Source organism: Empidonax traillii, unplaced genomic scaffold, assembly GCF_003031625.1.
Source record: "Empidonax traillii isolate 1590-97213 ecotype Southwest subspecies unplaced genomic scaffold, ASM303162v1 scaffold449:size826340, whole genome shotgun sequence".
Lineage (NCBI taxonomy): Eukaryota > Metazoa > Chordata > Aves > Passeriformes > Tyrannidae > Empidonax > Empidonax traillii.
In genome coordinates, this window is record NW_020955642.1 from 657,827 (window position 1) to 728,954 (window position 71,128).

The 71,128-nt window shown below is 41.5% G+C and overlaps 2 protein-coding genes across 4 annotated transcripts; one reads left to right on the forward strand and one right to left on the reverse strand.

The window, feature by feature from the left end:
• Positions 1–4,220: 4,220 nt before the first annotated feature.
• SCTR (secretin receptor) lies at positions 4,221–23,524 on the reverse strand. The gene is made up of 13 exons (XM_027895093.1): positions 23,349–23,524; positions 19,723–19,849; positions 15,832–15,942; positions 11,777–11,880; positions 11,384–11,481; positions 10,276–10,408; positions 9,299–9,452; positions 9,149–9,209; positions 8,542–8,611; positions 5,882–5,973; positions 5,659–5,797; positions 5,434–5,475; positions 4,221–4,511 (listed from the first exon to the last, which is right to left on the reverse strand). The coding sequence occupies exons 1-13, from the start codon at positions 23,421–23,423 to the stop codon at positions 4,335–4,337; spliced, it is 1,383 nt and encodes a 460-aa protein (XP_027750894.1). The 5' UTR covers positions 23,424–23,524; the 3' UTR covers positions 4,221–4,334.
• Positions 23,525–28,289: 4,765 nt separating this feature from the next.
• On the forward strand, positions 28,290–50,244 carry CFAP221 (cilia and flagella associated protein 221). 3 transcript variants are annotated; one of them, XM_027895097.1, is made up of 25 exons: positions 28,290–28,527; positions 30,009–30,193; positions 30,615–30,715; positions 31,704–31,790; positions 31,894–31,989; positions 32,810–32,910; positions 34,913–35,016; positions 36,136–36,295; positions 36,803–36,926; positions 37,013–37,124; positions 37,344–37,452; positions 38,160–38,247; positions 39,332–39,421; positions 40,313–40,408; positions 41,613–41,703; positions 43,273–43,400; positions 43,838–43,918; positions 44,548–44,655; positions 44,772–45,029; positions 46,486–46,644; positions 47,065–47,159; positions 47,700–47,789; positions 47,993–48,112; positions 49,077–49,106; positions 49,791–50,244. In XM_027895097.1, exons 2-25 carry the CDS (start codon positions 30,055–30,057, stop codon positions 49,912–49,914), a joined length of 2,691 nt encoding a protein of 896 aa, XP_027750898.1. In that variant the 5' UTR covers positions 28,290–28,527; positions 30,009–30,054; the 3' UTR covers positions 49,915–50,244. The 3 variants fall into 3 exon arrangements, with proteins under 3 accessions (XP_027750898.1, XP_027750900.1, XP_027750899.1); XM_027895099.1 differs by having other exon boundaries at positions 36,803–36,920; XM_027895098.1 differs by having other exon boundaries at positions 28,290–28,433.
• Positions 50,245–71,128: the final 20,884 nt, after the last annotated feature.

Consider the following 71,128-nt stretch of genomic DNA (forward strand, 5'->3'; position numbering starts at 1 on the left):
TTATATTTAGATATCGGGGTACAGATTTAAGGAGATGTTGGGGTTTTACATAATCTTCCAGACACCATTCTGTGTGTTTATGCAGTTAGACTGATGAAGAAATGACTGCCTGGCACTCTGCCGAGCTCTGACCAAGGGAACTAAGGTGACTGCACGCTCCCCTTTCCTTTTGCCTCCAGTGTGTCCGCACCAACCCAAGCAGCCAGCATTGCTTTCATGTCTTGCAAAACAAGAGAGGCAGTCAGCTGTGCTGCTTCGTGGGAACTGGAGATAACCTTCTAGGCTCTTAATGATTTCCTGCTGTTGCATGTGCTGTGCTTACCAACTAAAGAGCTCTTTCCTGCGTCCTTCACCTTCCTTTTCCCACACTGCACCCCATGTCTGAAGCATCTTTGCTCTTTTCTCCAGCTCCAATTATTTGGCCTGCAGAAGCGGTATCGGAGTACAAATATGTTTATGCATTTTTCCTCTGAGCTCATTGTACTGACAGGTTTAGTTAAACGTCAGGAAAACAGATTCCCAGCTATACCACTGAATTAGTTTATGTAATCTCAAGTTAATTAGCGCCTGGTGTGCTCTTTCCAACAGGAGAGGTCATTGGCCTGTCCCAGGCGGTTTAACATCTCTTAAAAGCAGGGTAATGAACATCACTTCTTGTTAATGAGTCGTTTAGACTTAGTAACTAACTTTATTGGAAACTTGTGCACAAGCTTGTGGATAAGAATAAGGAAATAACAGGGCATGCTAGCTCCGGAGGTGTCCTGCCTGCACTGTATTTCCACACAGTCACAGAATGGTTAAGGTTGGAAGGGACCACTGGAGGTCATCTAGTCCAGTCTCCGTGCTCGAGCAAGGTTCCCTAGAGCATGTTATTTTGATTTTAAGTCTACAGTACCTTCTGCAGCTGTGCTTGGAGGGACACCTGGAATGAGGTTGAGCCTTGCTTGATTTTGCAAGTCAAGTGAACGTGATCACTGGAAGATTACTGTCCTCAGCTGCCTTCTCTTTCCCTCTGCTGAAGCCTATTGTAAGCAGATAATGGCCCTTCTTCTCAGCCTTCCAGGTCAGCTTGCACATGCAAGAAAGGCCTCATTTCTGAGTGAAAACAAGGCCTGCCCCAGGCAGTGTCCTGGAAGGGGTGTTGCCTGAATTCCTGGGGCCTCAGCTTCACTGGCATCCACCCCATCTGAAACAGTCCACTTCAGCTCCCTTGTACTCAAGCATTGCACAACATAATTATTCACGGCACAACTACTGTTTTTTGCTTCTGATAGTTTTGCCGAGAACTTCCTTGTTACTGTGTTTGGAGAGAAAATCCATTAATCACTTCCTCTTAAATTCATTAGCTCTTACTCTGCTGATGCTCAGGCTACCAGAGTTGTTGCCTGCCCTCCTGGCTTGCAGAGGGACAAGTGGCTCCTCAGGGGACCTGGAGTACATAGCCAGAGGCTGTCACCGTTATCCCTGAACAATGGCAAGGGCTTGAGTTAAAGGTGGTACTCAGGCTCTATTTACTGCTAAAGCCCACCTGCTTTACATTGAATACTCAGGAGTAAGTGTAAGGAATGAGAGGGAAGCTGGTGAACTGAATATATTGTGTTCAGCCTGTGTGCCTTCACCTCCCGCTTTTTGCACTGCTCGCTGAGATTTATTTTCCTGTTCCTCTTCATCTGCTTATAAACATCTCAGTGTTTCCAGAGCTAAGTAGCTCTTTTCTCTGGTATCCTTCAGCATAGTTAAATAAGCAGGATCCCCAGCAGGGCAGGATGCTTTTGCACTGCCTGCAGGAGATGGGGGAGGTGAGAACTCAGTCCACTGTAGTGGTGTTTGGCAGCAGCTTCCAACACCCACGCGGAACCAGGACAAAGTCGAAGCATCATAACTCCTGATGTTGCCTGCTTCTGGCTCCCTCCCGAGTGGACATGCTCTTCCCAAAGACCTGAGGATTCTGAATGCCAGCTGAGAGTTTTTATGCTCTCCATACAAGAGAGGCCTGTGCTCAATGCCTGAAGAAAACGTGTAATGCAGAATCTGGGAATAATTCCTCTTTTTTTTTGTTATTTCAGGCAAGACAAATAAAACCAAAATGGCCATGTAAAACAATATGTTGTGCCAGAACTTTTTTTCTTAAATGCAAAAAACCAGCATTTTATTCTGAGACACGTGGTTTGTTCCTGTTTCACCACGGTCCTGTACAAATAGGTATCAGGTTCAGCCTGGGTTCCCCTCAATCTTGTACTGGTCCTAACTACACGCTGAGCTTTTACAGTGGCTTGTGGGAGGGCCAGTAATTGCATCAGATCTAATTAATTGCATGTAATTGTATCTCTGAATCTATATTTCTTCATTTATACCGGAAGGGGGCACTTGCATTTAAAACAAACAACTGCTTTGGCTTGATTGATGAATGTTTAATTCTCAGACAGGGAACATACAAGTTGTTTCATTCTTCTTCATCACATTCATAGGCCAGAGAGAAAATTAAGGTTATATGTTTTCAGAAGTATCTGACTTGCTAAATGCGCTGGGACAGAGTGAACCCCCGGGAAGGTTGGAGGCTCTGCTTGGCTTGGGTGAGTCAGCAAAAATGAGATCTTTTACTCAAACATTCATGGAGGTGCTTTCACTTCTCCCTTGGTCACGGGACTGATCCTGCTTCTGCTATTCCTTCTACTTGTTTTGGCTGAGTTTTAGAGGACAAAGTCAGATTGAAAGCTTGCTATTTCAAAAAACTTAAGTTTAAAGTAATTCCTGGAAACACTTGCCAATTTACAGCTTTATGTCTGAGTATTTTTTCCTGGTTTTAAAGAAGTTCAACTCTCCTGCTGATGCCTGAGCTGCATCAGCCAGCAAAGTCAACTAGGCAGGGGAGGCAAGAGGGAATGCAAAGCTCTCCCTGCTGCTGAGTACCCTTCCTTGCCTGGCTGCTCTCCGTGTGCTGTTACCTGTAGTGCCCACTGCACCAGGAAGGGGCTGTGTGGGGTAACTGGGATAAATCTCAGCACTGGCAGAGAAAAAGAAACTTTTCCTGAGTAATGTCAGAGTTTCAAACAGCGCTAGTAGCACTCAAAAACCTGCTTGTGTGCAGATAATTTAACCTTGAATGCCTCCTTTGATCTTCTCTGCATGTTTGCCTTCTGATAAAATGGCAGAAGACTACCATGTAGGCATTTGGTGTGATTAAAAGCTCGTTAGGGCAGTTTTGGCAGAGGGGGTTGGGAAATGCAGCTCAGGCAGCATTTGACATACCATGAATGTTTTGCCAACGTCTTTAGGTGATAGGGAGGAAGGATGAGTGATAAAACCCTTCGAATTCTGTTCAGTCATCTTTGCCCTTGAAGAAACCCAGCCAAGAATAGCCCCAACTAAGAAAATGCAGATACAAAATCAAGTAGGAGACTTGGTTGCATTTGTCGGATGACTATTTTATCCTTTTGCCACTCAAACCAGGAAATTTCTTATTTCTTATTTATGTCCTTAAGAACATAAAGCTGTAATAGCTCCAATACCTTGTGACAGCGTATTACAGTGCACAGTCTTGCAGATTTCAGCACAGTGGGTGATTGTAGACTCTTAAGAGATTTTGCTAGCCAATATGGTATTTTTTTTTTTCCACAAGACAGGTTCTACTGTCCAGTTCAACCGAGTTCTAAACATCTCCAGTACTTTCATTTCTTCCCTTCGAAGACAAAATGGACCAGTCTCAGAGGTGCAGACACAATAGGAATGAACTGTCTTTCTGAAGTTTTTTTGGCCACCCTTGGAATATGCAATAACAGCTTTTTTACCATTTCAAAATGATACAAATATCCAAATTGGACCGTTGTTGTTTCCAAGGTCTCCACTGTTAAAAGAGGCAAGGGAAGAAAGCTTTGAACCTTAATAAATTTTAGGTATTAATTAATTTTGCATTTCAAACCCATGGGCTGTGTTTAAGGATGACATGTAATCTTCATCATTTAAAATTAAATGTCCTTCCAGCTTCCACAGCAGAAGAAATGGAAAACATCTAAAACTCACCAGCCTGCACTAACCTAGAAGCTGTTGGATAGCCGCATGTAAAATGAAAGTTCACATTTAAGGTGGAAATAGCAGCTGAAAAATACTGATATGGAAATTACTGTGGCCAGAAACTCTCAAGGAAGCATTTTGGCCCATTTTGCTTTGCAAAATAACTGTGGGGCTACACAGGATATACATGAACAGATGTGCTTCAAGAACTGTTGACCTACAGCCAAGTCCCGCTTTTGGATACGTACACAAGATTCCCAGCTCAGTCCATGGGATTTAGCCATGTGCATGTGGGCATGGAAGTATCCTCCAGGCATACAGTGTTAAAGCACGCTTGGTCTTTGGAGGGTTTCTCTCCTGTTCTCCGGTGGGCTCGGCCTCACCATGTGCATCTCTTGAGTTACGCCGCTTCCTCCGTTACTCGCTGAGGTGCTGAGGTGCTGACGCAAGTGTTTGCTTAAATGCCACTGCCTCCATTTTCTCTGAACTTCCAGCTGAACCTAGGTAGAAAGGTCACAAAATACTTAGTTCAGCTGGTTTATCTTGGAGGCCTGCACTGCGGAGAACAGTGTAACAGGAAAAGGAGAGCGGGCTACCTGTGCCAAGGCTTGGGTTTATTTATTTGACCCTCAGTTTAAAGGGGTTAGGGTGGGGCCTGTTTCTTGACACTTCCAGTGGTACTGTTGCTGCAGCCACACAATTTTCTACTTAATCCCAGGTGAAACTGACCACAGAACGTATCTGGTCTTAGTAAGTGTTTGGTTTAGATTTTTCCAGAATTCTATTTTAAGTTATAAAAACAGGACATTTGAGGTAAGAAAAAAAAAAAAGGCAGATTTCATTTTCAAAACAACATTTTCTGAACCCTGTTAAAGGATCAATCAGAATATTTCAAACTCCTCCTTCTTTTCAAAGTGACTTTTTCTCCTTAGGCAATAGTTTAGCATTTCAGAGCACGAGAAGCCTGGGAGTTATCATGAAACTACAAAGGAAATGGTCCCTCTACCAAAAGCTTTAGGTTATGAGAATACTGATAAATTTAGACTGGATATAACTCTTGATAAATTCCCTCCCAAGGATCAAGCAAAGAAAACAGCCATGGGATGACAGGCAATAGCACCATACCTCAGAACCAGGCAGTTGTCAGTGTGACTGTGTGTGGAATGGTGCTCCCACCCTCCATTCCCAGACAGTAAAAATGCTACCTGATTGATGAAAGGGTTGCAATAGTTGAGAGGTGAAGTTTGCATCTGGCATACGATTACTTAGGTTTGTCAGGTCTAGGAGGTATTTCGTGAGTGGTGTTAGGTAGCTGGGAAGAAAACCCTCAGATAAAACATGTAATTCTTTGGGGAATGTATCCCACTGATTAGTGAACCATACTTCAGCAATAAAAAAGAATGTTATACACACAAAACTCACCTCACCATTAAGAAAACAATAAAGTACAGCCACAACAAAGCCCTAAAATTTAAAAAAAAAAAAAAGAAAAACATGGTCACAGAACTGCAGCTCCAGTTTTTGAATGGGGATGAGGCATCTCAAGGGAAGTCAGACAGCTTGGCTTTGCCACTGGAACCCTGCTCTGTTGCTGAGTTACATATTCTGCCTCTCATTTTTAAGAAATAATAGCTTGTCAAATATTACCTGGAATGATCCAAGAGCCAATTCAAAAAACAGCTGAATTTCCATTGTGCCACTGCCTGCATCTTCAGGGAAGAAAGCAAAGATGATGTAGTGCACCCCAAAAAGAGGGATGAGGAGGAGCGTTGACTTTGCAAGTCTCCTGAGTATGAAAACAGAGGGGAAAGGTGTTGTAGAAGGAGCAAGAGGAGCTCAGGTGGGCTTACATGGCATGTAGGGGACATACTTGTATTGGTTGAAATCACTGCTGCGTCCTTCAGGTGAGCTGAGCTTCCTCATCAAGATTCTTAAAATGTTGACAAAGAGAATGAAATTAATCTGAAAAGAAAATAAAAAAGGTAAGAATGTAAAAACAAACACAACACAAACAGTATCCATGTAGGTAACTGCCAGCTATCAGCAGAGCCAGTTTGGGGTGTTTGGGCAAAGGAGGCAGAATAGTGTCCATGTCCCCATCCCCGTCTCTGTCCCTGCCTCTCCAGCCTGCATGGCCACCCTGGACTTGGGCACTGGCTGCTTTTCCTGCCAGTTTGCTGTAAATTCAGTTTGGGCATGATCAGGATATATTATTCAAGCAAATCATCAGCGGGAATGGAGACCAGGTGCTTTGGTAGGATCCCTTCTGGCTGTGGAGTTCAAACAGACTCTGTCCGGTCTCCTCCCACTTTGGTTGCTAGGGGCAGCACCGGAGCTATCACTTGCCAACTGGGACTTCAAGTGCCAGTTGTTCCCTGCCAAGAGCGATTTAAGATCATGGAGGAAAAGTAGTCAAAAGTGGGGAGAGTGGAGAGTTGACACTGAGGTTCTTCCTTTCGCATTTTCCCCCTCTCCAAGGGTGGATATCAGATAGAAATGCTGATCTGCTGCTCAGTTTGGGTGAAGATGAGGCAATAGCTGTTTCTGCTCGTTTGGCCCTCAGGCAAAGAGTGGGAGTTGCAGGGAAGTCACATCCTGGGGTTGATCTTGCACAGCCTGCAGACCTGCACCCCTTTTGCAACACCCTGCACTGTGTCAGGCCCTTAACCCTTCCCTGTGCCAGGAAATACGATCCCAGAGGTGCATTCCTCTTCATGGCTGCTCATATGTGCCTATCTACGGACACTGGAGCAGGGCTCTGGTGTACTGGGTTTCCCTAGAAGAAGCAGGTCCATTGGAGATGGGACTGACCCAGGAAGTCACAGGGTTCCCTAAAATTATTGGATGGAAATGGAGTAAATGTGGCTGCATGGGTGAGAGTACTGGTGGTTTGGGGAAGCTGGGGAAGGATGAGAAAAGAAGTAGAGCTGGGAGGAGGTAGGAGTGGGGATCATGAAAGAAAGACTGAAGTATTTCAGGGGCTTGGGGAGGAAAAGGAGGTTTGGATCTGGGGGTTCTGGGTTTTTTAACCCATTAGGCCAGGCACGAGCCGAGCCGTGGAGGCTGAGCAGGACTTTTCGCTGATGAAAACCACAGGGAAAGGGAGAGCGGCAGGATTCCTACCGGGAGGAATTGTCCCCGGGCAGGACAGGAATGAGCGTGAGCCTGGGAGCACAAAGGTGTTTATCGGTGTTGTTTTTCTGCCCTTTGAACTGCTGAGGGCTGTGAAGAATACAGAGATTAGATCTGTGTTCTTAAGATCTGGCTGTTTGTTTGGTTATGGGCTTGAGTAAAGCCTCTTTTTGGGTAAAAAGGCAGAGTCGTGCAGGCAGCTCCTGCCTTCTGTGGCTAAAGTAGACATGATCAGCATTCTCAGGGAACTGGGAAGGCGATAGCAGGTGGTGGCCTCCAAAAGATAAACTAAGATTGTGGGTTTTGTCTTGCAGAATGCCTAGGTCTTGTTGGCATTTAAATATTGCTGAGTGACTCCTAGGCTGAGGGTTGTTTCTTGAAGAAAAATAAATGCTGTGGCCTCCTTAAGTTGATCCCAAATCTCTTGTGTGGTCTCGTGGGATTGCAGGATTACTCACTGATAAACCAGAGCAGAACTTTAACCCACCATCTCTGCTGCCCGGTTTTCTGAGGGTGTACAGTTTGTGTTTTGCAAACAGTTCTTACTGAAAATGCAAAACCCTCAACCAGCTCTTGCGTTGTCTTGGACTGTCAGCAGGTTACTTGAGAGCAACCTGCAGTTCACATGTTTTTGGGACTAGGGCTTCAGACTAGGTCACTGATATGTGGTCTGACCCAGAGCATCTCCACTGGGTAGAACAACTATCTCCAAGCAGCAGCTCCAGCCCCCAGGTACCTAAATCTCTAAAGGTGAGCACCAGCAAATACTCAACCACAGCTGCTGACTATTATGTGTACCAAACTGGTCTTGCCATCGCTACTGCCATCATTACTGGGCAGGTTCACACTGAGTTTCAATGCCTGTGCCTTAATTCACTGATCAATGCCATTATTGTATAATTGCTGTCCACTAATATGTGGAGTGTGCAGTCTGTGAGCTGTTTTCGTTGTTTAAAACAAAAGACAGTGGTCATGTAAGGCAAAGTTGGTTTTGTTTTTGCTGAGAGGGACACTGACCAGAAGACATAAAGGCAATTGTATGGAAATGTACAGCCACTCATTCCTCCTCCAGAGCCTTCCTTGAAACAGTCCAAAACAAGCTTCCACAAGCCAGCCGAGTTCATATGAAATCAACAGGATGTGGAAATCTGATCTTCTTTAGGCTCTTGGTTCTTGGGAGGACACTCTACTTTCCTTGTGAACTTAGCTTGAGGGCATTAGTGACTAAGTCCTACTGAGCAGAAGCTGCTTAAGCAGTAATTTATGTGTCACACCAGTTCAGACACATGTCTAAGATCGGTTCATTAACACATTTCTAAAGCCTGTTGAGTAGATGATCTCTGACTTTACAGTATTTGAAAATACTGTTTGAATCTGCTTGTCCCAGAAATGACTTACAAAAATAGACAAAACTATGGGGCCTCTAATGATCCACCAGGTATTGGCATTAGTGTTAATGTCCCAACACCTGTAAAAATAGAAGAGAAGGTGCAGTCAGTTATCAAAACACTGGTGGATTTTCAAAGAGGCTTAGTCTGTTTTGCACCTCAGATAGACCCCTATCCCCTTCTCTACAAAATTAATTTCCCTCTCTCACTTAGTGGTACAACATGTCTTACAGAAAAATGTCCACCTCCATTGCACAGCAGTTTGACCTTCTCATAAAATACAAACATTTTCCAAAATTTCGGAAGGAAGAAAGAGAAAGGAACAAAGTTTCACCATTCAGAAAGTCAGATACATATACTGAAAACATGATGGCCTTAATTCATACTTGAAGGCTACCTTTTACCCTTGAAAAATGCTCAAATGGAATTTGATGTATTTCCTCAGGTTATTCAGCTGCTCCCACCCACACTAGGATCCAGGCTCCCAGCACAGTGAGATGCTGGTCTGTTTATTTGGCTGCCAGCAGTTCGAAATGAGCAGGATCCCATGGAGCATCCTGCACAGAGGCTGCATGCTCCCCTTGGTTTGCCAGCTTCCTCCCCTCTGTACAACTTACCCAATATTCTCATGGAGCTGCCTGGCAGCCGCCCATGCAGCCACAAACACGGCTGGGGCACCTGCAATTGGAAAAGCTAGTTACTGCTTCAGGAGTCCATCCCCAAAGCAAAACAAACCCAGTTATTCTTACTGAAGGGAGAACCAGTACCCCATCCGAGGACAATGAACCACCAGAGGAACTTCCTTTCTGAGAAGAATGAAATAACCAGGAGAGTGTGGAGATACAGTCCCTCCACGAGGAGCCAGCTGTAGTTAGACATGATGCAATACTGAAAGAAGACCATGGTGAGCTTGCAGCCAGCCTGAGGAAAGAGATGATAATTAGCTTTTCCCTGGGTTTGTATCTACCTTCTAACAGAGAGAGCGAGCTGTAAATTAATCTTGGCAAATAGAGATTTTATAGCAATTAGGGAACTAAATGGGTGTCCTCGAGACAAGCATTCATATGACAAGCAAACAGGGCTGGCACTCCCTAAATGCATTAATCAACTGCCTCACTAGAAGAACTGAATGTGACATGGGCACATGGCTTCAGATTACTGTCTCAGAGGAATTTCACTATTACTGCCTTCTTAGTATCAGTAACCCTAATATCACCTTAGAGAAGCACGTAAATGTATCTATCAATCTTTTTTTTCCCCGAGAATAACAGTCACTAAAGACAAATTAAAATGTGCTCAAAATGTTCTTTTTCAGCAACAAAAATCCGGCAAAACCAGTGGGTTAAAACAAAACAAGCTTATATTGGTTTCTCTCCCTAATTCTCGTCGTTTAGTTTAAAGCATTGACCATCATCTCCAGTGTTGCTCGTCCCACCACACGCCCAAATTTTCAAAATATTTTGCTGCCAGTAAAAAGAAAAAGGCAAAAACATTTCAAAATTTGGAAGGTTCCTTTCCCAGACTCTCTGAGCACAAACCCCTATCAGGTCTCACATTGAAGTGTAAGTCAGCAATATTTAATGGGTTCTTGGAGAAGGGGCAGAGCATACCTCTCTTCTCCCATAACCCCTCATGATGAATGTAAAGCTGGGATGGAGATTTCCTTCCCTGTTCACTAGATCCTGCTAGGATCCTACTGGGAGACTGAGAGGTGGGTGGAGCAAGCTGGAAGGCAGAGGGTTACCGTGTGTGCCCCACAGTAATTTATGTCTTCAGAGGAAAACAAAACGGCATCCTTGATGAAGTTGGATGAGGCTCGCAAAATGAACGATGTGAAGAGATGCATGTGGATGTAGTTCCTTGTGCAGCGAAGTCTTCTGTGAAAAAAAGAGAGAGAGATCCCATGAAGTGACATTCCTTGCTAGTGTGGGGAGCCTGTGACTGTAAACAGCAGGTTTCAATCCTTAGTACTGCTAAGCTGGCAAATGAAGAACACTGTTGTTCTGTCTGTGAAAGAAAGGCTAATGCATCTCCCAAGAGGGATATCCTAGAGAAAACCTTAAAAAGTTACAGTCACATCTGCTCCACTCAGGTACTTAAACAAGCTGAACCTTGCCAGAAAAAATGTGATTTCATGCCTATATGCTTGTTCTAGCCTCCTTTTCTCTTTCTGGAGCAACACAAACCCAAGGTGTTTATTCACACCTGGGTGAATTTATTTATTCTGCCAGCACAGTTCACTTGTGCCTGCCATATTTTCTGTATTAAGTCTCCACATAATCTGTGTCTGGAGGCCGTGCAGCCTGAATATAAATTTGCAAAGTATTTGGGTTTCCTTCTACCCAGACATGCTGCCCTAACATTTACTGTAAGGGAAATTAATTTCACTGAATAAGCAGCACAGTACAAATTCCAGGTTACAGGGGTGTGTGAAGATAAGCTGACTGTCAGATTGCTGATAGAAACCTGAAACACATTGCCAGAAGTCAGTGCAGTGACACTTAGAACAAAGTTTTAGCCACAGTCTGAAGGGAAGAAAAGAGCAGCAGGGGAAGATACTCTGCCCAAGGGATGCTGAAGTCACTGGAAGACTTCAGCAGGGAGCTGGTGCAAATACCATCTGCAGCATTCATCCAGCTACATTTTCAAAGAACAGGAGAGCAGAGTATAATGAGCAGCTCTGACTTTTTTTGGGAGTCAAGACTCGGAAATAAATTTCGTCACAAATTTCTGTGAAGGTTTTCAGGAATACCTCAATTTTTAACTTGCCTTGAAAGTCAATAGAAGGATTTGTGTCAGCTGAGATGACCAGAAGTCCTGGCCAAACACAAACCAGAGATGTTTTTCCTCACCTGAAAGAGGCCAGGACTGCTAAGGCTATCATCAGTGTCACTAGGGAGGTGCAGTATCCAACAGTGTACATGGTCTTCAAGGTCATGAAATAGGAACGCTGCAGGGAAACACATAATCACATGTTTACCTTTGTCTGTGTGGTAGAGATTAGCCCATGCCAAGAGAAAGGTGTCTCCTCCCATTTAACAGCTAAATTTTCTTGTAAAATCAGCTACTGAAATTTTACCCTGAGCAACCTATTCCTACCACTTGTAGGAAGCATTCATACTGAAAACCACCAATAACAATAACCCCACCTGAGTTAGATCACAACACCATTCAGTCTCTCCTTAACAAGTTCCTCCCCCAGGGCCCCAAAGCAGCAGATCTGTGGTCACAGGCACCAGACTCACTCTTGCCTCGTTGGTTGTGTCATTGACATTGTAGCCACAAGCAATATCAGGTCTTGGATACGGGTCTGACCAGCCCTCATTTGTACAATTTCTGTAGACAAAACCTGTGTGGTAACAATTAAAAAAAAGACAGAACAAGGTATGACCATTTCCAGTTGTATCTTTGTTCTCCTCAGGGGTCAGTCAGCACAATGTAGGGTTTCTTCAGGATCCAGGAGAATATGTGCCCTCAGGCAGTGCACTCTGCATAGCTGGAGGTGAAATGCAGCTGAGCTAATTCTGTTGATACTTGCCCAGTGTATTTGTGTGGGTCATAATATTGTTTGCCCGCTCAGGGATGACCGTGATGGATGTGTTTTTATTAATTGCAACATAAATAACACTGCTCTGTACATCTGGTGTTTCTTGGCCACTATTCCAAGATCAGCAAACACATGACTTGTTCAATCACAGATTCATACTCCATGTAAACCTGATACTTTACTGAATGCTCCCACCTCCTTACTCTGGTTTGTCATGCTCCAAAGAGACAAAGAAACTGTAGATGGTCAAGTATTTTTGGTGAGATTAAAATGGAAACTAAAAGGCTTTTCCACATATCCAAGAATGGACACTGTTTTACACTGTTGATTTCCTTGCTTACTTGCAAATTAAAGGCTAGGACGAGATTACCCTCATTTAAGTTCAACTTCTGAAAGCTGAATGCTTGAGTCCGACTGTGTTCCTCATGTTTGTCTTTGGAGAAAAATAGGCATTTGCAGAATCCAAATTCATTTTTAGGACTGATATCCATAGAGGGCAGCTTGTCTGACCCACTTCTGCTGACTTGTAGTCTCCTAAAGCTGAGTGAGATGGATCCCTAGCAAGCTGAATATGGTTGTATAGGATAGTTTCAAACAAATCCATGTGAATGTGTGGCACTAAAGTGGAAGTGGGAAGTCCTGCTCTACACACCTGACAATCTCACTGGAAGAAAATTACCCTAGCAGGCATGAAGGTTGCGTGCTGAGGAGAAGAGAAACTATTCCAAAGAAGTGAAACCACGGCCCACTGTCCTAATCACATCGATCTGTCAGGTAAGACCCACAGTTAAGAAGCATGGAATGAAATCCTGGCTTTTTTACAGTGATTGCAAAGCTAGCAGAGACTGAGACGGGACATGAAATCAGCACCTCTTCTTAGTACAAGCCTTGCCAGAAGGCACAATAAAAAGTTTGCTTTTTGCCCACACATTTAACCATGAGGATGCTAGGGCATCTAGCTCTTGCAAAACATCCCCACAGTGTTGAGGGAACGGAGGGAGATGTACATGCAGCAGTGTTTGGCAGTGGTTTATGCTCTTTGGAGCCCTGCTTGGATTGTGTCAGGACAGAGTTGGGGCTCCTGCTACCTCTGGGCTAATGCTGGTGACCTGACAGCACCTCTGCACTTGATTTGAACTCACCTCTGTAAACCTGCAAGGCACAGCAAACATGCTGAGAACTCTGAGCGGGAAGAGCTCTGGGTGTGTCCATATCAGACTATTATTCTGATGCTGTTTTGAACATCTTGTTCCAGCTTAGCGTCTTTGAAAGGGCCAGGTTTGCTTTGTGAGGCAAGTTTTGTATGCCTTGCTGCAATGCAGCAACAACAGGAAAGAAACAGGTCTCCCAAATAGTTCTCCCCAGGCTGCCTTGGCACTCAGCAAGGGAGTGGTGTGGTGGCAGATTCTCCACTTCAGCATCAACTACTAAGACACAGCATACTTAACCCGGAGCAGAGCACTGTGCTTGTAAACACACTTGTAACTGGTTTTTGCCTGAGGCTGTCCAAGCAGATCAGACAAGAAGGAGTGAAATTCTGTGTTGGTGTTCGATTTCATTATATGCAAAGCACAGGAGATTATGCCAGGCGTGTTGTAGCGATGAACATGAGCAAAATTTCAGCCGTACTTTTTGCTTATGCGTGGCACACACACTGGGGAAACTGCAGCGTGCCCCACTCAGAGCAGACTTGGGGTCTGCAGGCTGTTTAAGGATCAATGCTTGGTGTTTACTGGTGTATTGGAAGCTTTTGAAGTTGCCTAGGCAAGGGGGAACTCTGCCTAAAGAGATGCCTGAGGAATTGGGGCCATCAGATCTGGCTTTCTCTGCCTCTGAGTCTTCAAAATTGTCACACCTTCCTTCATTTCTTGCCTGAGACACAATGTGAAGGTCTGGATGTGAACTTAAGTTGTGTTAATTGGTTCCAGACAACTTTGTTTCTTCGGTCTGTTAGGTGGTAAGGGACCAGACACTTTGGGCTGCAAATGCAAGTCTAGATGTCAGCACAAAACTCAGCACAAAGAGCAGGGTTTGGGCAGAGCTCAGAGCCATCTGCATGGCTTAACCTATGGGCTTTTGCAATTTGTGGCTGCCCATCTGCTTTGTAAGTGGTGAGGAGAGAAAACTTTTGCTTTTGTTTTTAAGCAAGCAGATCTTTGTTTTTCTTTTTCAAAATTGCTTCAAACAGAGCAATGACTGTAGCAGTAATTAAACGCAGGAGTCACAAGCCAGCCACAGCACAAAGTCAAAGAAGAATGTGTCTATGAGAACAAGGATAAATTTTTGCTGACTTTGACCCAAAATGCCAGATGCAGAGCCAGAAATAAGATGCAAGTGCCAATGGGCCACATCTTGGGGTTCTATTTTGAACATTGTCACTCTGATTGCTGTTTATCAGAAGTGGTTCAGCTTTCAGCTTCTCGCTAAGGAGGGCAACTAAACTGTAAGCTGTCAGACTATCTCCAAGATAACGCAATGAGCATTTGAGATGTAATTACGACCTTTGGATGTACTAACTCCCGCTGTCCTCCATGGTAGGAAGGCCAGAAGCAGGGAGCAGTTCCCTCTAGTGGCTGTACCAGCAGGGATTTCGTTTAAGGGCCGGTATCCATACGCTAAAGATTTGTCAGCGAATATCAGATAGATGATTTCTTCAGCGACCTGTGCCTTTGTGTAGTTTATCCTTTGTCTTTAAACCAGATTATAGGGCTCGGTGGGCAGATACTGTTCGTGTGTACAGAAAGTAGCACGGTATTTATTTTAATCTGAGTGGCTCACAACTGATTTTATTTAAGGAGCACTAAGTGCTTCTCTTCTGAATTATCTAATCTTTATTAGACAATCTAATACTTTGTCTCCTGTTCCTCCCTTCATAAAATGAATTTGTCTGCTTTTCTGTAAGTACTGGACCTCATTAATCTGTGCCCTATAACTGAAGAATGCAAAACTCTCTTCTGATTTGAATCATTAACTTGCTCAAGAGAAATGTAAGCACATTTCTAAGGCATTACTTGAAAACTAGAAATGAACAGAAAGCAGGCTTACTTAATAGTTCATGATTACTGTAGCCTACAGGGAATAAATCTCACTTCATTTCTACCTTAAGTCCCAGGAAAAGGACAAGCATTGCTTGAGCTCATCTCAGTTTGACTGAGTTTTTTTGGTGAGCCAGGGAACCCGAGTTTCCATGAGTTTGTGGCACTTGTGTGGAGCCTGTCACAGCCAAAGGATAAACTCCCAGTGAAGATTTCCTCTTGATGGAGGCAAAAAAGGGATCTTTTCTGCCTACCTGGCTGGATGTTTTGCCAAAACTTGTGTGAACTTAATGTTGTGTGAGGTTTTGTCCCCATCAACCTCAGCTGAGATCATCCACTAGCTCCAAGAGTTATTAAAAGGAGAAAGCAGAAATAAACACAGAACCTGAGTGGAGAAAACCCTTTTCCTTGAGAAACCATGCTAAAAAACCTACTTTTCAGGATAGCTTTTATTTCCTGTACTTTTTTCCACCTGGCTAAGAAAAATAAACGCTTAAAACATCTTGTTACTTTAATTCCAGGGTTTTAAATATTTAACTTAATGTTAGAAACTGAGCTACTAAGTGACCATTGTTCTTTGAAAGAAGCAGGGACAAAATTTCCCTTCAAGTTCAGACCTGACAGTGGCATCTTTGTAAATAAATTAAAAATAAAGTGTTTCATAAATAACTGTTTGATAAAAAACACCTGGGCAGGAAAAACATAATTTTAGTGTTACCTTTTTTCCCAGTTAGCATCTGGAAGAATTCAGGGCAGTGAGCATTGACCGTCTGACCCACAGTGGACGAAGGCCAGCAACTCATGTTATCCCACATTCCAGCACATCTGCCTGGGGGGGCAACAGTGAAATACCATCAGCATCTCCCAGTGACGTGACACTGTGAAACTTTGTCGAACAACAAAGCGCTGTGAAACATCTCCAAGCAATGCAATATGGTGCAACATCACCCCATGACCAAGGCAGCTACAGGAACAAATGTGTTCAGTACCCTGAAAAGCAAGCTGGATGAGACAGAGAAAGTCCTGCTGAGACCTGTTGAAGCCTGGATAGGGCAGTATAGGTCCTGCTTGCTTCAAACAAGCCCCAGCAAGCTTCAGACCTGTCCCTTTCTGGTCCTTGACTCCACTCGTCTCTCCTAGACACACAGAGAGCAACTTGAGTCATTGTGAACTTCACATCAGGCCCTGGGCTACCCATCTGTCTTCTGGAAACTATTGAATGGCCTGGAAAGATGAAGGAAACCACATGTGAATTTTTTAGCTTGCTTTCAGCCTTTCTGAAGCTTCCACGTTGAGTCACCCTAATGGGTTCCTTACATAATACTTTTGTAAACAGGAAAAAATACAACTTGATGACCCTGCTTGAGCAGGGAGGTTGAACCAGATGACCCGCTGTTGTCACTTCCATCCATACCCACTTTGTGATTCTGTGATTCTGTGACTCTGTGATTCTGTGACTAGGAGTTTAAACAGATTGAGAATTATGCTGGGGAAAGGACAGAGAGGAACAACATCAATGCCATTCTTTTATCACCATAAATTATTTCATTTATGCCAAGGCTGTGCTGAAGTGAATAATGCCAACAGACCACTCACTGGGCTTGGCTGCCCAGATTCACCCTATTTCCCTCAGTTAGGTGCAAGGGCTGCTTATTTCAAGGATGGATTTGTCATGGTCACCTCCTACAGTCAGGGTGAGAAGGAGAATTTTCCAGCTGCACTCTTGGCCTGTCTGTGTTGCCTTCTGGTAGGGCTGGTGTAGATGCACCAGGCAGCTCATCCAGTGGTCAGTGGAGCACACCACTATGGGGATCTCTACATGAACATCTTGCTTAGGTGCTGGAGTCTGGTATGGATGAATTTTGACCTGAAGTGCAGAGTGTTAGTAGAGAAGACCTACATTTCATGCTCTTTGTGCTACAGAGAAACTGCAATCCTGCCATTTCTTATTTTACTCTTTTCCAGATACAGGCTGAAATTATTCAGGTTCATTCCCTTTTCCTTCACTCACCATGCATGATTTTAGCACAGCCTTCATTGTGGGTTTTGTAACAAGACAGGGGAAGAAAAAGGCCACTGGATCACGCCACCGTATTCCTGGTGTATCCAGACATCTGCTGTCCACCCTGCTTCCCCCCTGAGAGCTGAGGGGGGAAGTGCTGACCAAGCACCCCCTCGAACACTTCATGTTTTATAAGCCCAGCCTCCCATTAGCCTGACAAAAATATTTATATTTCTAGAAATGCTCTGATTGCCTCCAGTGCAACAGTGCCTGAGAATGCAGAGCTGTTCACCTCAGCTCTGGTGTCCTCACTGCACCAATGTTTATAGGACTTGGTAACCATTTACTTCAAAGCAACAGTTTAATGGCAAACAAAACATCACCTTGGGTGATATTTATGCCTTGACATGCTGCACTGTTTGGGTTATTAAACCTTCATGCCAATGCCACTGGCATAAAGCCCCCAAATCAGACTCAGTGCACAGAAAAACCTGGAAAAATTATGATATTGAGGTGGTTTCCATCCAGGAGGAGAAAACAAACAGCTGAGCCATTCCTCCTGCAGGTGGGCTTCTTGCCATTCCTCGTGGACCTCAGCTGGTGCCACCCACCCCTACCTAGCTAAAGAGCCTTGGGGTGGAGGCAAAGCACAGCAACACCTCCCCGACATCCCTGTGCTCTTTGGGATCTCCCTAAAGCAGCAAACAGAGCATTCCCTGAGGAGCAATACACGGTGTCACCATGATCAGAGGTCCCGGACCTTCAGTAGCTTCCCTGCCCTGCGCCCAAGAGAATTACCCTGTCTTCACTCATGCGCAAAAAAGAACATAACTGTGACTTTTGTTATTTTAATGTTACACTACACCCTTTATCAGGCTAATGGTATCACAAGGGCAGAGTCCCTTTTCCCTTATACTGCAGGAGGATAAAAACACTCACTGCTCATGTACTTTGTGCCTGATTCACTAGCAATGAACCCTGTGTGTTTGTGCCATCTTCATGGGGATGTGAGCAGGGCAGGAGAGATGCTGGTTGGAGGCATGGTGGGAACTTGTCCCCTGCTTGCAACAGTCGAAGCTCCTGGGGCAGGTGCAGGAAGGATGGGGTATGGAAGGTGACCCACACCCTGCAGAGCCACCTTCCTCCCTCCCTGAATGACCCACCAAGGGCGTGCACTGAATCCCAGAGCTTCGTTTCTCTCTTCTTCAAACTGAAGTCCCTGTATGGGATTTTCTGCACATGGTCTTCAGACATGCAGATATTTAAAGGCCAGAGGTATTTTCAGATGTGTTATTACACAGAAAAAAGCATTACTCCCTAATTTATCCAAGTAAAGAACCCCTCTTAGGGTTCAGTAGAATTTTAGGTAGAAGCAACCTGTTAAAAAATTTCTAGTAACAAGATGAGGATCTAACTTAAAACTGGATTAAGTCTCTGCTAAGAGATAGGCAATGAGACAGATCTGTCTTGTGGAGTATCTGGTACCCTGCCATAGGGTACCCTGTCACTGCTACAGGGGGAAATGCCCTGAAGCTGTGCTCACATCCATCAGTCTGCAAGGCTCACAGGGACAAAACAAGGTCAGAGAAAAATGCTAAGCATCCTAAGAAACCAGGTGATACATCTTCCCTCTGAGTCCTACCTTTAGGCCAGGTCACAGTAAAACAGTACTGTGTCTCCAACATTCTCTCCTAGAGAGAAAGGCTTTGAAACTAAGAAAAAAACCTCAGCTCTAGCTTATCTCTGACCAAACTCCCTACACACAGCTGATCTCATGGGAGCTCCTTCACTTTTTACAGTGGAGAGGACCTTGCCGTGTCATGGTCCGCAAAAGCCCACTGAAGTAGTTCAGTCTGTGAGATGCTGTGAAAGACACAACCCCATCCTCAGTGCTGATGGCTGGTGATGCACAAAAAATAGTCACATCTTGCCTTCATAAAATGCTCCCTGTGAGATGGTGACCCAGCTGCTGCCTGGGGGAACTGACACTCAGTTCGTAGGCAAGCTTTAATAATCGCTTGCAGTTATTTCTCTGAGACCCCTTGCACATGAAAACACTTGCTCAGCAGTGAAAGGAAAGCTGTCTACATGATGAGGACTCAGTGCCACAAAATCTTCCTGGGCCAAAATACTCCTGATGATGATGATAAATCCTCACTGAAATGCAAGAACTCTGTTATGTGGCAGTAAGTTAGAGTAAGGAGGAAGCAAGGAGGACCTTCAGGCCATGTGATTTAAATGCTGCCTGCTGGTCTTCATTGATTTTGAAGACAAATAGAGTTAAGTAAATTTTCACTTACTGGGGTGACTTTGTAAATTATCCTTGTTCAAGATGTGATGACTAAAATTTGCAAGATCTAGTTGCTGGTGCATTCCCTAGTTGTGAAGACTGCAGTTGAGCAACTGGATTAGAAGGTTCCTACAACTCTTGCTGTCACAGGTAAGGGGTCAAAATCCCACTCTCAAAGGCTTATAACAGATCTTACATGGTTTTTTTGCTCCTAAATGAGAGTTGCACACAAAGTGCGTGCACGCTGTGGGAAGGGATGTGAAGGTATCTGAGTCTGAGGCCACCCAGCTCATCTGAAAGCATCATTCAGCCTTTACCTGAGCTCTGGAGCAGATCATTTTCAGCCGTTCTGTTCTGTGCCTCCAGGGACAGAGTCTCAGCACACTTTTCTTCCTCCCTTTTCAGGACACTCAGGAGATCACAGACAGGTGGAAGAGCTTTGATCTACAAATTTTAAAAGCAGTGGAATCACTTTTCCTCTTAAAACTTCTATCATTTCGACAGAATTTACCCTTTTTATGCTCACATTCTCCATGCAAATCTATCCACTGATTGAGGGCAATATTTCCTTGAAATACAGAAATTTCCTTTAAATACAGTCAATATTCATAATTCAGTCTGCATTTTTATAATAGCAGCAGGTAAACACAGACGGAGTTTATGTCCTCTCCCTTTTGCTGACATTACTGATATTGAGAAAAATGTGTTATTCTGCTGAACTAAGTACATGAGCAGGATGCTCTTCCAAAAGACTGCAGAAACATCCAGGACACTGCTGGAGTCTCTTAGAGTAACAGAGAATTAATTACTCACCCTTGGCAATTTAAAATGTAGACAGGTTATTTTCCTGGGCAGAAGTGAGCCAAATATGCCCACTTGTTGCAGACCACCCGAGCCTGTTTTACTGCTACTGACCAGTTGCAGAAACCCATCTGAAAGCAGAATCTCACCCAGATTTTCATGAGAACCTAGATGGCAATTTGTCCTAAGGTCATTTTCTCACCTTCCCATCCTCCTTTCTCATAAAGCAGTGTGGAAATGTTAGTGTTCACTCAATCCTTATGTAGCAATTAAATGTGTGTTTATATTTTTTGTAGCTGGACCAAAATAAGTGAACAAAGCAAACAACTACAGGCAATTAAAATTATAGGTATTGAAAATCATCGCAAAATTATTTGCAGGACAAGGTCCCAGTAGTTACATCATGCAGAAAAAAAAGTACTTTTACCATTTCTATTATTTTAACAGTTTCTATTCTTTTTGACAACAAAAATATTGAATATAAGTGGATTCCCATTATAACAAATTAGGTAATTCCTCCCTCATGAATAAACCCCAAAAATCTTTATAAAATCCCACTATGGACCATTTATGTACATATATATATATATATATATATATACACATATGCATATCTACACATATTGAAAAGATTAAAAGCCAGTCATCATGATCTATTAGCTGAAAAGTATCAGATAGAACCTTTTTAAGTCCTTCGTTCAGGAAAAGTTAACCTGACAGCATCATATTCCTGCTTAACCTAATCAATCTTGTAGCATTGCTGATCACTTTCAGATTAGATTTGGGGTAGAGAATGATCCCTGCAAACCTTGTAATGAGAGCTATTACTTTTCTACAATTAAATTTTAACCTAACGGACATCAGACATCATATTCCCTTTATTTTGGCTAGAATTTTTTCTGGGTATTGTATTTTTTAACAAAGTTTGATCTTTTCAGCAACGTCTCATACCTCACCTAATTGGTCTGGTGTGTTTAACTTCAGCATCCTTCTCCCTTGTCTTTGTGTGTCATGAAATAAATAAACTAGAAACCACTTGGTTTTGCACAATGTATTGAATTTTCTGGAATCACACACACAAAGAATTCAGATGAAATAAACTATCCTCTGATGCCAGGATTTAGATGCCTTTATAATTCATGTAATCTTTGGAAAATAAAATAAATTTTAAAATCCACCTAATCTTTGAAATGTCTGGCTGGACTAATATGTCTAAAGAAAAGTGTTTCATTTAGTAGTTTCACTTGTTGGCTGAAGGCTGAATTCGATAATTTCTAAATATTGACAGATTTTTTTTTATATGTGCATTATTTATCACTCTCTATTTTTTTCTATTTGATTCCCAGTAGTAAAGCAGTTTAGTACACTTTCAGACTTCACAAGTACAGGTGTGACAGCTAAGTCCTATAACATACTCTACTGTAATATCTCTGCCCAAAGTTGCCTTGAAAATATGTTAGAAAACAATACTAGTTCTGAGTATTTGAAGTGACCAACACAATTTGTCTGGGTTGCATGTGGCTTTTTAGGATGATACTGAACATATGCAAAAATAAATACTAGGAGTCATGTTAACAATCTCAGGAATAGGAGAACACTTAAATAAGCCTCTACATTGCATGGGCACTGTTTTCTTTTAAGAAATGTAGGTCCTAAGAAAGCTTTTGTTCCAGAAAGATTTAAAGTCTGTGTTATTTCTTTATGGCTAGAACGAGACCACACGCTTTTAGCACACTCAGCTGTGAAGAGCACTCCCTGTTCAAGCAGGAATACGGCATAGTTACAATTACTGTTTTACCCCACAAAGTGGTATCCACCCTGTCCTTCTGATCAGCTAGATACCACTGCCTGTCAGTAGAGATGAGCAGGTAACAGGATTTTTTAAGCCCTGGGAAATCTGAGAAGCTTTCAGGTACTGGTTTAAAACCCTTGCTTTCCACAAATATTGTCCCTCAGCCCGTCTTTGCCAACGCTGGCATCTGACAGGGCAGGCTGGGTGCGAGTGTGCGGATGTTTGCTGAGCGATGTGAAATCCGCTTCCCATGCCATGGCCAGATAACCCCACTCTGCTGCCAGCTGTGCTCAGTCTCACTGGTGTTTAGCATCAAGAAGTGGGAGCAAACAGCCTCCCCCGCAGCTGGAAATCGAGGAGGAAAAGGGACTCCTCTATGTGCCGTTTCTATGTCTCTTCCTAAACAGTTCCCTGAAACAGTTCTGATGTCCTTAACACTACCAGCTACTAAAAAGATAATTAACTCTATCCCAGCAAGGCAGGGGACAAGACATCCTCGTATTTTCTTTAAAAAGAAGGTATCAAACCCATTCCAAACAGAAATAGCTGTGATAACTAAAAGTCCAGAACAGGCAAAAAGCTACAGTTTGTAATATTGATAGCAATAGCCAACTACAGTTTGTAAACTGTGAAATGAATGGATCTAAACACTGCTTATTATTTATATTTGCAACCACAAAATTCATAGCCATTTCATTTGAGAGTAAGTAGATTCAGTTTAATGAGAGGGTTTAATGAACGAAAGATGCCTGGCAGAATCAAAGTAGGTGTTTTGAAAGGCTAGAAAAAGAACAAATAGAAGGAGGTACTCTTGCTGACACCTTGAACAGCACCTGGAATCACAGCCCAGGTTCTGCTGTCCCTCCTGACTGACAGAGAGCCCAGAGATCAGCAGTGACAATCTGCCACAAGTCATAAACCTGAAAGAAAGAAACCAAACTTTGTGGATTAAACATTGTTTAACATTCCCCCATTCTGAGTCTAGGAAGGCACTGCTAGAGGTGAGCATTGCCCCTTAGGGGTTTGATTGCTGGTGTGAATCAGTAAAGCTTCCCTAAATGGTGTCAAATCTTTTCTCCTTCATCACAGAACCTGCTATGTTTACCAAAGCAGGTTAGTAACACTGCTGTCTTTATACAGATGGGGAAAACTGAGGCATCCAGCATCTAGTCATCTGTCCACTGTCCATTAGTGCAGGACACAGCAGAAATAGGAATAAAATTTTTTAAATCCCAGGTTCTGCATAGAGCTTTTTAAACAGACACACCACAGCTTCATGGAATAGAGATTCAGTTACTCAGACAACATGTGGTTCCATGCAAATGGGAATAAACAGCTCTGAGTACCTACCGGGACAGTTGAAATCCAGATGATCACCCAGATTGCCCACATAGTCAATAACAGTGTGTTTTCTTCATACCTCATGCATCAGAGGTCACCAGAATGTTTGTATGCTCTCCAGTGTGGCTCCTAGCTCTTTTCACTTCATCCTTTTCCCTCCTTGCTTTTTGTCCTTCCCAGCTTTGACCATCCTTAGCCAATGTTTCTCTCCAGCTGCTGAGCTCTAGAGAGCATCAACAGTGACAGGACAACCCCCCCGCCATCCACCCTGCAATCTCTCCTCCTCCTCCTCTGCAGAAGCGTCCTGTCCCAAGAATTACAGCACCTCTCTTGAGCATGTTCCTACTGTCGTCTGCTTCCTTTCCCGGCTATTATTCACTGTTATCGATGGGTGTCGCTGGGGAATGATCATTCCTCATGCTCCCATGATAAGGGACGGAGCAGGACTCCTATGCAAGATGTCAGCCCCACAATGGCAGGGGTAATCAATCACGGGGAAATACAGCCCTGGAATAAGTGCTCTGCTGAGAAACCAAGTTGGAGGAATGTGACTCAGGCTGCCTGCACTGCTTCTGCTCTCGACAGCTCTGCATGTCAGCAAGCACACAGCCCTGAGAGCCAGGAATCAGGAGGCTGGCAGATCCTGCTGCAGGAGAGCTGGCTGTCCAGGGGTCCCACCAAGCCCAGGTGAGCACAGCTGCTAGAGCTGAAGGCAACCTCAAGTCTGGTGTAGGCACCAGAGAAAGGGTACAGGGTATCCGCTCTTCCCACTCCTTCCAAAGAGGACTCCAAATGCACTCTGGACTTTACCCTCTTATCCAACATCCAGAGAAACAGCCAGTCTGCATTTTAACCCAATGCCATAGTTTAGAAGTTGTCACTGCATTTGGATCCCTCGGGTACCTTGTTGTTGAGATATAGAGTCCAGCTATCCTGGGTTCCCCAAAGACAGCTCTGCAGCAGTCTCATTCCTCTGGCAGCAGAGCACTCTTTGTTTTTCCAGGTTTTGCTTCGGTAGCAAAACTATTGTAAAGAGGCTGTGGGCTCACCTGAGTGTGAGTCCTCAGCTGCCAATGTAGATTCTCCAAACCCTTGCTTGCCAAGTTCACTTGTAGCACAGTATGGAATGTGGCTTCAAAAAGGAGCAAAGGTTTTCACTGTGTACGAGTGCTCTTTCTCAAAGCATAGCAGTCCTCACCTTGTCTCAAAACATCTTTTACCACCTATTCCTGTTCACTACCACTCATTACCCCAGACAGGTCAAACTTGATGAAAAATGCAGATGTGCTCCAGATCTGCCAGTAGAGTCAATGACTTTGGCCATGAAACATCTGGCTCTTTACCTGTGCACCAAAAATCCAGACACTAGATTAAGAAAGTCATCCTCTGAGCAGCACAATGAAGGAATTTGGATTTCCTAGCAAGTGCTGACCTTTCCCTGCCCACTCTGACTACAGTAACTCCAGTTCATCTCCTTAAGTGCTCCTGAGGATTATTGAGTTGCAAAGCTTCCTGTATCCCTACACACAACCCTCACCTCTCCCCACACTGACAGAGCAGGAATGATGTAAGTGGTAGCATTTCCTCTAAATCCACACTACCTCTGACCTGCCCAGCTCCCACATTCACAGAATCCTTTCCCTCTAAAAGGGCAAATGATTTCATCCTCCTTGCCCCTGTCCACACTAAACTTGTAGTGACTTCCACTTCTTGAGGACCTCTGCTTTCCCACGGAGTTTGGTTGAAATTGGTCAAAGGGTTAATTAAACAAACTGTTAAGAGGAGGTCTGAGAGGCAGCCAGACAATGTCATTACAGTTGTCTGAAGAAACCACACTGGCAATGCTGCATCATGTCAGTGGGGTGCCAAGTCCTTCTCTTCCTTTGGCTGAGGGAATATTTTATTATTCCATTCTTATTGTAACAGCTTCCCTTCAAAACCAGCACTCTTGCCTGTGTTTATGTAGTCGAGGGAGCTTTGCTCCTGAATGTAATATGGCATGTGGGGCGTTTTCTGAAACAGGCAGTGGATGCCCAGGAGTTTGGAGAGATGGTGTTGGATTCAAACACCAGTGATGTGTTTTGTGACCCTCTCACTATATTCATGTGCAGGCTGAGCATTTGAAAGAAGCTGGATGCAAAATAAAACCTGGAATATTCTCACCTATGCAAACCACTGCTTCACTTGCAGAAGATGCCAGTGCTGGACACACAGTGAGGGCTGGGAAACCTGAGAACAGTAGCAGACCACAAAGAATTATTACCAAGAATTCACATATTCCAAAATGAGGTGTTTGTTTAGTTAAACAATGGAGCATTGCACTCATCTATGTGCATTTATATCTACTCAGTATATTCACTTTAAATTTGTCACAGCTGGAATTTCTTTCAAGTCTCTTATGTAAACCAGAAAAGAAACATCAGAATTTATTCATGCAATATTGAAGGACTTTTAATTTTAACTTTAGGAATAAACAAAAGAAATTACTTTGCTTTATACTACTCTGATTGTAGGGTTGTTTACTTATCAAACACTAGCCAACTTTGATTGTAAACGTTTATTTATTAAAACTTAAAATTTCCATTAGTACTTCAGTCAAATAACTATTTTTTCCTTCCTTCGTTAAATAATTAAATTGCTTGCAATGCGTCTATTACATCTTGACAATCATGCCACACATTTTTCATCTGACATTTGGAATATAGAAATAAATTGAGGTGAGAATCACCTATTTAAATCCTTGTTCACAATCTTTAATGATATCAGCCTTCCCAAGGAAATCTGCAGGTTTGTTGACTGAAAACCTCCTCTTTTCACCTACCTTTCCCATGCATTTGCTACATCTCAGGAAACCTTACAGAGTGCTTTTCCAGAGGTGCATCATATTCAGATCCTCTAATGTGAAAGCAGAGATGAATTTTGGTTTACATTCAAGATCACTGTCCAAACAGACAGATGTACACGCAAATTGTGTCCCTGTGGGAGGAGAAATTTGTTCTCATGCCATTTGCTGTACTATGTTCCCATGGCCTTTTTCTTGCAAACAGGAAGAAAACCCCATCAAATCCACAGAACTAAACGAGTTCAGTGTGGGACATCGTACGTTCAAGTTATGGAACTGGTAATTCTATTTTCAGTGCCAATTCCTGCCACACAAAAAAACCGTAGCATTTTGCAGAGACCTCTCCCCTTGCCCCCAAGGAGTTGATTCGGGCAGCAGCCCTCTGTGACGGCTCTCTAGCAGATGCATTCTGGAAGAGAGAATTCCAACTATCCTTCCAGCTTGTGAAGTGGAGAATAAACTTCCTTAAAATGTTTACTCAGCTGAGGTGAATGGATAGTTTGGAAAAGCACTAGTTTGCTTTCTTCCCCTGATGGCCGAATCCCCAAATGGCCAAAGCTCTGTCCAAGGCAGATAGCTGCACATCTGGAGCTGTGAGGAAGAGTGCACACAGGAAAGGAGGTTTGGCAGGTAGAAGGTGCTTTAGGTACCTCTCTGAGGGGTTACATGCCTTGAGAGTGCTGTAGCACTCTGGGGCACATACAGAGGTGAGGTGAGGACAAGTTCCAACAGAAAGCATGCTGTGAGACAGTGGAACAGTGAGCTGGTAGATCAGTGATAACACTGATCTTGAATTTTCTCCCACACCCTATTTTAATGCTGTCACTGAGCATCTCTCCCCAACCTTGCCAAGGGTGTAGGTGCCATTTTTCCTAACCAACAGCAATTACATCCTACTGAGTATGGGAACTATGATCTGGGAGCTGAATTTTACGATCTGAAGTTCTTCCTTCCTTTTCTATTCAAACTGAATGTTGCACTACTTTTGGTCACATTTTACCTCTATGTTAGAAAACTGAAAGTGCATAATTTTATTTTTAGAATAGATAAGGAAAAAAAAAACATTCTGGAAATATTTCTGGCTTTCTGTCCTAAGCCTATATTGAAGACATCATGCAAAAAGCATCAGCACCATAAATACTGTCTGTTCCAAATGCACATTCACGCCCAATGGCTGGAGCAGATGGGGCAGCCAATAGTCTGGAATTTAATTTTTATGTTGCCTAATGAAGGGTATATCAGAGCAGAACCCAGTGAGGCACTGGCATAGGTTGCCCAGAGAAGCTGTGGATACCCCATCCCTAGAACTGTTCAAGGCCAAGTTGGTTGGGGCTCAGAGGAACTTGGTCTGGTGGAAGGTGTCTCTGCCCATGGTGGGGGGTGGGAACAAGATGATCTTTAAGGTCCCTTCCAATCCAAACCAGTCTGTGATTGCATGAACCTTTCTCTTCGGCTCTTCCACTATGTTGGGAGTTTGGACAGTGTATGGCTTTGGGACAATTAGAATGGATGCTAAGGTATCTTCAGTAATAAATGGGTTGTGTCTACACAAGGCATCATTCAGCATTAATTCAGCATTTCTCAGTCTCATCGATCTGCCCAGATCACTTGTATGAAGGGAAAAAAAAAAAAAAAAAAAAAAAGGAAGAAAACTTTTCTTTCCCTTCTCCCCTGTGCCCACGCACAGGCAAAAGTAAAGCAATTTATACGTGGCATGAAAAATACCACCTTAAAAAAGGTTTTTCAGGATTGTTTTTCAAGACATGGCCCTTTAATACTGAAAGTGAGAATACGAGGGGGGGGGGCAGAGAAGAGAAAGAGGTTTTAAAAGAAAGGGGAAAAAAAGAAAAGACGAAAGAAAAAGTTGTTTTTCCCCATTTTTTTGTCCCTTCCCCATCAGAGGCAGCTGAACTGCCGCTGAGAGGACACCCCCAGAGCTGCGGCCCAGCGCGGCCGCCCCGTTGCCGAGCGACAGCCGCGGGGCCGCGGCGAGGGCAGAGCCGGGCCGGGCGAGCCGGGGCTGCGGCAGGGCTGGGACACAGGAAAGGGATCCAGCCGGGGCTCCAGAAGGGCTCTGAGGGATGAGGGGGCTCAACCGCTCTCCAGGGGGGCTCTGAGGACGATCACGCTCAGCCGGGGCTCCCTCGGGCCGGGGGCCGGGGGGCTGTGTGTGCGGGGCGTGCTGTATGAACAGCGATGCTTTGGGGAGCCTCACGCGTCTGTAAAGGAATTACACCGCGTCCCTCGGTGAGGTGAGGTGTGCGAGCAGCTCCGAGACACCAAAGGGATTAGAAAGCCCAAGACCTGGCAGGAGGAGGGCGATATCCTGGTCTAGGGGTGTTTGGGGTGAGTTTAGCAGTGGACTCCCATGGTTTCACATTTCTGTTGGTGGCTTCGCACGCACACAAAGTCTCGTTAAGGGTAGACGCAGCTATCCTGGAAGATTTAGGAATGTCGGTCCGTTAGACATTCCAGGACCTTAATGCTTTGTCCTCTGTTAACCCTTTGGAGAACATTCAGTGCATTGTTGAAGTCGGTGAGCCGTGAGGGCAGCATCTCTGTAAATTACTGATAAGGTTACACCAGGAATCCTTTAAGAATGTAAGTCTACCAACACCTTTTTCAAACCCTGCATTCTCGATGGGGAATACTGACCAAGAGAAGGAGTGTGGCAGGTGTATAAATTAAAGCTGAACAACAGAAATGGAAAGAATTTTTTTAGCATGCTTTTGTCCAAGTTTGGTTGGTCTCACTGTCTCCGAAGAAATTTACTGTTGTGCACAACAACGCAGCTCCTCTTACACATTTTCTGTTGCAAGTGGAAAATTAGTGCTTGGAGCTATTAAGTGGAAAATATTATAGAGACCAGCGTGCCGGTAGCACGTTATTTTAAGCTTCTTGCTTATTTATTATTTAATACTGCAAAACCCATAAATCAAACCAGCACTTTATGAGCTTGAAGCAGCTCTCAACTTGTGCCTGAAAGATCTAAAGCAGACTAGGAAACCAGACAAATACCAGAGATGAAACCATAAAATGTAATGGGAGAGGTGGACTAATGATCCAGCTTTGGAACTGTTGAGTGCTGCCTGCTTCAGGGCTGAAAAATCCAGCATGGTTTTTGAATTCAGTACTTGTTCCAAAAGTATCTTCTCTTTTTCTCCATACAGTTCTCCAAGAGCCAAGGGCTGTGTGCTATATTTACAAGGATAATTTCTGGTGGATAGATTGTGTCTGGTGTCTTTATTATGTCATGTTTGCACTTGTCGTTAGAGAAGTTTATGTTCTGATAACTGAATACTTAACACAGGATCTGTAACGCCCATGGCTTTCTGGGTTTACAATTATCTTCACTAAACAAATCACCCAGATGATGCTATCCAAAGAAAAGATTCAAATGCCAGTTTTCTTATCCCTCATAATAATATTTAAAAATTAAAATTTATTCTGCAAGTTAACAACCCAAACACACAGGAGAGATTGGAAGGATGTCTTGGCAGAAATTGGTTCAGATGGTGGAGTTATTAGAAGCACCTTGTCTCCTCCTCTGTGCTGGGGCACATGGAGGGAGAGAGAGATGTTTTACATAGACTTGAAAGGAAAATGTCCCCAGGAACCCTTAGAACAGATGAACGTGCCCAAAGTGCTAGACCTTGCAGTGGGAGCACGGTTTCCTGGAATCCCTCTCTCCTTGTACTTGGCACACACAGAGTAATCCTCTTCAGCAGGGAAAAAGAAGTAACTCCCTCTCCTAGGAAGTTTCAGGCAGCAGATATTACCAGGGCAAGGGAAGATTTTGTGATTATGTTGTCTTCATTTGACCCCAGGCACTGAGGATTTTTAGTATCATTGAGGCCCCATTTCTACACTACCATGGATGAAGTTCAGTCAGCCTCCACAGACACCACTGTTGCTAGGAAGACCTTCAGGAAAATACCAAGTGTCCTTCTGGGCAGCCTTGTGGAGGAACCTAAAAAAAGACGTGCCATCCCCAATCACTTGCTGGAATCAAGTAAGTTTCTGCTCTCTGACTGTTCCCCAGCCTTGGAGCAATCTTAAGAAGAGGCACTTGGCTGTTTTGGGGTGTTTTTTTTTTTGCAACTCACAGGAAAAACTCTCTTAGTGTTGCTTAAGTTGCAGCTTCTTGTGAGCCCAAACTATAGGAGAGGCAGTCAGGAAAGAAATAGTATTTGTACTGATTCTGGCTGATCCTGAAGTTTTGGGATGGCTTGTCAAAGCCATGATGCCAAGAGGTAAACTGGTGTCTCTGCTGGGTTTTTTAAAAACTCATGCCTACTTAACAGGAGAAATAATCTGTCTCCTTTTTCTCTATAATATGTTGGGTATAGCATAAATGGACTTAACCCATGGAAGTAACAGTCATCATGTGTATTTCACCTGGCCTCCTTTTCTCCCTGTTTTATGATCTACAGAGATTTATTCAGCATTTCAGAGGAGCAAGGTTGTACAGGCTGAGCCTGCTGTGCTACACTATGGAGGGTATGAAGTTGGAAAGCATCACCAGCAGACACTGGTAAGTGTCAGAGCAGGGATCCTGTTGGGCCTCGTAAAAGGGACAGCAGAATCTGAGCTGACCGCTTGTGGTCATGAGGCCTTTGCTCTGTGGAGTGCTCTAAGAAGCAGCACGTAGAATCCATGGCCCTGCAGTAGCAAAACAGATGAGTACCAGCCATGCCATGTGCAGCAACCTCCTTTCCACTCTCTGTTTTCATTTCTGTTTCCTATGTCTGCAAGCAGTGTAAGTGATATGTGACTTGCACATCATGAATGAGGAGATTGGTGCTTTAACTCCATAAGAAACTTGTCTTCAAAATGCCCTTGGCCTGTCACTGTGTCTGCAAGCACGTTCACTGGTGGGAAAGTTTTGAAAGTCCCTCTGGGCTTCTACCAAGAAAAATGTATTCCGAGGAAAGAAACTCGGTGCATAGGTTCGATTACCTTTCCCTGTGAATGGTTGGGATATTTCTTCTCTCTGCTTTCCCTTTTCTACCTTCTTTATTTATGTGGTAAATGTACTGAGGCAGAGGTTGAGTGGTTATGGTGGACCAGGTTCTCCAGGTATAATGAAAGTAAACAAGATGCAGGAAGTTTTACAGGCTGAACTGTCGCTATCTAAAGGTTTGCTGCTTTGCGATGCAAAACAAAAACATGAAGTATTACATGATTCCTGTCGTTTCAGATCTTCTAAAAGTGGTCAGTAGATTGCTTCATTTTTTGTTCCTCTTGCACAAAAGCAAAACAGGACCAGAATTCAATTCAACAGTAGCATCTCTTTTAGCAAGACTGTTGTGCCTTGGTTAAGAATTGTGACTTTTTCCAAAGAATAAAAATGCAGGTTGTAAGGTTTGCATACTTTTCAGTTCAGAGCACATCCAGAATTATTTCTATTAAAGTAAAAACTAATACTTCTTTGATACGGGGGGGTTTACAAAAAGTACAATTCTCAATTGACTTCTTATATCTGAAGTGCTTTGTTGTTTTGGTTTTCTTTTGTTCTACAGAAGCTGATAAATATTTCTGCCAATGTAATAAACCTTCACATAATACCACCCCAGACAATGTATTTTCAGATCAAATACAACAAAACAGTAAGTGTCAGAAAAGTTTCATACTGCCTTTTGTATGCAGCACAGGTTTTGTGTCATATAAGCAGCTTTTACGTACCTTTTATCTTGTTTGGTCCTTTTCTAGCACCGGCTTGTCCCTGGTTTGTCATATGCAGTGACAGTTGATTTTTGTCCTGATGAGTGGCGATATTACTATGACTGCATCAGGATTCACTGCGAGGTGAGGATTTATCACAAAATACAAAGTTGTGATGGAATGAAACAACTATAAGGACATGATGACAATGACAAAGATATATTTTAGAGTCCCATGGATTTATTCCCAGTAAGTCTTGATTGGAGTCTTTAAGCATCTAAAATTTTCCTCTGTAAACATCCAAGAGCTGTGGATAAGATTATATTACTTATTCTGCTATTCTTTGCCAGTAGATCAGTTTTTGTGCCACTCCTAGTTGAGCAGACTCTGAGAAGCTCAGGAGAGTTGCGTAAAGTATGGAACAGCTGGATATTGAGGAGCAACACAGTGATAATCTTGAAGATGTTTTATGCCCTTTTACTATCCAACTACTAGAGAAACTTTTTATTTCAATAGCAAGCTGAGAAACTTAGGATTGTTCAGCCAGGAGAAGAGAGCTCTCATAGCAACCTTCCAGTATCTGAAGGGGGCCTACAGGGAGACGGAGAGGGACTGTTCATCAGGATCTGTAGTGACAGGACAAGGAATAATGGGTACAAATTGAAAGAGGGCAAATTCAGGTTAGATATTAGGGAGAAATTCCTTGCTTCAAGGATGGTGAGGCCCTGGCACAGGTTGCCGAGGGAGGTTGTGGGTGTCCCAACCCTGGCAGTGTTCAAGGCCAGGTTGGATGAGGCCGTAAGCAATCTGGTCCAGCGGGAGGTATCCCTGCCCATGGCAGGATGTTAGTACTAGGTGATCTTTAAGGTCCCTTCCAACCCTTAACATGCTATGATTCTATGATTTATTCATTGCAAGAAATAAATATTTTCACCCTTTTGTTTGTTTGTTTGTTTGTCTTCAGGGAGATGACAACTTAGTTGTTCCCATGCATGCTTATCCTGCTATGAATGTTGTAGCATTTCCAACGTTCATAAATCTGTCTGATGTATCAATTGGTCAGAGGTGAGTTCTGGAAATGAATGTGTGGTGGGTGTAAGTGCTAGCAAATACCTTACCTCAGTCCAGAGACTGATCAGTCATGAGATTTGCTTCTTCTATTTAAAAATACTTAAAGTGATCTGATGTGAAGCTCTGGTTGGCATAGCCTTCATCTCACTTTGCCTGTTGCATGGGTGTTACACTGACTGTTCTCAGTAAGTAATCAGTAGTAGTTGATGATAGGAACTGGGAAGGGGAAAAGGAGAAGACAGATCCTGTTAATTAGGGTTTAGTTCTGCAGGATATTGGCTATACTAGTTGTATTCATGGTTGTTGGTGTAAAGCTTTATGTAAGTGTAAAGATTTGAGTGACTTATGAGAATTGAAGGTCTTAGCAGCTAGGTTTTGTCTTAGCCTGTGAGCTGAAAATAACTCATAAATTTAGTGAAGCAGAGGAATATGAATTGCCAAGGCACATACAAGGAAAATTCTACCCACTGAGTCCAGCATAGCAAATGAATACTTGCGTCTTTTGGTTTTTCTAATCCCTTTTAATCAGTTAAACTCTGGTGAATCCATCAGAAGTTGTTGTTACAGCTTTCTCACAGGACTGAACATAACTCCTGACTTTTTGGATGCCTCTAGGCATGATGTGATTCTGGTTATTTGCTCCATTTTAGTGCTGAAGTATACAGAATTTTCATATTTCCAGAATATAGACAAGATATTAGAAAGAATAGAAAATATAACTTTAAATAGTGGGAATTTTTTTTCAACACAACAGGGACACTCAGAGATACTCAGGAGGGAATTCGGAAGACTTCCTGAAAAGAAAACTGATGGTTTCAAACCTTAATTTTTTACCAGTATTTTTCATCATTAAGCTATTAAAAAATTCCCTAAAAATGAAAAGTCTCTGAGATACTTGGTACTGTACAGAACCCAAGGGACTCTGGGCTCAATCCATAGCCGGTGAGGTCAATTGAAAAACTGCCTATCACTTCAATAAATGTAGGATAAATCTATATTCTACCTCCCATTATTCTCTTTAGGTACAGAAGGTCCATCAGGCAACAGGTGACATACTTGTCTTGGTTTTAAGGCACTTTGGTTGCTGTTCAAGCTCCACTATACCCTAAAACAAATTGCCTGCCCAGTTTGCTGTTACAAATGCTTCATCAACAGGTCATACTAAGGCAGAGAAAAAAGCACTTTGCTATCATTGCTTATTTCCTTGGGCATTTCAAAATGTGCTTTCCAAAAGAACATTGTGTATAACGTGCATTCTTTGCTAATCAACAGGGTAGGATTTCAGTCAGGTAGTTAATAAAAAGCAGAAGTAAGCCTGGGTAAATTGATCTTGATTTGCAGGATGAGGGATGGTGTTACACCAGTGCTTTTGTGTTTCAGTTTGATCTGTGAAAATACATGCACACAAAGACAAGGCAGCTTGAAAAGATGTGTGCTAATACTCCTCATACAACTTGCATGAGACATAAAGGGCTTTTATGAAAATCAGGCCACAGCATCATTATTTCTACAGTGGTTAAAGCCCAGTCATGTGTTGGAGTTTTCAATACTTTTGAAGACTGCACAGTCTTTTCTCATCATCTTTCACAGGGAGGGTCATGGGAAAAGACTGATTTGTGGTTCTGTGCTCATTGTTGCTCCAGTCTGGATTGTTTGTAGTTGCTAGATATTAGAGTTTGTAAGAATTTAAGGATACATGGAAATAAATTCCAAAAAGTAAGTTTTTAAAATTTTTCTGTAATCAGATTCTGTATGGGTAGGAGAAAGTAAGTCAAGATGTAAAATGTTCCAGTTTCAAATCAAGGTTTAGCTTTCATTTCCTCAGGGAGTGAAAGATTTGAAATATTTTGCTATTTTGGAATAGTGAGGAGTTAAGATTTTCACATTAATAAGTAATCCACCCCTCTGCACACAGATAGTTATGTTGTGTATAATATTATTTCCCAGTTTGTGATTGCATTTTCATTAATCTCATTCTTCCTTTCTCTCTTTTCAGTAAGGAGTATGTTATCCCGTTGCAGTGCAGCTGTCCAATAGATTTTGAATTCCACATTGATGTTATTCAACCTCACAGAGCCTTTACTGTCCAGCCAACATTTGGTAGACTGAACTTCTTTGAAATTCTAAATGTTAAATCTGTGTTTATTAAGTGTAGATACTTGTGACAGTGGATTCAGGTCAAACTTTGCCTCAGGGGTTTTCCAGGTAAATGCAGCCACTCATGTGCATCTTCATGGCAAAGAGCCATCTGTGACTATTAGATTTCTTTTGGTAATGCCCAGCTGCAGACCTCTGACAAAATACGGGATGTTCCAGAAGAATATCCCAGAAAAAAACATCAACCCAGTAAAACTTAGGTCAGAAATTTTGGTAGCCTGAAACTATGAAGTACTGAAGGCCATCTAAAAAGTACAAAAATGTTTCAGCTCCTACTCAAGCCACTGATCTCAGAGATCCTTAATCAGAGAACCATAGACTCATTTAGGTAGGAAAAGACCTTTAAGGTAAACCTAACCCTACCAACAGAGTTGACCTTCAAGGATGAAATACTCCAGCAAATTGTATACACACACAGGAAAAACCCAAACCCAACCCAATGAAATTAACTGGTGTTTACAGATTACAGAAAGTTGAGCAATAGTGACTTGACAGAGATGAGAAATTAGTATTTCTGATAAGCTGAATAAGCTCCCTATTGTGGAAATGTTGAGGAGTCCCTGTATCCTGGGATTTTATGGATTATTTAGGGTTATGAATAGTGGTTTAATTGGTTGAGAAAATAATGCAAAAGGTAGTAAGGAAGTAGGGTCAAATAGAGATAGGTAGTGCATCAAATCCAGATGAGTCCCCTGACTTGGAAGAGCACAGAGGAATATGTTTATAAGGCTTTGCTCATGAAAGCAGAAAGTGATGAAGACTTAAGACTCGCAGATGCAAGTGAAGAATGTCTACATGTAAACAGGCAACCATTTTCACAGCAGTATGAAACATTACAGCCCTCCCGTCATATCTTTCTGCTATTGCAAAATGTCTTCTATTATCTGGCAATGGACACAGTTCTTGAAAGACACTTTGAGACCTGAAATATTTTCCATGCCTTATGCCAACCACTCACAGATATAATTGTTTTTAAAAAAATGGTAGCCCAGAGTCAATTTCAGCATATGTAAGTGGGCTCATGTTATATGGAGTCTTACTGTTTTTCTCCTCTAACCACAGGTATCATTCCAGGCAACGGAAAAGTGAAAGTAACTGTAAAATATTCCCCACTTGAGTATGGAACAGCACAAATGGCAATGCAGCTACGGATTTCAGAGTTTCACTCAAAACCCTATGTGTGTGTATTCACAGGAACATCAATACCACATCTAGGTCTGATGTATGTGTGGCTGACTGATCTTTGAGTTCCTTTGCCCAGTTCCAAAAAACACCTATGTAATGGGATTTCATGTCATTTTGCTGTAATAGTTTTAAGCATTTGTATGTTTGGTGGCTTAAAATGCATTAACATAATTTGATTGTTGATACATGTTGACACCTGCTCTGCTACATCATTTGCTCAGAAGTGAAACTACCAAGACAAATATAACAAGAAGTTACGTGTTCTTAAAGAAGTATTGAGCATCCTCAGCTTCTGTTGTTCCTCTTCTTTATTATTTTTATTGTTGAGGCCTTGCAAATGCAGGAGGTTGTGAACAATGAGGCCTTTTGGGCTGTGCTTAATTTTTTTGTGAACACTGAACATTAAAAGTTTGGTTTCGGTCACTATTTGGGAGACAAACTTCCAGTTTCTTTGTATACCTGAAGGAAATGTAAATGCATGTAGTGAACCTATATGCCATTACAGAGTACTTGTGAGAGCAATATCTGTCCTTTCAACATCTAGAAAAGAACATTTTGACAAACAACAAAGCCATCCAGCAAAAAAAGCTGGGTCTGGAGGAAAATTCATGGTGTGGAGAAGAGACCAATTGAGCCAGCCACGACTGAAGCCTATTCAAAAGGTAAAGGTGTGAAAAGACAATAATTACAAGTACTTTTCTTGGCTGGAAATCTCCCATGTTTCTATTTCTTCCTATTAATTTATGTCTCATAGGAAATTGAATACCAGAACCTCAGATTCCCCACAGACTTGTCAAATCCGCATGCTGTAGCTAGTGTTTTGATACAGGAACCAGGCAAATTGAAGATGAAGGACTTAAAAGAAGGTACAGTAATTAAGCAGCATAAACTTGGTCAGCATTATTTGTAGTTTTTTGATGAGGAACTTTGCTTCAGAATTGCTGGCATGATGTGACTGTAGTTTCTGTGAGAAATTTCACCTTAGCTTTGTGTATTAATGGGTTGAATTACCATAATGGATAGATTTCACAATTAAAAATCCTATCTAGTTTGAGGTGTGATATGGCTTTTTGATATTTCTGCAGTCCTTGCCCAAGGCAGAGAAGGGGTAAAAACCAGACAGATGAAGGAAGCTGTATTTCAACTAAAAGTCAAACAAAATGTTGAGGAAGAGGAAGCAAATCATCTGAAGTGGTAAGTGTTATTTAACCACATTAACAAGACTGGGATTTACTTAACTAAGGCCTCTGTGAATGATGTATGCAATATTCACTAGTGCATAATGCTGCTATTTCTTGTCCCAAGAAGGCTTGTTTTACAGCTAAGTTACTCTTGTTCCATTTTATTTTTTTCCCTTCTGGCTAAGAGCAGTCTCAGTAGTAATCCATAGTAGTACCACCCAATGAGGTCTTCTTTCAGAAAGAAACCCACTGAAAACCTTGCTCACCCAACCTTGTTCTCAGGCATCTGAGAATTTGCCCTTAAGAGCAAAGGAAGACTTTGTTATGGTTGTCAATAAATTGAGACTAAATTGAATAGTGAAGTGAACAGAATTGCACTTGGAGTTATTCAAAAAACATGTAGATGTGGTGCTGATAGATGTAGACATGGTTTAGTGGAGGACCTGGCAGTGTTAGATTATTGGCTCCACTCAGTAATCTTAGAGCTCTTTTCCAACCTTGATGATTTTGTAATTCTATGTACATCGAATGGTGTAAAGCAAAGCATAGTTGGGTGTGTAAGCACACCGTGGTTTCCTTTGAAATCCACAGATCTGCTCTTACACTGAGTGTCATGGACACTTAGGCACCTTAGGAAGAGGAAAGTAAGTCTGTTAGCCTTCAAATAAAGCAAACTATGCATTCAATAAAGCCTTTTTCTTGCCTCCACTATGAATGCAGGCAAGTCCATAGGGGAGAAGATCCAATCTCTGAGGAATTTAAAAAAGAGATTATTGAAAGACGACAAAGGGAAGAAGAGCAATACAAGGTTAGTCTTTGATGTTATACTTTCACACTATGCAGTGCACTGAATTGTAGCAAGCTCTCTACATCTTCAGTTTTTCATCATATGTCAATGAAAAGCTGTACTAGCTGTGCTTGTTACTGCAATTATATCTTTATTGTGCCTGAATATCACTGTTTCTGAGGTGGTTTTATCTTGGAGGTAGACAGAGAGAAGGGTAAGCTATTCATGGAAAGGTAACTAGATCTTTACCCAACCTAGCAGATTTGCACCCAGTCACCCAGTCACATTACAGTGCCACATTTCAGCACAATCTTGTCAGCACTGTGGCTGCATCCAGACTTCTCTTCATATTGTACCTCTTTGAAGAGCTGATGTCCTGAATGACTCACAGTCAAAGAGAATTAGTACTCTCACACAGAGCCATGGGGTTGTTCTCCTGCATCTTCGCCCTCTCTCTCTTTGGTTTCTTGCAGTCACTCCAGACTGCAGGTCACCTTCCACAGAGGTGACAACAACAATAAGCAATGCTTGGTGGCAGGAAATATTCTTCCATGTGGCACAGCCCTCAGGGACAGGTGGGGCTTGTCCCTCTTTTCCTGCCTCCTGGATATTCAAGTAGCTTCTAACATCCCACTGACTTACAAGAAACTGCTTGCAGGAATAAAATTATTTATAGACAGGATAAAGGCTTGATTTATACACTGAATTAGGCACAAATAATTAATTCAAACATATTTAATATTAAAAGGGAGGAAGTGAGTAAAAAACCAAGACCTACATTGTGAGATGGTTGTATCACTGAATTGATATGTATTAACTTTGGTTAGAAGCATTTATTTCCTTACCTGCTCATTCTGGCTATGCAATGCAAACCATGTTTCATTAGGACAGAGATCTGATTGAAACTCAGACTGAAAAGACATTTATTTTACTTCCTGTGACTTGCTCGAGAGCTGCAATAATCACTCCCTAAAAGGGAATGCAGTCTGTGTTGTGTTAGTGCACCTCCAGAACTTTAGATTGTGAGTTTCACTAATTGTAAGGGAGGAAAGAATTCACTGGATGCTTTGTACTAATGTGATTGTTCTTTCTGGTGACAAATTAGATCCAAAGAGGAGACCCTATCATAGAACAGGAGTTTCAAAGGACTGAAGTAGAAGTTTCTTTCAAACGTATTACCCAGCATGTTGGCCAGGTTTGTACATACATTATTATAGCCTGCTATATGTTATCATCACATACTAAGCTACCAAAGAGCCATAGATGTTTGACTTTGAATACTTTACCTCCTGATGTTCCTGTGAATGTTCCTATGGCCCCTTCTGGTATTAAAACCTTATTTCCCATTTTACTTTTAGGTGGGGCAAGCATCCTGCTTCATGCATAGCCCATGTTCTGATGTTCTGATCTAATGTGAGAGTCAAGAGGAAATCTGCTGGCCTAACCTAAGATTTATATTGCTTGTTTCTCTCAGGAGAAGCTTTTTCATGCCTGATTGTAAGGTTAAGCTTATATATTATAGGACTTGCAACCTTTACCTGCAGGTCAGATTGACAGGAACCTTTCTGTAACTTAGGTATTTTTTGTCCTTCTCTGTGGCATCTTTCACCCTTCTTTAATATGTGCTATGAGCCATTACTGGAGAAAGGATACTGGTTTTGCTGGGCCCCTGGTGTGAGTCCTTACAGCTATTCCAGCTTCACATCTGTACAAGATGAAGTCTATATTTGGTAGAGACCCTGTCCATTCTCTCTGCTGTCCAACTGCCCATGTCATGCACTTAAATCATAGTATGTGTCTGTCATTTGTGTGGATGCAGACCATGCAATGTTACCTCTGCATTCCCCATACCACACCTGCAAGTATTTGGTGATTACCTCCCACTGAGCCCCTCAGTGAAGGCTTCTGGTTAAATGCCAATATTGCAAATGCTTTCACTTGACTTAATTTCAGTATTTAGGAATAACATATGGATTCAGGTCAAGGAATGGCTTGGGCTGAAGGAAATTTCTCCCTTAGCTAGTTGTAAAAGGGGTTGTCCTTTTTCTTTTCTGTTTCCTTTAACAAAAAAAAAAATACGATGCAGCATCCAAGTGTCCAACCCACATTTGACTTGCTCCGTAATGACCCTTGGGACACCAGAAAGAGGATGTTCAGGAAATTCCAACAGGCAGCATACAAGGTAAAGTGAACAAACAGAATGCAGTGTGGTGGCATGATGCCTTGGAAATAGCACATAAGAACATGCAAACAGACACATAAGAAGTGTTTACAGCTAGCCAGGGATGTGATAGGTTGATAAATATGGCCCTACCTCAACAGGAAATAAGGATCCGGAGTAAGTTTTGTGTTCAGCTGGTGCTTCATATTGCAACTGAGACTAAACAAATGCAGATGAGTATAGGGGTTTTTTAAGGTAATAAATACTTTTGCACAAAAAAAGAGAAGATTTCAAAATGCATATAGAGCACTGTGCTCAGTTTTGGCCACCTGGTACAAGAAAGACATCAATCAATGTTCAGTGCAGAGCCACTGGAGGGTCTGGAGCACTTACTTTGTAAGGAGACACTTAACATGGAGAGGGAAAGTAGAAGCAGAGAGCAGCAGCTTCCAACACCTCTGAGGAAGTTATTGATGATGGAGCATCCTTGCACTGGTGTGTGATGGGAACATGGGAAACAATGGGCATAAATTCAAATATGGGAGGTATAGACCTGGAAACTAAAGACTAATCAATTAAATCACTTATTTCCTTGGGTTTAAATATTAATTTGCATCTCCGCTGCTGTTTCTCCAGTAAATCTCAATGTAGCATGTAAGATGGAAATGTCCTGCTCTCCTGTTGTCCAGTTTGGATATTCTCCAGCCTATTCAGAATATTGAGGTCTTGAAATGAAATGCTCTTTCCTGTAAGATAATTTGCTGTAAATGGCCCCTTCTGGTATTAAAACCTAGAGCTCTTCATTGTTACCCTGTGAAATATGGGCAAATTACACAGTGAAGGTCTCTACTTACTCTCCTTGTTCTCAGAGCCACAAATACAAATATGGCCCTCATCAGCTGACTGTTCACTCATTGGTAAATCTCTGTATGCCAATAAAAAAGCTGAAGGATTAAGACCTAGCCAACAAAACAATCTGATTAACCTGTAAGGCTAAATTAAGATTTTAACTGTATTTGTTGTGTGATGTCACTGTAGAGTTGAGATCCATCCTACATCTGTCCTTCCCATTTTCTCCCTCCTGAACAGAAAACTGTATTCTAAAATAGAGATGTCAGAGTGAGCTCTGTAGAATAAATACAGTTGTCACATACACACTATATTTCTATGGCTGTAAATCTCAGAGTCTTCAACTTAATATTAAATTTAAAAATCATTCTCTCAGATTTTGATTCAGACTCAGCTGAATCGTTTATTGCTTCTGTTCCGTGGACTGAGCAGTGAGACCAGAGGTCCAGAGAAAGGGTCTGTGTCTGGTAAGGATTGGAAGAACAGGTTGATATTTTGGCTGTGGGCTGTGATAATTCAGGTTGTGCTGCAGTGTGTCAGGTTCATTACATATAAACATACAGGCAGAGTCCTTACAAAGGAGCCTTCCAGAGAAGAAGAGAAGTGTGACAAGGTAGAATCATAGAATCATAGAGTGATTTGGATTGGAAGGGACCTTTAAAGGTCATCTAGTTCAATCACCCTGCAATGAGCACTGACATCTTCAACCAGATCAGGTTGTTCAGAGCCCCGTCCAACCTGACCTTTAATGTTTTCAGGGATGGGGTATCCACCACCTCTTTGGGCAACCTGTGCCAGTGTATTATCACCCTTGTTGCAAAAACACTTCTTCCTTATATCTAGTCTGAAACTACCTTCCTTTGGTTCCAAACCATTATCCCTTGCCCTATTACAACAGGCCCTGCTAAAAGGTAGAAACAGCTGTAGCCAAAATACATATATTTTTCATGCACATTATTTCCTAGATTTAAAAAATGTGATTAACTCTTCTTAGGCACCTTACCTACTTAATAACAGGGCAGAAGCTGTGAATTCTCCATCAGTGGAAGTGTTCAAGGTCAGGTTGGATGGGGCTTCGAACAACCTGATGCAGTGATACGTGCCCCTGCCCCTGGTGGGAGGGTTGGACTAGGTGATCTTGAGAGGTCCCTTTATCCCAAACCCTTCTACATATAGTCTGAGGAACAATGGAAGGGCAGACAGGACTGTATGAGAAACAGGCAGATGAACAGATCAGGCAGAGCCCAAGAGTCAGAGACACAGGACAAGAGGAACTTATTGCATGTGGGATGGAAGGGGAAAAGACTCTGGAAAGTGATGAAGGCAGGATGTCTGAACTCAGGCAAAATGAAGCAGTGGGAACCATGAGGTACATGGTCAGTACTGGGTTCAGTTTTTTTCCTCATCTCTTTCTAATGTAAGTGCTTTTAATCAATTGCTTTTCTTTACACTGAATTGAAAGTGCTGGCCTGGAAAACTCACTTGTTGCTTAACAGTCATAAAAGGAAACTGGTCTGGGATAGGAGTCATAGTTGGGTATGTGGGGGACAGAAGAGAATGTCTATCTCTTATCTTCCACTCCCACACACAATTTGAAAACTGCTGAGACACACCTTTTCATACCAGGCCTTTTCCTGCTTTTGCAAATGGGCACTTTTAGTTCCCAGTATGCAGCAGTTACAGGGATGCTACAAATAAAAGGTGCAGTGGCACTCTGTGTAAGAGAGACCTCTGACTTTTCTCTTCCTTGCTGAGCAGAAGGAGATGGAGAAAGAAGCTGGAATGAGCAGGCTGTAATGTCCTCTCAGGAAAGGGTAAATTAGATCTGTCTGCTAGTCAAGTTATCATGCTTCATATCTTGGAGATATGACTTTTAAAGCCTTCAGGAAGTATTATTTTACTTTCTTATATTAAAATTACTAGACACATCCTGTTTTAGGAAAATGTTAAATACATTTTGTGGCTTGATTCTATTTTTGAAACAGTATATTACGATATATTATGAAACTTTAATATTTGTTTTCCACTCATGACAGAAACCAGGAGTTTCAGCAAATCAAAGAAGAGTGAAGAATGTAAGGGTCTTTCTTCCAGCATATCTGAAGATCTTATATTGCCTTTTGAATTCCCCTTTTGCAGTTCCCATGAACAAAATGATGATTCGGTAGGTATAGTAACTAAAATGTTGGTCAACACTCAAGACAGAATTTTGTTGAAGATATTGGCCTGGTACTACTTTTATTAAAATTTCACAACATGAGTGGTTCTGATAGATTAATTCAGGACTTTGTATTTACTAAGGGTACTGCAGAAAACAGTAAAAAAAAAAATCTTTGCATCTTCCAATTGCACTCTAAAATTCTGAACAATACAATAATGTTCAGAGTGAGTTAACATCCATGATTTTTCAAAAGAAAAGAAAGAAAAAAGTAACTGAAATGCCAAAGTCCAAGAAAGAACAGCAGAAATATCAAACTGTGTAAAATAAATGTTTGTATAATTATTTCCATATCTTTTCAATTAGCTGTGCTGATGGACTGCTGCCAATGCAAAACAAAATGCCCACCATATTCCTGGTTTTTAAATACTGTTTTCTTTCAGGCACCTGATGCTCTTGGCCTAGTTCCCATTGGATCTGTAGATGTGACAGTCAGACATATTCTTCCTTATTATAACTTGAAGGTGAGTTAGCACAGCTCCCTCAGCTGCATCATGTTTCTCTCCTCCACCAGTCCAGTTAGATGTTCTCTGCCTGATTCAGTGGCCTCTGTGCAGCCCAGTAAAAATGCTGCCTTCATGTGGCTCTATGATTAGGATGCTTGTATTAAAAACATCTCATCTGTTTCCATAAGTAACAAGCTTATAGTCAGCAATAGCCCCCTCTCTCCAGACAAAGAGATGAATAACCTCAGCTGAAATTATTATAACTCAAACATCAAAGTCCTTCTGTGAATGAGGATACTGTAAGCCCTGCACACCACCCAGTTTTCTTTTTGGTTCTAGAGTTTTATAAAAGTGACATAATAGAAGTGTCCTTCCTTTTAGAAATTATTTGATTGAGAAACTGTTAAATCCATGATCTTTCACAGAAAAGCAAGAATGAAAATATTCTTTTATGCCCTCATTCAGCTTGTCCTGATGAATTATGCCTTCTCAAAGTTTTGGTCATATACCGTGTTCCAGAATGGTGATCGAAGTATCCTTTACCACAGAGATGTGATGTGTCCATGATAAATGTTCCATTCCATCTGTGAGTTATCTACAGTGATTATTGTCATCTCCTGCAGTACATCTTTCTTCTTTACGCTTAGGTTCCTCAGCACTTCAGCCTTATGAAGTATCAGCCTTTCTGTACACACTACGCAGCCGTAAGTTACAAACCTCGAGACCTTTCCCGGCCACTGAGGCAGGGAGCCCTGGTAAGAAATCACCTCAAATACACACTTTGCTGAAGTCACTCCAACCCTACAGTTCTACAATAATTTGAGTAATTTTCTCTCAGCATTTTATACCTTTGATGTCTGTGTTTTTCAAGGATGAATTGATTCAAGTAGCTCCTTCTGCTGAGGAGCAGCTTGATCTGGTCTTCCAGAGCACAGACTTTTACAAACCATACTCTGAAGAGGATTTTTACAAACCATACTCAGAAGAGGATTTTTACAAACCATACTCAGAAGAGGATTTTTACAAACCATCACCAGAAAAAGTAGCAGAAAGAGATATCAGCCTCTTAAAACTGGTTCCTCCCCGAGCTTTAGTCTACCCTGCAGAGAGCAACCCGCTTCGCATTTTTGTAAGTAAATGTTGACTTCCACAAAGAACCTAAGAAAGGAAGGTTAGTGTGTTTGTTTCATCAACAGCCTCATGTGGAATTGATGGGCAATTTTCTTACTCTTGGTAAGAGTATATATACTACTGGTATATAAAACTATCCAGAGTGAGAGTAATCCTTCATGGTGCAAGCTCTGGTAGATACGAGTCAGAGCTCATCCCCACTGAGAGAGACATCTTTTCACTTTAGGATGGGTTTTGATCAGTTTAGGGGAGGGATAATAAGGTAAAATTGCCAGTGAAAGCAGAGGACTGGAGACCCTTCCAGTATGACACTCCACAAACAGTGAGTGATCACAGAATTCCCTGGAACACCATGGGAATTCTTCTCCATTTGTTTCCCCATTTGGATGCCAGAGGAAAAGCCATGATCTTGGCATCTCAGTCCTTCTATAACCTCCTACTCTTGCCCAGGTAGGTAGGACAGTCTTTCCTGCTGTTCAGCTGGGGGACTTTGGTTCTGCCTGATCCTTGGGTAAACTGATAAAAGTGAAGTCAAACTCTGCTCACACTGCATTCTGCTGCCTTACAGTTTCTAATAGTTCTCAGAGCATCCCAAACCACATTTCCAAATTATTAGGCACAGAGATTCAAAAAATCCCCACCAGATACTGTGTGTGGGAGGACTTTCTGTTACTTACTTGTTGTGTAGATTGTGCTGCTTGGCACCAGCTGCAGAAGGTGTTTCCCACCCAGTGCAGCTCAGCCTGGAGGTGCCCGAGGTGTCTCTGAGCAGGCAGAGGCAGCTGTGGAGCTCAGTGCAGTGCTGTGTGTGGGTGCAGGCAGATCTCCCATCCAGCGTGGCACTTTGTCTGGCTTGGGTGGCTCTGTCTCTGAGCATTTCTTAGCTACAATGGCCCAGAGCCCTCTGTGCTTGTCTAATGATCTTGGCATAACATATACGGTATAGACTTGTCCTCACTGCCTGCAGCCAGGACTCCAGTGGACTTTCTGATGAGATCCTCTGTGCATCTCTTTCATCCCTCTGTCATGTCATAAGAGCCAGGCACAGCCTGATTCCACAGTACACAGCATTAGGCTTTATCCAGAAACAGATGCTAGTGCAGGGAAATTGATGGCAAGATGCTCACTACCTTCCACCACAGTGAGTCCAGTTCTTGGATTCTGAACTGTTCAGAAAAGCATCAATGGATTTAAAAATAATTAGGCAATAGCTTTTTCTTCCAAACTTGGAGACAACAGCTAAATTGCTGTATTTTAGACAGCAGAGCGCGTGAGTAAACCAGACAGATTATGGGATGAAGGGAAGGGACAGGAAATGAAGGATCACACCAAATAGAACAGTCACACTGTGAATCTGGGGAGACTACATTAATTGTAAGAACTGAATTGTCGTGAATTTAATTCTTTATGGTGCTCGGAACAATTTATTAAAATAATGTCTTCATTGCTTTTAGAACCCTGCTCCAGGATTAGTTCCATTTTTACTTCCACTGCCCTATTGTGAATCAAATATTGAATATCATCTTTGTCCTCATCCAAAATACACCATTACCAGGGAATACCCCAAAGGATCCAGTATTCCAATCACACAAAAGAAATTTCTGCATCACAAGGTATGGCCTTTTGGGTTTATCATATTAGTTCCTGGCTTGGGTATGTTCTTTGTGAGAACTTGCTCAAAGGAATCAAAAAAGGAAGATAAAGTCATCCTAGATAGAAGAAATTTTCAAATATAAATTATGCATGCACCTAAATATGGTCATGAATATGACATGGGTCAGAATAACTAGTTCCAATAATTCTTGTAAGGCTTTATCCATATCTCTTATTTATCCCAAAGTGTTTCTTTGCTCTTTCTATCTTTTTGCTGTCTGTTGTATTTTCACAATCTTACAAAGATGGAAGGATCTTTGAAATATTTAGCTTCCCAGATTCAATTCTAACCCAAGAAGTGAGATACTCTGTTCTGCAAATCTCTCTCCCCACTGAATTATGTATCAGAGGTCTGATTGCTGTAGCACTTGTCATTTCAGGAAGTGATTTCTGGAGTAATGGAATGGAGGAAATTCTCACCATTGATGTATTCCACTTTCTCTAACATTCCCACACTGACAAATACAGCACCTAGGTAAGAAAGAATTTGAATATACAGTGCCTCTATCCTGCACTAGTTTCTGTTGTCTGCGAGTATAGTGACCAGTAACTAGTCCCACTGATGAAAATGGGCCTATAGGTGTAATTAATTGCTGCTCAGAAATCCAAAACCAACAGAGAAAGCTCCTACTGAACTCCTGGGTTAAGAAAAATATCATTGGAGGAAATACCTAGCCCAGGAAGGAGAATTCCAGTCTGTGCTTTCAGTAACATCTCTCCTGGAAGCTTGCTGTCTCAGTCCTAGCAGACCACAGGACGTACAAACTCTGTCTGTCCTGCAGGAGTATGAACAGTAAAACCTTTATTGAATGGGCGCTTGTACCCAGTGGTAGCCAGCATTCCTCAGGCTCACATTCCCTCTCATCACAGCAGCTTCTGGTGTACTCAAATTTTTATTTAAAAGTACCTCATATTTATTGTAACCCTAACTACTGTGAAGCTTCGAAACACAAAAAGTTTAGAATAACTGCACTAATATCATTAGCATTAATAGATTAAACCATTTCCATCACAGGGATCCTTACAGTTTGGATATGCTTCCAAGAGATGTACCACCAGTGCTGTCTGACTTACCTGAAAGAGACAAGGAGAACGTGATTGATCAGTAAGTTTCTCCTCTATTCTGTACATGGTGTGACTGACTGTGTGTTATCCACTTGTGTGGATGTGTGTAAACCTGTCTCGAGGGAGTCTCAAAGGCAAAAGCTCAAAGTGCCTCTTGTATAAAACATACCTTTGTTTTTATTGGCTAAAAAGTACTTTTAAAAGGATGAAGGTCAATTGTTTGTCATCTTTACTAATTTTTAGTGAGACGTATGAGGATGAGTTTGAAATGATTCTTACTCCAGAGATGGTGAGAGCTGAATTTCCACAGATTGGTGAGGCACTTACAGAAGAAGATGAAGAGGAATCAGCAAAAGAGGAAAGGTAGGTATAATTTTAAACTAGGAGAAAGGAATGGGAGGGAATCTGAAGTCAAGCATCCCCTTCAGAATTGCATAGAAAGTCAGACTGAAATGCTCGAGGGGCTCCATCCCAAGTGGGGTGCAGATCTGATATTTTCAACAAATTTGCACTGTAAATGCAATTTCTGGATTTTACTTCAGAAAGTAGCTGTGAATGCTTTCATTGACTTTCATGTCTTTGATTTTGGTAATATCAATATAATTTAACACTTGAGGCAGTTTTCTTGCCTTCTCAGAGATACTCAACATTCTTGGACCAGTGACTTTTGCTTTTCAGTGACCCTTTTGGTTAGATATTTATTAATACTGGCAGAGGAAAGAGCCCTTAGAGTTTCCCCCGGCATGATGCTTTTTTCTCAGTTTTTTCCTAGGAGTAGGTCACATTTGCTGTGCTGTCAGAACTTCACACCCCCCCAACACACATTGCAGCAGGTAGTATGGGTATGATAAGTGATTGCAGAGCATCACAGGAGAAAGTGCTGAGTTCTAACCCTGTGTTTTCACAGATACCTTGTGGGACTTGGAGCAAATGAATTAATCTTTCCGTCCAACAGTTGTCCCCTTGTCCCCTCTTTGAAGTGCTCATGATGTGGCTTAGATGTCAGGATGAGCATAATAATCTGAAACTTTCAGAGCCATCAAGAATATCTCCTTTAATTTTAGAGTGAAATAATTCAATTGACATTGAAATCCCATGTAACTGGCAGCCATTAAACTTAAAACCAGTGCAGTGTGTTGTGAGGTCTCTGACAAAACACTGATTGCTGTATTGTGATTGCTACAGCATTGATTGAAGATAATTTGCTGTAAAAGTGTAGATGTGTCATACTCAGTGCTGTTCTTTACATTTTATGACACTCTGCTTGTCAGAATATGGGGATTTGGGACAGCTTGTGTAACTAAAGAGTGACCTTTTTCTTCCACAGTAATAAAGTGCTGGATGATGCTTCTCCTGGGTAAGTAGTTTTACAGCCATAAGCTTCTTTCTCTTTGAAGTTTTAGATGTTTTCATAAAAAATGAAAATACTTTTCTATATTAAACAACTCTGGGTATTGATATTTACTTGTTGAAATCTTCCCTATTATTTTGGCTCTGTAAAGAGGGAAACAAAAATTTCTTAGCAAGCAATGAAGTCTGAACCCTTCATGTTGTCACTGGCAGGTTCTTTGTTGTTATTGATGGGGTGGTATTTCAATAGATGACAGAGGATATATTTCTCCTCTACAACAGTTTCAGCATTTTATCCTCAAGGTAAATCAGTTTTTTGTGTGGCTACTCTTGTTCTGGCAATTACAGCACGTGTTCCTTCACGGATAAAATGTAAAACTCAGTTTGTGTTTGCCTCTCAGGTAGTTAGATTTCCTAACTGACCAAGCCAGGAGTGAGTGTTCTTTTCACAGTTTCACTGCTTTTCCAGTTTTGCATAAGTAATGGAATTGCTTCTATGTTCATTAAAAAACAAACAAACAAACAAACAAAAACCCACAACACACAAACAAAAAAACCAACCAAACAAACAAAAAACAACAACAACAACAACAACAACAACAAAGTGTGTCTCTTTCTTTGGATTTTTCAGCATTTCTAAGTACTTTCCCTGGTTATTATAAATACAAATGATGTTTTAAATTTCTTGCAGAGACCCGCACAACTATCCAGATGGGCATTTTCAACCCCAAAACAATGAGCTTGGAGAAAGGATTCAAAAACATGTGGAGACAATGAAGCTGAAAGCACTTAATAAAACCCTTATTCTGGGATAAGAGTAATTTTCCAAAGTCCATGGCCTGGCACTGCTTATCCTGTTAATGCACAAGGCTTTCTAAATCCCAGCTACATTTACTTTTGTTCAGTGAGGTCAGCAACTTTGCAGAGCGAAGAGAACTACCAGTAATTCCATCTCTGTCAAGGACTCTCACTGTGCCCTTTACACCAAACACAATAATTACCCCAGTGAAAAACCTCAGCGTTGAACCTGTTCATTTTTTTTCTGGTGTGAAGGACCAGAAAACCTTACTACTACTATGTAATTTTGGTAATTAATTTACAGCCCACTGTTTTCAAATAAAATGTGAATAGACCTCATGACCAAATTCTTCTGAATTTGTTTTTTCTTAGTTATGACCTGTCCTTGAATTTTTGTAGGTAAGTTGCTACCTCTCAGACATGACTGTAAACCATACACTCAAGATTTTTAATTGAAGGGAAGACTTGAACACCATTAGTGTCCACCAAGACAATGTCCAAGCAAGTCTCATTAGCTGTTCAGGGGGTTCATTTAATGCACAGCTCTTGGTAAAAGGGTTATGAGTGAATTGCACAGCCTTGTGAGAAACATGTAATGCTCGAGCTGCATTCCCTAGGAAAGGAGATTTCTCAGCATATCACCTTGCAGCTGTCTCCTTTCTTTTTTATGGGAAAGCTGGGCATCAGAAAAAATTGGTTTTATCCATAGTGAATTGATTGCTCATTTTGAAGAGTGGTCCAGGCTATTTGTGCTGAGAAGCACATTATTCTGTACTAAAAGGCATGGAAATTGCAGCAATACACACTATGTTCCTAGAAGCCATGCTCCTTTCCAGGCATGCTTAAAACCTTTCAGAAAAGAGGTGATCAATATAGGCAAGCTGTAAAAAGCCCAGGAAGATAGAAAATAGGAAAGTAGGGTGGAAAAGCTGCAGGATAGCCTGTATTATACTAATGACATGATATCTCTGCTCCCTTTGAAGAAATGAAAAGCTGGGAGGTTTCTGCTAACTGTCTAATTGGCAAGGGATTGTTCAGAACACAGGTCTGGAAATCTGCAGATTTCTCTGACTACAAACAGTTGCTTGAATTAATACACATGGCTGTTTTCTTCTGCAAGTTCTAAGACTCGATCTTTTAACAGATGAGCTAAGAGTTGTGTGTGTTTCTTAACATGACCATGACAAAAACATTCTCACAGTTTACAGTGAAAACATTCACAGTTCACAATTCATAGCTTAAGTAAATCAAGCATAGATAATTCATAGGAACTGGTATCTATCAGCTAAATGTCTAATCTAGTCCAGTAAAGATGGAACAACTGTTCGGAAACAATTATGATCAACCAAAGTTAATCTCTTTTTGTTACAGCAGTACTGTCTTTCCTCCTTTTCCCAGAATAATTTCCTGGTCATCCCAATGGAAATTATTCATGTTCCTCCATTCTCCAGTGGAAGACATGAGCCTTCAAAGAAATGAACCTCCTTTCTATTGAAGTGATCCTCCTTTCTCTGCCTCAACGCTTTTATGGGACAGGTTTCAGTTGTAGAGAAGATAAGAAAAAATATTACCTGGCACTAAAATGTTCCTAAAATTCAAAGATGCTGTTGGTAGCGTACAGACCTCTATGCATTTTATCCCTCCAGGATATCTCATAATAAAAGGCTGGCTCTTCCAGAGGTAATAAGCTCTCAGAGGCAATCCAGCTGCATCCAGGAACGTGACATTTGACAAAATAATTTGAAGTCTTAGGTTTCCATGAGACCTCTTAAGTCATCTCCTGGTTGAGTACTGAACACTTTCAGAAATGGGACATAAACCATAAGAATTACAAGCTCCAACTGGTGTTTTTTCACAGTTCTGTGTTCAGTATTTGATGAAAAAGACTGAGGTATTACAGAAAATAAATCAGAATAAAAAGAAATTATGTTATGGAAAATGTGCCTTTGGTAACATTACCCAGTGGACCAGAATATTTATAATAGTTATTTTTATCTGGATTATAATTTATAATGTGCTGAACCAGGACATCAATTTCGGAGAACATTTTTAGGTATAAAAGATGTGTACAGTTTTCTCTAACAGACTTGTTAACAAACACTCAGTTGCTTACAGGGCCTTCTAAAAGGATCATTTAGCAGGATTCAATACCAATTGTGTGAAATGTCAACATTCAACACCAGTGCTATTTAAAAGAGCATTAGTGCAAAGTCTAGCCCGAGGCTGTGTTTTTATAAACTGTGGAACAGTTTATAAACAGTTTATTAGGATGTCTTTTAATAAGCTTTCTTAAGGCTCTACTAAAGCTGCAAATCACTGTCTTTTGAATGTGCAGATTGAGTTCACATACAGTTGAAAAAACTAAGATCAATTAATATATATATATGTAGCCAAATTTCTGTATATTCTAATGTTAATTTGTGGATTACCTTATTTTGGGAATCAAAGGGCTGCATTCTTACTGGTGTAAGTGGGAAGGTAAGAATGTGTAAATTGATGTGCAGAATGTGACAAGTGTATTTCCATTCACTGCAAGTAAAATTGCTGCTATTTCCCCCTGTTTGGAAAGGATTAATTGGCTAAATGACAATGCAGCTGTTTTACCAATTAAGATATATTCATCTTGCCTGAAAAAGCCTGTCCTATTAGCAAGGTTAATAAACACTGACTCACTCTTTAGTTTTTCTCCATTCTGTTACATAAATGAGGATTAACCTCTAAATCAAATAAAAGGTCCATTTTAAAAATTAAGAAAATGTTAATGTGGAAATGATCTATGAGCTTAAGTGCTCAGTAACTGCGTTATTAATCTCACTTACTGTTCCATGATGAGAGAAAATCCACCAGGATCTTTAAAATGTAAATTAATTGTATTTTATAAGAAGGCTGGGAGAAAAACAGCAGTGAGTGTCTGATGTAAAGAAATGGGTGAAATTATATTTTCAGCTCATAAGAATAGTTTCATGAATCCCAAACTAAAGAAATCTTGTTGCCTTTGGATTTGTAATGCGAGGTTCAATTATTCCACCCTCCAGTTGAAATTTTTTTGTCTGGGCATTTATTTGGTCTTTCTTCTGCACAGGTTTTCTTCTCTCTGTGCTCGCACTGAATCCTTTGCTGTATGGAAACACCATGGAGGCTTCTCTCCAGATGTTTCACCATGAAGGATTTTAGCTCTTGCTGAGGCCTCTCCTCTTCTTTCAGTCCAGTTGGAAATAGCCAGCAGGTTTAGAATTTTTGGGGTGAGATATATGCAAATGGTGTAATTTCCTTAGAAAGCTAGAGAATAAGGACTTCTCCTTGTGCTTGTGTGGATAAACTCCTCTGTAAATGTGATTGTGAAGTGCTGCTCTGCAATTTGTAAAGGCATCGTTTGTATGTTCCTGTAGAGACACAAACAGCTGATATGTTGAGGGCTTCTATGACCTTTGAAAACCACAGCAGTCATTGATGTGCCTAGGTTTTTCATAGGAGTTATGTTAAGGCAGAATTGGTTTAAAAATTGTTTTTTTCCTCCTCTGTTTTTTGTTTCTCCTGCTATCAGTCTGTGCACAGATTACCAACACTGGTTACATGGAATAAGTCACCTTCTTCAAGCAGTTGCAGCTTGATAAGACAGCCTTTTCAAAATTTTTTGGGGTCTTTGTGGTTTTTTGTCTTGTTTTTCTTTCCTGAAATGTAAAAGCCTTCAGAGAGGAATTTTAAGCAGTGAGTAGTGTCTACAGCTGTTTGGTCTGGTGGCACAGAATCAGTGCTTCCAGTCTGAGCAACCTCTGACCTCCTCCTGCTCTGCCTGCTGCCAAAGGATGATCAGTGGAAGCTGCTTTGGAGTAGGGCCTGGAGAGCCATCAGGACTAATAATGCTACAGTTCCTCTCTGGGCCTTGTGGTTTGGGGTATTGTAGGTAGCAGGGTGTCTGAGCTGCTCAGGAGAGACCTCCTGGTATTCCCAGAAATGCTATCCCATTTATACTACTCCCAGAAACTGAAGGTCTTGATCCAAAGTGTCTTGTGATTCTTCATTTCTATGGATCTCTCAAGTAATGTGTCCTTTCCACACTGCTGGAATTCGCTGGAAGTCTCCCATAAATACTGCAGTTCTGAGCTGTCCTTTCATCGGCTATGTCCCTCTGTGTCCTCCAAGGAAGCTGAACTCATCAAAACCAAAAGCAGTGCATTATCATGGCAATACTTCAAGCCCAAAAAGAAGACCCAACCATAACATGATTTGGCCAAAAAAAAAGCCAGGCACATCTGACAGGGCTGTCTTCTGCCACTTAACACCTGCAGAAGGTAATTGGTCGTGAGGGACCTCCCAGATTATGTCTGTGTGACCACAGCAGGAACCTGAAAATTAAATCAAGCAGCTCCTGAAAAACTGTAGGTGATTTCAGAACACCTGCAGGAAGTATTTTTCCAAAGCACTGGTACATCAGAAAACATCTTCTGATGAGCTGCACACTTGTGCCAGGCACTGTTTAGTTCCAGCACATTCATGTTTTACCATCCAAAGGTTAAACTGAGTTTAAGTGAGTGAGGGGTCTCCATGGTGAGGAGCAATAGCATGTCCTTCTACCTTTAAAGAAATAAAATTTCCCATCCAGGATGCAATCCTATTGTTATCTGAGCACGTTTTTAAATGGTTATATCTTTCCCTGATGTTTCTAACTACTTCAGTCAGTTTCTATGAGTTTTTAATTGCACAAGAGACTGAGTCAATAGTGCATCATTTTTAATCAGTTCAATTTATCTGGCTTCAGAATTCTGAACCAAATTATCACCATCACCAAGTAATTACTGGTTTATAATAATTTCACAGTGTGGAGTCTCCAGTAATCCAATCTGCATTGCCTACAAAACAACACTGTGCTGTGTCTCCTCAGGGATATTGGCTGTGTGTGTTGCTGGCTGAGTTTCAGAGCACCAGACGAAGAAACCAAGGCTTATTTCCCTTGAGTTTGGATTTGCATGATTAGTTCTCTGTATGTTACCCTGAGAATGGACATCAAGTATCAAGAGAGAATTGCTTTGAAACAATTCTCTTTTTCGCTTCCCTGCCTCTGAAGCACCTTTCCCTGCAGGCAGCATCACATTTCCACCTACTTGGTAGTTCTGGTGACACAGCAGGCACAGATGTCCCCGTGCAGGTACTGTCAGCAATCACAGCCATTTTATATATTGGTACAGGAAAGCTCAGGATGCTGCGAAGTGTTGATGAACTATGTCCACCATCTAGAGCTGGTAGCCAAAAGCTTCTGATTCCTCATGTAGGATACAGACCAGAGAAGCTTAAATTTTGGAAGTTCAGTTCTTCATGATAATAACTCCTCCATGACAATGAGAGGAGTATTTCCATCCATGGAAATTTGCAGTAGCTGTTTAGTAGCACTGTAGAACAGCTGACAGGGAGCAAAGCAGCTGTGTCTGCTGTGACAGCAGTACCCACCTTGATCACTTACTTATCCCTTCTACAAACACCTCTCCACCTGCTTGTATGCACCTTTCCTCAATGGATCCTTCCTCCTGGAGTACAATGAAGATCCTACTGATGAGTTGTCTTTCAAACCCGCCTTCCAAAGAAACAGTGCTGGGGTCCTGGTCTGGTGAGGGTTCCCTGTCCACAGCCTTGCCTTTTAATCTGCACCACTGGAAATACTGGTTTATGGGACCAGGGGGATTTCAGTGCAGTTCCCAGCATCACCCATCATTTAACTGTCAGTCAAATTAGTATAGTCACATTCTTGCCTTGCTGAAAGCAGGTGATAGAGAAGCTTTGAGCTTCTATTCATGGTACTGATAAAAGCATTCACACACATGCTGGGAAGAGTAACTCAAGCTAAACTGGACAGTTTCAATCCTGGTAGTAAAAAAGACAGGCTTCAGTGCAGCCTGGTCACTGACATCAGTGTCCAGCATCCAAGGAGGCTCGTGGTGCTCACATTTAAATCAACCTTAATTAAAACTACCATGGACAATTTCTTTGTGCTGCAGTCAGACCTCCCACCTTAGAAGAGGCATGCTGGAAGACTCCTACATTTTAGAGTGCAACACTACTTCTTCAGAATTAAAAGTTAGCAGTGAATAAAAGTGACATATGGAATGAGTGATCCTGATGACTCGATTAACCAGCAGGAAAAAGAGCAGAAATCTGAAAGAGCACCCCTGGGTATCAGCATGAAGCTTCAGCTGATGCAAACTGATCCAGTCCTCTTTGAGAACACAACGATTTTCACTGTACTGTTTGTAGCTTGTATTTGGGAAGTGTGGCAAGAAGAGGTTCATATGATTTTAGTGTTAGGAATGAGTGTCAAAAGGCAAAACTGCTGACCAGATCTTAGCCAATGCGCTCAGTAACGACAAATGCTGAAGATAGATCTCCAAAATGTCTGAATCGTTTTTAACCAATCTGCTTTTCTTTCTCTTTTACTTCTGCTTTCTGAGCTGCAGGTTATGCTCCAAGTACATTTTCAAGCTTTTTTTTTAAATTATGAAAGTTATAACCTTTTTTTCAAATATATTAAAATTTAAATATATTATATATATTTAATATATACACTTAAAATAATGTATTGTTTAATAACCTCCAAACTAGTTATTTATAACAGCACCAGATGCTATGACTGTTACTGCTGGTGTCCTGAAACTGATAATTCTCATCTAATATCAACAAAGATGAACCCACTTCACCCGAGGACTGGTTTAGAATCAGATCCTGTTTTTATGGGAATAATTGAGCCTCTGAAAAATCACCATATGCTTAGATATACATTATTCTTTCTGCCTGTCAGTGTTGTTTGAGAATACTGGTTGTCACCCTTGGTGCTTCGTGGACCAAAGAAGGTGCAGTAAATTAGTAGCAACCCTCAAGAAAACTTCAGCAGAATAACTGTAACAACTAAATGGTAAACAGTAAGATCTGTATTACCATTAAAACTTCGTGAAACCATTAAAACTATGTAAAATTTTGTAAAACCATTAAAACTATGTAAAACCACTAAAACTTTTCTGCCATTTCCTTTGGAGACTCAAATGCTGTGTTGGTCAGAAGTTCCTGGTCACAGCTAGATAATTATGGCTATTTCTGGTCATTATTGGATTCATCATCCTGATGTATTATTTAGAAGACAGTTTATACCAATAGACAGATAAAAGGAAAGTTAGCTTTGCAAAAGCGACATATTGAAGTTTCTTCATAAGTTTTGAATTTTGGCTCTGATCTGCCTCAGTTGAAAATAACAGGGATTATATCACTGACACCAATACCATTAGCACTAATAGTTTCAAGCTTGTGTGTTTCTCACTGCATTAAACATTTGCCATTGACATAAACTTGTATTTAAGGAAATAGATTGGAACTTGGTGCCTGAGAGACACTTCATCCTGCTAGGCTGGGATTATTCAGGAGAGGCCTGACAATAGCCTGACTTCCTTGGAAAGCCTCTATTTTGTTCTGCTGTTAAAAGCTGTTAAATGTTCTCTGTTAAATCTTGTGTGTTTATAACGGCATCATATGCTGCTGCGAATCACTGAGGAAGCAGATGGCAAAGAATCCAAGTACCTATCTCCCTCTGATGCCCCTGGCAGTGAAGCATCCAAATATCTTCAAAGATTTGAGCCTGGGAGCTGTGCCAGAATGCAAACAAAGGAATCTTTAATTTTAAACATTGCAGCAGCTTGCTGATTGTGGACAGTCCTCCTTTCAGTCTCTCAGACCCCACAGGTTGTTTGCACTTATTGCTCTGAAGTGTGTTAGTATCCCAAAGGGACAGAGCAACATTACTAATTTATACTAATCACTCTAAAAATAATGAAAAAGCTGTGGAAAAATATCAGGGAGGAGACAATGGAAAAGCACAGCTATCCTATCTGCTCTTCCAACCCTGCAAACATACCACATCACAGCGAAAATATCCTTTTTAATGAAACATAGTGACAACTTTTTAAGTACCCTGAAAGATGTCAAAATGTCCCACTCTGTACTGCTGACATGTCACACAGGAGAAGTAAAACTATTCTTGTACTTTCAGGAAAGAAGTAATGAGTTATTGCTGTGATTATAGTTATTATTTAAGTGAGTGTCTGTTCTGGGAGCTGGAGGTTGATGTACAATTGAATGTCACTGCTAAGGTGGAGTTCATGTATTAGATTAAAATAAATATTCAGGATAGGGGGGATGGATAGGGGAAGGAAGTGCTTCCCAAGAAGGATGAACTGAGAATAGATAAATTCCATGACAGTAGCCTGGTTGAAAAATATTTTCCCAAAGGGTTTCTACATCAAACTAGAACAATCCAAGTCTGATAAATTGTTCATAAAGAACACCAGAAGGGGACATCTGTGATGAAAAGAGGTGCCTGTGTTTGAACACTGGATTTTTTGGCTTTATATAAAAGTTACTGGATGAGATTGAACATAGGACTGATCATGCAAGAGGTTGTGGCAGCCTCTTATAGATAAGACAAGGGAATATATACTAGTCTGTCTCTGTTAAAGTATACAAATGTGAGGAATTGATGTTTGCAATCTGATTTCAGGCCCCTGAAAGTAAAGAAATCCAGACACAATGACACAAATAAGAGACAAAAATAACTATATGCATAAATTGTTATTTGTTTAACCTGCAGGCAGAACTCAGAGCAGCTTGAAGCCATTTAACACACAACTTAGCACTGGAAAGTCTTGCATATGTCCAGACTCTTGCTTGCCTTTGTCATTTCTACACTTGCCTACCTCTTATCTTATTCCCTTTGAGTATTTGCTGCACTTGCAATGTGTAACAGAAACAGTGTCCACAAATGCCCAACAGAAATCTAACAACAGAAAGCTCTCCACTGATAGCAGTGCAGTTACACCTCCTTGGCATGCAGCGCTCTTGGAAGGCCTAGTTGCAGATAATATACCTGGGGGGGAATTCTTACACTGCCAACAGTGGGACAATCCTGGAGTTTCACAGAGAAGGCCCTAAAAATGTTTTAATTTAATCACTCAGCATAGCATTGGAGTTGGTGGTCCCATGGCTTCAAACACGGTGGTCAGATCTCAGAAAGATTTTTGGACTATCCAGCTAGAAAGATTCCCTGGCACTTGTAACACTTGCACCACTGAGTGCTTTAAGGAGTCTTTTACAAATATTTGGTGCCTTTTACAAATATTCCCCAGAAGAGTCATTTTCAAATACATCCTTCCTGTAACTTGACATGTAGCATGACAGTTTTGCTTTTTCTTATGTTATACTAGACCCTGCCAGGATGATATTTTGCTTCTTATAAGAATATTTTTCTCTTTTATCTTTGCTTAAAGATACAATTATATTTCTGGTTTTCTTCAGCACAAAAGGCCAGACAGTTTTTCAGACCCATGAAGTCAAGATAACCTATTTCCAACTGTTTATTTGGAGATTTAAGTGTTTGTTTGAGGAATTCTTAGCATCTTTTCTTTGAAGAAATTATCACCAGCAGCTCAACTCTAAACACATCTATAATCATGATTTGTGAAAGTACCCATATTATCCACTTATTCACATCTCCAGGTGAGACTTTAATTCAAGTTGCAGAATACAGATACTAATTTATGCAAAATCTGCAGCTGTAGACTTGAACAGATGTCTCACTGACTGTTTGCCATCTCAAATTGGAGTTATTCTGATTTAGATGTTGATTCCAAATAAAGAAGGTTCTAGATATTTTGTGTGACCAGTGAAATACCACGAGAGCGGTATGAAATGGACTCCATGTGATTGTAAGTTGTCTCCAGCCAGGGCTTCAGAATTTCTAGTCAGTTTTTGAATTTGGCTTGAGTGATTTCAATAAAAGGCAGTAATTATATCAGAAAACTACTTGATAAAAAGCTGACTGTCTCTGAGCTATTTTTCTAATGCATTTTGAAATCTTTTGACTTAATGTATTTTAGTTTTGTCTGCAGCTACTTGAGAAATGTAAGAAGGAACAGCTTGTTTCCTTTGGAATGGAGATACTATTTGTGAAATAGCCTTTTCGGGAGTGAGTCACTGATGAAAGGAGGAAGTTCATTTAATATGATCCCATGAAATCTGCAAAAAGAAAACTGAGTTTTCAGTTTTTTAAAGTCAGACAGCATTAAATATAGGATCCTCAGCTGCCACACGAAATGAACTCTTTCCTTTTGTTATGATTTGATGGCACTGAAAGTCAAAAATGATACCTGGTTTGTCAAAGGTTTAACATCTCAAACTGCTGAGCCAAACTCAGTCCTTGCTAGAAACAAGTACCATATGAAGTACTTACTTTAGCTGCATGTAATTAACTCTGAGGCAGAGCCATCTCCATGGTAGTAGGGGACCTGGCAGTAAAGAGTGCACAGATTGCAAGTCCAGGGAGTGGGACATCAGGCCCCCACCCAGAACAGTTCTTTCCTGAGCACACCCAGGGTCTGGTCTGGCTGTGAATCTGAGGTGGAGCCAGAACCACTTCCACTTGTGCACATCCAATGTGCCTCTGGAGCTCAGGCACAGGCATGGAAAGGACCTGCTGTGCAGCACCTTTCACCCCAGAGAGCTCAGATCACAAGCCCTGCATGGCCATGCTGGAAGGTAATGCTGCTGTGGGGACAAAGGAAACTCAAATTTAGCCCAGGAATTCAGCACCACTGATTGCAGTTGGTGTTGCCTGAGCAGCTCCGTTGGGATCGGTCCCACTGTTGGGATTTACTGACTTTGACTAAAAACTTGTCATGATAAGTTCATTTTAATGTAGTCCGGGTCAAAGGCTTCATCTAGCACTCTTCTTACTAGACTTGAACCCTTACTGGAGCCTTCATTTTATAGACTACACATCTGTAGTCATGAAACCATTCCAAAAAAAGGCCATCTCTTAGGTTTTAACTGTTGAGTCCTGATTAACCCACGACAACTTTCATTCAGCACAATATAACTTCATTATCTTTCCCTCTAGGCATTTTCAGCACATTCTCCCATATTCAGGCCTGCCCTCCAATGGGTGTATTTTCTGCACTTTGATTTTTCTGCACTTAAATTTTCTGTAAAAAATCCCATTATTAAAAAGAAAAAAAAAAAAAATCACATAGTGCTGTTGGAAAACCTGAATAGGAGATAATCAGGTCTAGTGGACCTTTGCTCTGCTCCTCTGAACAAAAACTTTTGCGGTAACAAACACAATAGAACCAAATGCAGGAACTGGAAAGAAAAGGTTTTTCAGCTGTAAGCTATTTTCCTGGAAGAAAACAACATGCAAAAGAACTTGGAAGAGAAGGATCAGGGCTTCTATTGTGTTTACAGTTTGAAATAAATCATGAGTTATTGACCATGGTGCTCAGAAGACAAACGTTTTGTCAGTACACAGAATCTCAGTGTTTTTCACGCTCATTCTGTTGTTGTAAATGGCACAACTCCACTCACAAGATTTTGTTGGTAAATGGGGCAGGACAGGCTTTTATTATTACTATTAGCCTGCAGGCTGCACTGGCACTCTGACCCTACCATCAGGTTCACACCAAGAGTTATCCTGGTATCCGTAAGCAACCACTTAGGGGAGGGTTAGGACAAGCACTTACAATAGTCCCCCAAAACTCTCCCAGCTTCCACTTGTTCTCATCTCAGAGTTTTCTGAGCCTGATGTGCTAAACCTCAACAAACGTCTTCTCTCATTACTTGTCCATTCTCTCCTTGAATCCTTATGATTTTTTGCCTTTCTGTTTTCCTTTGGCAAGGAGCTCCAGAGTTCTGTTACCATGGCATAAAGAACATTCTCTTATGTTTTCCTTCAAAATTCACAGTTTTTCTTTCAGGTGGGAAAGAATGCCTTGGAGTTTTTCTCCTCTTCTGTCTCTCTCCCTCTCATTTCTTTCTTTTTTTTTTTTTTTTTAATTTCTTTTTAAAACACTATGTTTTTGCATCTACTCTTTGTCTACATTTCCCAGCAGATACAGTTTTGTCTACTGATGGACTGCAAGGTAGCATGTATCTACTTATACATAAATTCAATTGTAGTGACAAACTTTAGCTGATGTCCTAGTGATTGGTGTGCTTGTAGGAAAACAGAAGCCCTTCATGATAGCAGTAAGGAAAAGGATAAAAGCAAAATGTGCCTTAAACCTTGAAATTAGAACTATGACAAAGAAATAAGAGGTGGAAGAAGTTGGGGGGGGGGGGTAATTTATAATATATGAAACCCAAATTTTGTAGGAATTCTCTTGTGCAGAAGAGGAGGGTTTTAAAATAATAATAATAATAAATATTAATAATTAACCTTTCTCTTTTCTGTATCAACAGAAAATAGTCACATAGGTGACTGTTGGTGTCAGAAGCTCATAAGAGAGAAGAAACTGATTGGAAGGTCTGGGAAAGAACCTGGAGCTATGATAACCTAACAAAGATAGATCATTTGGTGAAAGTCCACCAAATTCCCATAGAGAAACAATGAGAAAAATGCCTGTTTATAAAGATAGGAAAATGCCTGTTTGAAATGATAACTTAATATTCATCTAGCTGTAGAGTATTTATACTCCCTAGGGAAGTAAAACAGAGGCTGGAAAGCTGAGTTTACACTAAGTTGGGGAGAGCACCAGCAAAGCCCTATTTTTCTGATGGCTGGAAAACAGCTTTCTGCAATATGCTTTCTGCAATCTTTTTGGCAAACTCTCAGCTGAAGGGATGAGTAACCATAACGATATTTTTCATTTCTTTGAGAACACTTCTGTTCACACCTTTACCATAAAAATGCTGTTCTTGGAAAAGGAGGTCACTCCCAGCCATGCACACTCCCAGTCAGTGTCTTCTTTTGTGCTAGTCCTACAGCACCACATAAAGTTGAACAGATGACTCAGTTTCAAATCCAAAGGCAACAATCACAAGCAAAGTTTGACTTCAGTTATTTTAATTTACACCCATCAGGATTTTTCTTCCTAAATATTTCATGTCCCAAACAAGCAGCTGTAGTGGAACAGTGGTCTCTGCTTGGAACTTGCTGCTGCTGTCAGTAGTGGACTTGTCAAAGATACAGGAACTGACATGAATCTCTTTCTCAATCAGCTTTATGTTTTCTGGTCTATGATATGACATGTCCTTATGAGCAATGTCAGACCTCTAGACTTGATTTTCCATTCATTCTCTTTACCAATTTCCTCAGAAAAAAAATGTTCTGTTCCTTAAATTTCCTGTGTATTAAATGTGACCTGGTAATGGATGGTTATAAATGAAGGTAGTGACCCTGAAATTTTAGAAATTGAACGGCAGACACTAGAGGATTTTTTAGACAAATTAATTTTCTACTGCAAGTACATGGTGAAAACATAAGAATTTGATGTCCAGGCTCCAAGTGCTTGCACAGAAATACTACTTCCTAAACGTCTGTTTGTGAGCATTTAACATGCAACAATTGTATTTACTGTGAGAATGAATAGCATTTGATATCTGAAATGAAACTCACAAAATAACAAGATTATATCAAGTGCTACCTTTTTCCTAAAGCAAAAAGAAAAAGGTTTTAGATTGGAGGTTGTATGTTTTGGGATGTTTTAAACCTTAGACATCTAATCATAAGAATAGTAAACAAACGCCAGTTATCACAAACCCAGATGTAGCATCGGCTTCCCTGATTCAAGAATACTCTCTCCTGCTTTCTGAACAAGAACAGGACCACAAATACACTGCAAACATTGGTTTGGAAACCAGAGGCCAGCTAGGATTCCTCATTGTATTACTAAGCCAGTTGTTTAATTTCTCTGCCCTGGTTTTCACTCTTGGAAATTACCTTTAATAGTTTTAGTGTAATGTATGTTGAACTGCAGGTCAGACAATCAGCTGCTCTGGATTAATTTGGCTCCATTCAATGTAACTGAGCCAGAATAGTTTGCAACAGCCCATGATGTGCTTCTAGATTCTTATTCTGATAATCCTCACTGCTAAGCACTTGCTTACTTTCTATGCACTTCTCCTTTTATCCACAGTGGAGGACATCTACCCTTGACTACCAATCTTAATTTACCACTTATGACCTTACATACCAGGTATTCAGCTTCATCTATTGCCAAAGATTTGGGTGACAGATGAAGTCTTTGGGAAGAGTTTTCCCTAGGACATTGCTTAGAAAGCCTCCCATACCAGCCAGGATACCTGCACCTTCACAAAAGTAGGAAAGAGTTGGAAAATTTGGGCTATTTTGCAAGGCTCTTGCTGTCAGTGACTGAGCTGAGCAAAGTTCTCAGCATCAAGCTGGATGCTTACAAATGAATACAGTGCTGCTGATGATGTCTCTGCTCTTGTCACCAGTAAAATGTCCACGTAAATCTTAGCTGGATTCAGGACTGCTGACACTTAAACAGATGCCAGGATCTCAGTCCTGGCCAGCAGAGGCCACTAAGAGATTGTAGGAAGAGCTGTACAAGCCGCTGGAGGCCTTGTAATTCAGCATGCTCACTGCTGGAGAGACAGCATCTGGGATGTGGATGAGGATGTTTACCAGAGAGAAGGAATCTTTGGAGGGTTTTTCAAACTTTCCAAGATTTAAAAAATAATCTTGGGATGAATATTGGTTTTGCTGCTGCTCTGCACTCTGGGTGGGCTGGTACTTGCCAGCAATGAGCTGGAGCATGAGAAGAGGGGGGAAATCGTTATAAAAAGAAGTCCACTATGTTATTTTCCTTGTACCCAGTGCTAAGGAGGACTTTGTGGCTACACCTTGCAGTTTGGTACACTTACAATGAAGTCAGACTGTCAGCTTGCTTGTGTTTAATGGTCAAGCTGTCACCTGTCATCCCTTTAGGGTAGACAGCAGTAAAAGCTCAGATGCAGTCCATGGGGCCCAGTTATCTGTATCACAGGGATGTGGTGAAGGGCTGAGGCGGGCTTTGTGTCTGCTGAGTTTACTATAATCTCATGTTCCTATAGGTGCGGATTTTGTGTTTGTGAGTGGCAGTGCTACCTAACTCTTAAGCTGCCTGCTTTCTTCAAGTTTTTCTCAGTCCCTTTGGTTTTTATAAACCCCAGAAAATATCATCACATCTTTCCCCAGTCAAAGAAATTCACCATTTTGTGCCTAACTTCATTCTAGTGTATACATTGCTGTGAAGGGAGAAGCATTGGGTAAAGGAAGCCAATTTTGGGTTAGTAACCTAATTCCACAGTACTGTGCAATTCCTTTGTGTCTTTAATTTGTTTGTGTGCTGCAAATGCTCGTGTTAAGCCAAGAAAAGTAATCTGAGAATTCACCCAGTGCACATCTTCAAGTTCAAATCTGGCACAGAGAAGTTCTGCCTGCTCAAAGAGGTTTTAGACACCATTGAATTCAGCACAATTCTGCTGTCAACAGGCTTTCCACTGACCTTTCTGGGGCTTTGAAGGCAGCCCTTCCCCAGTTTCAGGTCTTCATTTTAAAGCATCAACTCTTTGCTAAAAGCACACCATGGAAACAGGTGGCAGGAGCTCCTCAGAGGGAGTTCCTCAGTCAGGCTGTGAATATCTGCCTTTCTCAAAGAAAAGGCTAAGCACACTGAGCAGAAACTCAGCAAGACCTGGGAGGTGCAGCCTTGCAGAGAGACAAGATGCTGACACTGCTCCTTGGCAATAACTTGGCTGGAGGATCGTGGCTTCTGACTGACTGAATTCCCAGCCCTGTGCCAGCCTGGCTGTGCCACTGCACACTGTGCTGTCTTTGGCAGCCCACACTCCAAGTGGGAGGAGGCAGACAGGTGTTGCTGTGTCAGGATCCATTATGGTGAAGGGATGTTAAGCAAGCAGAACTGCAAACAGCATTCCTCACAGCTTCACCTTCGTTGCTCCTGCTGTTACTCCGTAGGTCTGAACTTGATCTGTGTCCCATGACATATCAAGCACTGAATACAGATATGGAGAGTCCTCTGGCAAATCTGCACTTTAAATAGACTTCATTAAAGGTGCTGTTATGGTTGAAGCCTGCAGTGGATGGAAAGGAGCAGAAAGTGTCAGGTTTTACCTCTCTCCTTTCATTCTGGGGAAATTAGCAGATATCATATCCATTGCATCCTCAAAGCCTGGGTGTAAAAAACACTAGGGGCATAGGAATGGTGTTATTAGACAAAGCATAGTATCATTTAGGTTGGAAAAGGCCTCTAGGATCATCAAGTCCCATCAGTAACCTAATGTTGCTCAGTCCATCACTAGCCCTGTCCCCAAGTGCCACATCTACACATCTTTTAAAACACATCATGGTGAGTCATCCACTTCCCTGGGCAGCTTGTTCTGGTGCATGAGAACCCTTTCAGTCAAGAAAATTTTCCTAATATCCAATTTAAAGCTCCTGTTTGTGGCTATTTCCTCTTATCGTGTCACTTGTTACAAAAAACAAACACCCTCCTCTCTACAACCTCCTTTCAGGCAGTTGTAGAGAGCGACAAGGTCCAGTTTCTCAAGAAACCCCTTTGTTTTGTGACACTTCAAACAGAAAGTGCCAGCTAAACAAGATACAGGCCTGCAAGAAGCATGAACAAGAACGTTTCTCTTTCCTGATGGGGAAATATCAGCTGGGACAGCAGTTCTGTACTTCATGAATTATCTTTCTCACTGCTCGACACTTTTAATGTGTCTCATGAAGGCTGAGCACTCCAATTCCTTAAGAAGATGTTTCTGTAAGATCAGTCAAGTCTTTTAAGCACTTAAAACACACCAAGATGTAAGTTGCACAGATTAGAGACTAAGCCATAAATGATTAATAAGCTTGTTCTGGCAATTCATCATGCGCTTGAAAGGCAATTTTTATAGCCTAATGTGTCAGTAGCCTGTACCAGCAAGCTCTTTCATTCAGCAGAATCAGAAAGGATTTAAAAGGATGGGAAACAATTTTTTCCAGGGTTTTCTCGCTTGCCCTTCACTAAATGACATAACAAAATCTATAAAATATTTTATGCTACAAGAAATGTGTTGTGCTATTTTTAAACTGAAAACATTGAAACTTGTACTTACAAATCCTGTTGCAGATACAACTGTTCAAACAGAAAGATGCAATAAATTTATGTTATAACAATGGCAAAATTTAAAACAAACAGATTAACAGGCTTTGCTTCTGAGCTTAAAACATATAGTACAATAATAGAAGTTGCACTTGGCAAAGACTTTGAAAAATAAACTGAAGTTTCTCTTGCTCATTGCAGCTCTCTGCTGATTCTGTTACATGTGAAATACAGTCTAATTTCAGCAAGATTTCACTTTTTCAGTGGGAATTTATTTCTCCCCAACCCAGATTATAAATGTTATAATGTTCAGTAGGTGGCACCAGCTGCCCACGTCCAGTGTGGGCTCCAGAATGACATCAAGGTGTGCTGGTGTGCCTTGTCTGGAAATCTGAGTCATATCCAGAGCCAGGGAAGTGACAGCTCCAACTTACAGGCCATCTCCAGAGGCACTGGAAAACACGTTCCTCACTGTAAGGGAAGTTTATTTTTCCCCCTCTCTGTTGCCATCATAGACTGTGCTTTGTGTTCTTTCACATTCTTGTGCCTCACCTGTGCAGTTACACAACTCGTGTGTACACAAGACACAGCTTTTGTCAGTGCTCTGCTAACCCAGCTGTCCACTGCTAACCCTGCAGTGCCAGAGCAGAGTGGGATCTGCTGGCAGGGAGGGCAGGGCTGGGCAAGAGACACTGGGCCACATCACCCTTTTACCTCCTGTGGTGGCTGCCCTGCATCCTCCTGCCCTACCTTCGCATTACAGACCCCACTGCAGAAGAAAAAGTAGATGAAATAAATTGCTGTTACTGGTTTTGTTAAGTTGCCAGCTGCTCAATGCCTCTCTTCTTTTGCCCGTGGTACAAAAGCAGTGAGGAGCCATGAGCCAGGCAGACACAAAGCGTGGTACGGGGGGATGAACTCAGCGGAGCAGAGCCCTTAAAAGAAAGGGTCACGTACTGCCAGCCTGGCTTTGCATATATTCCCAACTAAAGCCCTGGTTTTGCAGGCTTCTGCGTGTGATTATTTTTCACATGAGAGGAAATCATAAAAAATTTTTACTGGTCCGGACCAGGTTTATAGATACTACCAGTTAGTCCTAGATTGGTATTTTTTATGCCAATGGGATGATTCCCAAAACAGAACATACATAATTATTTTCATGACCAAATAACAAATCTCCAGCCAGAATAATATCCCTGGCTGAACAATGTAACCCAGACTCGTTTGAGCTGCCCAGCTCATATTTTATTTTTGGACAGAACCAGACAGAATGAAGGAGCCACAGCTTTCTCTGGAGAAATGCACTCCAGACTTGCTTGAGCATAGACAGCAGGGGGAGATACAAGGCTTTTGCCCTATGATAGGCGTAGTCTGGATTTGGCTTTGCTTGACAGGGTGAATAATGCATGGATGGAGAGGAGGAACCCAGAGGAAACCAATAATGCTTTGCAAAGTGAGTGACAAATGGGGTAACAGCTTTAATCAGGTCTTGATATGGAAGTCATTCTGTTAACACGAGGAGTAAAGTTTTATTCTTACATAAGTGTTTTATATTTTGCTGTGGATGCACGGAGAAAAGACATGGTGCACCTCCAACATTTGCTAACATTTAAGAGGGAATTTCACAGTGTTCAGAAACCCTGAAGCCACAAGCAATTCAAGCTAGAAAGTCATCTTCAGTGAACCCTTTGATAGCTTGTTGGTGTGCACTTCAATTGATATTTCAGATTAATCCCTTTGCATGTTCTCTATAGTTAAAAGAAAAGCGTTGGCAGTTTTTCATAACTCCCCACCTTGAAAATGGGTTGCCTTAGTTACCGTGGCCAGCTTGAGAGACAGCAAATTTAGCACTAATACATTTTCAAAGCTCTGCACTTTCTGTAAAACATCTATGTCATAATCAGCTACAACATATGCTTTTATAATCGTGTTGATAAGCACAGTGGTGATGTCTAGTCAAATTAAATAAGGGGTGAAAATTGTCACCGGCCAGAACAATAGTCGTGGGCCATTACCTTAGTGACTGTCCTGTGTATATTGGGAGAAACAGGTTGTGGAATTTCCCTGTAATTGAAAATAAGGTTGGCTTCAAATGTCTCAGATATCTGGTGCTTGGAAGCAGCCCGCTGCAGTCAAGATCATACTTTCCCCAGTAGGAAATTGATAAGTTTTATGTTGTCCCCTTTATTGGTGATTCAGTATTTCCTCTGATGCTTCAGAAAATTGGAGGAAACGGTTATTCTTTAAAGGGTAACTGCTATCCATAATAAACAGAGTTAACAGTGGTCTCCAGGGCTATTGATTTATCTTGTTCTCATGAGCACATTATTTATTTGAGAACAGCTCAAATAGTTTATTTATGAAATTAGCTAGCATGTGTTTCACTGCAGCTCCAGTGTTTTTCCTGATTAACAGTTGCTACTTGTTGATGCTTCTAAACTGCATGGCTCTCTGAGTTTGAGCTAAATATCTGAAACTTAGAGTAATAATGTGAAGGAGGAAAACACTGTATTTACTTTTTATTATATCCTGATAGAAAAAGTAACCTTCTAAGTCTTCAAATTACTAAAAGAGCCTCCCTTTTTTTCAGAAGCTTCTGTTTTTACAGAAGGTCAGACCTTAGGGTTGAGTTTATCCGTGTGAAGTTTCACCCCGTGGCTGAAATGACATACTGAAAATGTTTTGCAAAACTTTAAATGGCACTGGGGGAAAATAAATAACAAGTCTCATATAACATGAATAACATATATATATGTCTCATATAAATAAATAACAGCCTCAGCCTTTGGTCACAGTCAGAACAAAAACAGGTGTGTTTCTACATACAAATGCATCTCCTGATACATGTAATTGTGCAAACTAACCACTGTGTGGTTTTTAATGTATCAAGAGGGCACTACTCCTTCAGCTGCTAGACCCATCAGTTTCTGGACTTTCCTTCACAGTTTTACAAACAGAAATGCCCTCTGGGGTCAGCCCTCTGCTCCACTTGCTCCCAGTGGTGATAGGAGTTGCTGTTTGGAGAGAGTATGAGCCCAGACATTTTCTGCTCTTCTTTCTCGTCAGCCTTCCCCAGCCTCCAGAGCTGTTGCGTCCGTGATGTTAGCGAGTACATTTATGGGCCTTCTCTTGGAGAATTTACCTTATCCCTTTTTGGACCTGCTGATACCATCTGCCTTACAGCCTCCTCCAAGTTCTAAAGGTTTACTGCCCACTGTGTAAAGACACTCCCTTAAGCGTGTTTTATAATGATATATCTTTGCAACATCCCCAGGAAGAAGAGCATATTCATCCTCATTTGACAGTAGGGAAAGATTAGGAGGGTTGTTTCCAAAAGTACCACTTAATAGATGTCTCATGCATGAATTTGTCTAATGTGAGGCATCTGAGTTTTCAGATGCCTGAACTGATTTCTATCCCTGATCAGTCATGCACAATGATTAACATACAAATGAGGATCACTTGTGGTGTTGTTTGATTTTTGACTGACCCATAATTAAGTACTAATTCCACAGCAAAGCAGAGGCCAAACCTAGTTCTCCCAGACACGGTCAACTTCCTTTTCTTGGACGTTTTTATCTGGCTCATCATTTGTTATCTTTACAGCCATTATCAGAAAGGGACCACAATAAAAGCTGGCATCATTCACTGATGTTCCAGACTTATCCGCTGAACAAAGAGTGGCATTTGCCTGATCCAGGGAAAACTGCAGTTGAAAACACAGTGTAGAACTGTACAATTACAGCCTGTCTGTTAAGGCACAAACGGAATTATATAGAATTAATATTATTGCGGGGAAAAGCATCTCAAAAAGCGTCTTATGATTTCCTAGAAAACAAATAATATGGGGAATGGCTCAGGGAGCTGGGTTTGTTTAGTCTTGAGAAGAAGAGGCTCAAGGGAGACCTCATGGCTCTCTACAACTACCTGAAAGAAGGTTGTGGTGAGGTGGGGGCTGGTCTCTTCTGCCATGCCAGTAGCGAAAGGACCAGAGGAAATGGCCTCAAGCTGAGGCAGGGGAGATTCATATTAAATACTGGAATTTTTTTTTTTCACTGTTAGAGTGGTCAGGTATTGGAATAGGTTGCCCACGAAGGTGGTGGAGTCATCACCCCTGGAGTTGTTCAAGAGGCATCTGAATCTGGTGCTGGGTGACGTGGTTTAGTGCTTTAGGGGTTACAGTGATAGTGCTGGGTTGACAGCTGGACTTGATGATCTTAAAGGTCTCTTTCCAACCCAGTGATTCTACGATTCAATGATTCTACAATGATCAGTATTGCAAAACCCGAACCCCCGGCAACATCCCCACCAAAAT

Coding starts and splice junctions, on each gene's coding strand:
- SCTR (XM_027895093.1), bottom strand. CDS start 23,423: ATGAGGTATGAAGAAAACACACTGTTATTGACTATGTGGGCAATCTGG. Junction 15,943..19,722: donor TGATCTGCTCCAGAGCTCAG/GTAAAGGCTGAA, acceptor TTGCCCCCCCAG/GCAGATGTGCTGGAATGTGG. Junction 11,881..15,831: donor GATGCTAACTGGGAAAAAAG/GTAACACTAAAA, acceptor GTTACCACACAG/GTTTTGTCTACAGAAATTGT.
- CFAP221 (XM_027895097.1), top strand. CDS start 30,055: ATGGATGAAGTTCAGTCAGCCTCCACAGACACCACTGTTGCTAGGAAG. Junction 47,160..47,699: donor CTGACAAATACAGCACCTAG/GTAAGAAAGAAT, acceptor TTTCCATCACAG/GGATCCTTACAGTTTGGATA. Junction 49,107..49,790: donor CTGGATGATGCTTCTCCTGG/GTAAGTAGTTTT, acceptor AATTTCTTGCAG/AGACCCGCACAACTATCCAG.